The sequence below is a fragment of the Triticum aestivum genome, chromosome 1D (genome assembly GCF_018294505.1).
Source record: "Triticum aestivum cultivar Chinese Spring chromosome 1D, IWGSC CS RefSeq v2.1, whole genome shotgun sequence".
Lineage (NCBI taxonomy): Eukaryota > Viridiplantae > Streptophyta > Magnoliopsida > Poales > Poaceae > Triticum > Triticum aestivum.
This window is the reverse complement of record NC_057796.1, coordinates 62,310,990-62,383,078: the sequence shown is the minus strand read 5'-3', so window position 1 is coordinate 62,383,078 and position 72,089 is coordinate 62,310,990. Positions and strand designations below refer to the sequence as shown.

Here is a 72,089-nt window from a genome sequence, read left to right as displayed (position 1 = left end):
TTCATGCAATATGATAAAAAACCCATCTTGTTATCCTCGATGGCAACAATACAATACGTGCCTTGCTGCCCCTACTATCACTGGGAAAGGACACCGCAAGATTGAACCCAAAGCTAAGCACTTCTCCCATTGCAAGAAAGATCAATCTAGTAGGCCAAACCAAACTGATAATTCGAAGAGACTTGCAAAGATAACCAATCATACATAAAAGAATTCAGAGAAGATTCAAATATTGTTCATAGATAATCTTGATCATAAACCCACAATTCATCGGTCTCAACAAACACATCGCAAAAAGAAGATTACATCGAATAGATCTCCACGAGAGAGGGGGGAACATTGTATTGAGATCCAAAAAGAGAGAAGAAGCCATCTAGCTACTAACTATGGACCCGAAGGTCTGAGGTAAACTACTCACACTTCATCGAAGAGGCGGTGGAATTAGGTTTTTGGCTCCGTATCTGATCGTTTGGGGGTACGTAGGTATATATAGGAGGAAGGAGTACGTCGGTGGAGCAACAGGGGGCCCACGAGGGTGGAGGGCGCGCCCTGGGGGGTGGGCGCACCCCCCTCCCTCGTGGCCTCCTCTTTTGTTTCTTGACGTAGGGTCCAAGTCTCCTAGATCATATTCTTCCTAAAAATCACGTTCCTGAAGGTTTCATTCCGTTTGGACTCCGTTTGATATTCCTTTTCTGCGAAACTCTGAAATAGGCAAAAAAACAGCAATTCTGGGCTGGGCCTCCGGTTAATAGGTTAGTCCCAAAAATAATATAAAAGTGGATAATAAAGCCCAATAATGTCCAAAACGGTAGATAATATGGCATGGAGCAATCAAAAATTATAGATACGTTGGAGACGTTTCAGCTGACTAGGATGGCGGCTGTGGAGGTGGAGGCGGTGCATGGGACGAGTTGGCGCCAGCATCAAGCTTGCCCTTCACTACTGCAGGATGCTGCTAACGCGACACTATGATCAGAGACCCTTTCACGAAACTCTGTGCGATGCATCAATCACAAATGGGGATGTAAAAAAACCGTCAAAAAAGGTGCAAAATGTTTGCAATGGAGGATGCATCAAACACGGTTCAGATTTTAGTTGCGTGTGCGATCCAGGGCATACGGTTCAGTCCAATGAACTGTTTGCGATGAGGAGGAACAAAAGAAACGGGTAGCCTGATGAAGGCGTGTGCGATATAGAGCATACGGTTCACTCGGATGAACTGTTTGTGATTAGGCACCATAAAAGAAACGGGTAGCCAGATGAAGGTGTGTGCGATATACAGCATACGGTTCACTCGGATGAACTGTTTGTGATTAGGCAACACAAAAGAAACGGTCAGCCATATCAAGGTGTGTGTGATTGAGGGCATGCGCTTCAGAAGGATTAACTGTTTGCGATTAGCCAACAGAACACAAACGGGTAAGCCAGATCAAAGTGTGTGCGATTGATGGCATACACTTCACATGGATGAACTGTTTGCGATTAGCCACAACAAACTGAAACAGTTAGATAGATCAACGTGTGTGCGCTAGACGGGCACACCCATTCTAATTAAAAGACGTGTGCTGACATTGCCTATTGCGGTGCACCCTATGGTGCAAACGCCACGTACGCGGCCGAGAAGGCGTACGTGCCCACATTACGCCTTCCAGGAATAGTGCCACAGTTATAACCGTAAGTAAATTTTGAGCATGTGTCCCGTCACATTCCAAATTGCAAACCTCTTCACACCGATCAAAACCTAAACGGTTTCCCACTTAGGAGTGTATTACTACGCAGTTATAAATACTACTACTTCAAGATGACTGCACATTCCTCCTCAACTCCTCATCCACAAAAAGGAAAAAACAAACAAGTCATTCATCATCGTTCTCTTGCGTCCGCCATGGCCAGCGTGAGTTCTGGGTCGAGAGATTGCCACCAGGGAGAGGCGAGCCCGGAAGCGGGAGCACAGAGATGTCCCACCTCGCCGCGATAGCAGCCAACATGTCCCGCCGCATGGCCGTAGCAGCAGAGAGGTCCCGCCGCGCCGCCAAAGCAGCACGGAAGACCCGCCGTGCCGTCGATGCAGCAGACTGGTCCGGTCGCGCCGCGGAAGTAGAAGAGATGTCCCGCCGTGCCGCGAATGCAGCAGAGATGTCCTCCCTTGCCGCGGCGTCCTGGGAAAATACCTCGCAGGCAGGCGAGGACTCTTACAGGCGCATGTGTGCCCTCGTCCTTAGGCAAATGGAGCAGATCTCCAGGTGGGCGAGGTTCCAGGATGACCTGCAAGCCTCGTTTGAACAGTCTACCGACGTCACCCGGCAACTAAATGAGAGCAATGCGAAGCTCCGGGCCGAGCGCGACCTGCTGAGGGCGAAGATCGTCGGAAGTGCGGAGCAGTAGGAGCAGACCACTGCCTTGTTGAAGAGGACCGGCATCATCGTCAGGAAACTTATGGACGAGAATGCCATGCTGCGCAACGAGCACAGAAGGCTGGTGGAGGAATCCGTGGATGCTCTCAACCAGCATCTTGAGGACAAGAAAGAGCTCGTCGCCGCTCGCCGCGGAGACTAGTTCCCACGGCCTGCAGCAACGCATCAAGAAAGTAGAGATCAGCGAGCCAGATCGTTGTCTTCCTTCTTCTTTTGCCCTTGTGTATTTCAGGCGTTGCCGTATGTGGCTTTTTTAAATTATGTTTTTAAATATGTAAGACAATTATTATCCACTGTCATCGTCCTTATATTCATCATGCTTGCTATAAGTCGTAGTCGATGCTATATAGGTCCGTCGGATCTTACATCAAGATCCGTGCAAAACTTTCTTTTTAGATTTTCATTTTTCTCTCTTAAATCTCAGTCCAGTGAGACATATAGTCACGCCGTAGAACAGGTGATCGGGCGCCATTAATGGAGATGTTGGGAGGGAGGTGCGCGGCGGGTAGCGGTCAAAGGGCTCTCCTCTCGATGAGCACGCGCAGGGGTCTGATCGCACGCCTCCCGTACTCAAATAGCTACCCCGCACGACACCTCCTAGCCAATAAAAAAAGGAACGCGTGGCCGCACGTAATTGGTAAGTCGAACGCCCACGGTTTCAATAATACTTGTGTTTCCGATTTGTAACGTGACAGCACTTGTTCCAAAATGACTTTTTGATTGTTAATGTGTGGGACTTCACAAATCGGACAGAAAAATTACTGTAGCATGTTGGTGCCATGTCATGAGATCATGCCAAGTTTCATGATTTTCAGGCGTGTTTTAGAATTATAGGAATTAAAAAACCAAGTTTCTCAATCTTTCTAGCCGAGCCACGACTCTCAGATGTTTGAATTTCACTCCCATCTCTTGCATCGGACCTAGAAATTCACCCAAGGACACACATGTGACTTTTCAAACAACCTTGGTGCACTGGAGCATGTGCTTGTAGTTCAAATTTGAATTATGCACATTAAATGCCTAGAAACTCAATTAATGTATAAAAAGGCGAAACGAGGCCGGAATAATTCCAAAATTTAGCACGGTACTTCTATTTGGTCTAATCTGGCTGTGTAAAAAAATTAAGCCGGGAGAAGGCAGTGTACGTATGTCGTTTCGCACACGGAGGTGACACGTTCCCTCTCGGAACCATGAGCCTTCTTGAGGGAAGCTCCGGTTTGCAAGAAGCCTATACCAAAGCTTGTCCCAATTCGGCCAAAAAAATACCGCAGCATGTTGATGCCATGTCATGAGACCATGCCAAGCTTTATGATTTTCAGGCGTGTTTTGGAATTACAGGAATTAAAAAACCAAGTTTCTCAATCTTTCCGGCTGAGCCACGACGCCCAGATGTTTGATTTTCACTCCCATCTCTTGCATGGGACCTAGAGATTCACCCAAGGACACACATGTGATTTTTCAAACAACTTTGGTGCACTAGAGCATGTGCTTGTAGTTCAAATTTGAATTATGCACATTAAATGCCCAGAAACTCAAATAATGTATAAAAAAGGCGAAACGAGCCCGAAATAATTCCAAAATTTAGCACGGTACTTCTATTTGGTCTAATATGGCTGTGTAAAAAAATTAAGGCGGGAGAAGGCAGTGTACGTATGTCGTTTCGCACACGGAGGTGACACGTTCCCTCTCGGAACCACGAGCCTTCTTGAGGGAAGCTCCGGTTTGCAAGAAGCCTACACCAAAGTTTGTCCCAATTCGGCCAAAAAAATTGCCGCATCATGTTGGTGCCATGTCATGAGACCATGCCAAGTTTCATGATTTTCAAGCGTGTTTTGGAATAACAGGAATTAAAAAACCAAGTTTCTCAATCTTTCCGGCCGAGCCACGACGCTCAGATGTTTGAATTTCACTCTCATCTCTTGCATCGGACATAAAAATTCACCCAAGGACACACATGTGATTTTTCAAACAACTTTGATGCACTGGAGCATGTGCTTGTAGTTCAAATTTGAATTATGCACATTAAATGCCCAGAAACTCAATTAATATAAAAAAGGCAAAACGAGTCCGGAATAATTCCAAAATTTAGCATGGTACTTCTATTTGGTCTAATCTGGCCGTGTAAAAAAATTAAGGCGGGAGAAGGCAGTGTACGTATGTCGTTTCGCACACGGAGGTGACACGCCCCTCTCGGAACCACGAGCTCTCTTGAGGGAAGCTCTGGTTTGCAAGAAGCCTACACTAAAGCTTGTCCCAATTCAGCCAAAAAATTGCCGCAGCATGTTCGTGCCATGTCATGAGACCATGCCAACTTTCATGATTTTCAAACGTGTTTTGGAATTACAGGAATTAAAAAACCAAGTTTGTCAATCTTTCCGGCCGAGCCACAACGCCCAGATGTTTGAATTTCACTCCCATCTCTTGCATGGGACCTAGAAATTCACCCAAGAACACACATGTGAATTTTCAAACTTTGGTGCACTAGAGCACGTGCTTGTAGTTCAAATTTGAATTATGCACACTAAATGCACAGAAACTCAATTAATGTATAAAAAAGGACGAACAAACACGGAATAATTCTAAAATTTAGCGCGATGCTTCTATTTGGTCTAATCTGCCTGTGTAAAAAAAATTAAGGCGGGAGAAGGCAGTGTACGTATGTCGTTTCGCACATGGAGGTGACACGTTCCCTCTCGGAACCAGGGGCCTTCTTGAGGGAAGCTCCGGTTTGCAAGAAGCTTACACCAAAGCTTGTCCCAATTCGGCCAAAAAATTTACTGCAGCATGTTGGTGCCATGTCAAGACACCATGCCAGGTTTCATGATTTTCAGCCGTGTTTTGGATTTACAGGAATTAAAAAACCAAGTTTCTCAATCATTCCGGCCGAGCCACGATACCCAGATGTTTGAATTTTATTCTCATTTCTTGCATGGGACCTATAAATTTATCGAAAGACACACATGTGATTTTTCAGCAAACTTTGGTGCATTGGAGCATGTGCTTGTAGTTCAAATTTGAATTATGCACATTAAATGACCAGAAACTCAATTAATGCATAAAAATGCCAAACGAACCTGGAATAATTCCAAATTTAAACACGACACTCATGTACTAGTTGCATGTTCATTGTACGTAAATGTTCTAGCAATTCAAACACCATCCTTTCCCTCCGTAACACCATTTTATCTTTCAAAACACAATGAAAAAATCAGGTATACCACAAACAGTTTACTAGAAAGAATCGTGTGGAATGCGATATAAAATACCTTGGCGCATCGTCTTTTCTGGCTTACGCGGGAAGCTTCGTCGTCTACAGTCCACCGCCCCCGCTTGAACCACACTTGCGCGCCAGTTTCTCGCGGCACCGAGCGAAACTTTTTGGCCACCGCGGAAATATCTATCTCCCCGCCCCCTCCCTCCTACCAAAAGCCACATTTCCACTGTTCCTCCTTGCTTTCCAAGTTCAAACCTTCACTGCTGCTTACTGGCAGCTCAGCCTCCTCGCCGACGACCCTTCTTCTTGTAGTGTCGCCTCCTCGCCGACTACCCTTCTTCTTGCAGCGCCGCCCCCTCGCTGGCGACCCTTCTTCTTGCAGTGCCGCCTCCTCGTCGGCAACCCTTCTTCTTGCTGCGTGGCCTCCTCGCCGCCGACCCTTCTTCTTGCTGCGCGGCCTCGTCGATATGGTCAGGTAATCCACACCCCACCCACGCCATCCTCCTCCTTTCCTGTCTCACATGCCCCAACTGACGGAGCGACACCTTCCACCGAAATCACTGCCCCCTCCTCCAATTAAGCACCGCCCATAGCCATTTTACACGCAGTATAACGTGGAGCTGAGTAGCATGCGGCCGCACACGCGAACGAGGTCGCTATGGCTGACATGCGTGTCGACCACCAGATCTTGGAGGAGCACCTCGTCTTCGAGGCCACCGTCGACACCGTCGCGCGGCTGTCTACTTTAAAATACAGTTTGTGATGTTTTCTCGAGGCCACTGCCAGTGCCTTCTAGTGATTTGTCCTCTGTAATGTTAGTATGCAATCTGATGTTCAGTTAACAGTTTGGTCCTCTGAAATGTAATGTTCAGTTAACACTTTGGTCCAACAATTGCTACATTTCGTAGTATTGTTCTCAAGCATTATTTGTTTTGTTAACTGTCTTATCTTCTAGCACATGTTTCTATTCTGCAATGTCGTGCTCAGTTAACTATTTTGGTTCATTTGGTCTGCTGTCCATTTAACTGTTTGGTTCAGTTCTGCAATTTGATTTTCATTTGCTGTGGGTACAATTTTGTATTGTTATGCATGTGACACCAGTCAAATTTGGTTGTACTCAATACATATTCTACTGATAGTATGGCAACTCTCAGTTAACCTGATCAAGATCTTCCTTATGTGTGTTGCAGGGAAACAATGGGAGACACTGCGGTTTACCATCGAGGTTTGTTCAAGCAGGGTCCTTTGGCTAATAGCACATTATTGTGCAGTTGCAGGAATCATTTTAATATTTAGGTTTCTTACAATTTGGTCTTGCACATGTAGGTCCTGCCGTCAGAGGCTTAGACCCACTGTTCGACCCATTTTGCATATGGGGAAATGAGATGTCCATGAATATCAGTCAAGTCAAGAAACTCAGAAAGATTGTTAGGATGAAAAAACTTGTGACGAATAACAGCAAGATCTTTGGTTGCATAATGAAGAAGACATCAGTCAACTATAGTATGGTGCCAACTCTTTTACCATTTTTTTGCCCCTTGCGCCATTTCAAAATTTACAACAGCGATTAATGCATAGCTTTGTTTTCAGTACTTTTCAAAGGAGTTCACCGATGATTACCTCTCAAACCACCTGCATGGTCAAGAGGCGAGGAAGGTATTCATTCAACACCCACGGTACAATATTGAAGTCTTGCTGAAGAGGACAAAGGTTGGGTGGGCAATTATCCATAGCCACTGGCCTAAAGTTGCAAGGACATTCAACATCACTGAAGGCTCAATATTTGCCTTCCGCTTCTGCAGTTTCCCAGATGAGATTCATCTGTCTATTTATAGTGTATGATGCTACTTTCCAAAGGTTTTTGATGCTGCATGTGAAACTTGGTGCTGTTGTGTAATGGCGTAACTGAGTGCCGAAGCTATCTGATGTAATTCGATTATGAAATCCTGGTTGCTTTTATACGGATATGAAATATCTGGCATGTTTTATAAGAAATATCAGTTTGATTAGTACATGGATTATCAATAATAGGCTAATTACCCTGCTTATTGGGGTTTTCTATTGCAAACGGTTACTCAGACAGCACCGTGGGCGATGAACTCAAACAACCCGCACGGTTTCTAGAAAGTAGGCGTGTTCGATCAACTAACAATCACACACGGCTTTCGGCAGCGAACTGTTTGCGTTAGGCCACCTTGCACAAACGTTTCCACACAAAGAACTGTGTGGGATGTACATACCTACGGAGATGATTTTCTGGGATTCACCGTGTGGGATGTACATACCTACGGAAATGATTTCTGGGATTCACCGTGTGGGATGTACATACCTATGGAAATGATTGGGTTTCGATGCCTCGCCCCACTACTAGAAACAGGGCATTGGTTCGGCCCTCGTAATACCATTAATCCCAGTTCGCTCACGAACCGGGACCAAAGGAGGCAACTGTCCCGGTTCGTGAACCCAGGGGGCCGGCCGGGCCACTGGTCCCGGTTCGTCTGGACCTTTTGGTCCCGGTTCCACGCACGAACCGGGACCAATGCGCCTCGCCCCTGGCCCATGACCATTAGTACCGGTTTGTGCCACAAACCGGGACTAAAGGGTTGGTCCTCGTTGCGGTCAGAGTTTAGTCCCACCTCGCCAACCGAAGGGCGCTCACACCGGTTTATAAGCCCGTCCCTCTCTGCCTTGTTGAGCTCCTCTCAAAATGAAAATAGATGCCCTTATACAGGGAATTTGACCTAAATTTAGAGTGAATTTCTCTGAAATTCATAGAAATTTATTATGAATTTAGGTTGAATTCTCTCTATAGGCGCATCTATGCTCATTTTTTTATGTTGGGGTTGGCGATCTTTACAGACTTTTTGTGTGTTGAATATGCACCATTCAAAATCAGTCTCTGCTTTGAATGGTTCATTTTGAACACACAAAAAGTCTGGAGTTCAAATAAGTTCAAGAAAATGAAATCCCTTTGTAACAGATGAGTTTCCGTATGAAATCCTGATACTTTGAAAGAGATTGTCCGTTTTGTACACGAAGTGCATCCAGTTTTTGCCGTAACCCTCTCAACTTTCTTGCACATGCTATGTGGATGAAATGATGATACCATGCCAACTTTCAACCTTTTCAGAGTTCATTTGAAATGCTTTTCAATTTTAGGGTCTTATAGCTCAAAATAATTAGTAAATGCATGAAAAATAACAAATGAAGTCAGAAAGGATTGAAAAATGATGATGTGGCTTTGAATGGTGCATTTTGAACACACAAAAAGTGAGGAGTTCAAATAAGTTTTAAAAAATGAAATGCCTTTGTAACAGACGAGTTTCCGTATGAAATCCTGATACTTTGAAAGAGATTGTCCGTTTTGTACATGAAGTGCATCCAGTTTTTGCCGTAACCCTCTCAACTTTCTTGCACATGCTATGTGGATGAAATGATGATACCATGCCAACTTTCAACCTTTACAGAGTTCATTTGAAATGCTTTTCAATTTTAGGGTCTTATAGCTCAAAATAATTAGTAAATGCATGAAAAATAACAAATGAAGTCAGAAAGGATTGAAAAATGATGATGTGGCTTTGAATGGTGCATTTTGAACACACAAAAAGTCAGGAGTTCAAATAAGTTTTAAAGAATGAAATCCCTTTGTAACAGATGAGTCTCCGTATGAAATTCTGATACTTTGAAAGAGATTGTCCGTTTTGTACACGAAGTGCATCCAATTTTTGCCGTAACCCTCTCAACTTTCTTGCACATGCTATGTGGATGAAATGATGATACCATGCCAACTTTCAACCTTTTCAGAGTTCATTTGAAATGCTTTTCAATTTTAGGGTCTTATAGCTCAAAATAATTAGTAAATGCATGAAAAATAACAAATGAAGTCAGAAAGGATTGAAAAATGATGATGTGGCTTTGAATGGTGCATTTTGAACACACAAAAAGTCAGGAGTTCAAATAAGTTATAAAAAATGAAATCCCTTTGTAACAGACGAGTTTCCATATGAAATCCTGATACTTTGAAAGAGATTGTCCGTTTTGTACACGAAGTGCATCCAGTTTTTGCCGTAACCCTCTCAACTTTCTTGCACATGCTATGTGGATGAAATGATGATACCATGCCAACTTTCAACCTTTTCAGAGTTTATTTGAAATGCTTTTCAATTTTAGGGTCTTATAGCTGAAAATAATTAGTAAATGCATGAAAAATGGTGCATGAAAAATAACAAATAAAATAAATAAGTAATTAGAAACAAAATAATATAAACTTTATTAAAATATATAAGTAGAAACAAAATAAAATAAACTTTAATAAAATTTATGAAACTAAAATTAACAAAGTATTTTTTGTTCAAAACATTATAAGAAACCTCTAGTATTATTGAAACTAAAATCATATAAAACTGATGCAACTAAAATTATCGAAGTATTTTCTGTTCAAAATCATTAAAAGCAAAAAGAATTTTCATAAAGAACTTTTTTTGATAGAAACTTTAATAGCAAAAAGAATTATCATAAAGTAAAATAAATAAGTAATTAGAAACAAAATAAAATAAAATAAATAAGTTTTTTGTTGTAAGTAGAAACAAAACAAAATAAATAAAGCAAAAAAGAAAACAAAAAAAGGCAAAAAAAAATATGCCACCTACTGGGCCACCACGTCCTGAATACGACTAGAAACCCATCAATGGGCCAGGATTCAGGCCCGCAGAAGGCCCAGTAAGCCCATCAGGCATAGCAGTGACAATTAGGCCCGTAAGCCTGCAATGGAGAGGAGCTCGAGAGGGGTGCGGCAGTGGGGCTTATAAACCACTGCGCGCCCCTCTCAACTAGCGAGGTGGGACTAAACTTTCGACGCGGGCGCAGCAGCACAAGGCCTTTGGTCCCGGTTGGTGGCACCAATCGAGACTAAAGGTGTGCATTGGTACCGGTTCGTGGCGCCAACCGGTACCAATGCCAACCCTTTAGTCCCGGTTGGTGCCACCAACCGGGACCAAAGGCCGCCGCTTCCCGCCCTTTGGCCTGCTGAAAAGAGGTTGTTGGTCCCGGTTGGTGGCACCAACCGGGACTAAAGGTGGCGTTGGTCCCGGTTGGTGCGACGAACCGGGACCAAAGCCTTTCATATAAGAAACACTTGGCGAAAATTCAGAATTTCATCGCCAGTTGCCCCCGACGACGCCGACCTCCTTGACACCGCAAGGCTGCCCCGCCGCCATCGCCGTCGCCCGTGCCCCCGAGCCCACGCCGAAGCCGTCCGCCGCCCCCGAGCCCACGCCGACGACGTCCGCCACCCACGTCGTCGCCCTCTGCCGCCCCCGAGCACGCCCGGCCGCGCCCCTGCCCCCACCGTCGCCGTCGTCGCCAGCCACGCCCCTGCCCCGGCCCGCGCCCCCACCGTGGCCGTCGCCGATGCCCTCGCCGCCCCCGCCGTCGCCCTAGCCGGCCGCCCCCGATGTGAGCCGCCACCGCCACGGCTCTGTTCAGTGCTTTTTTCATATAATGTGTATTATTTTTTTGTTCATTGCATTTTTTCATATATATATATATATAATGTATATATGTATGGGGTAGCTATATGATGAATGGATGTGGCTATGTATGTATGAATATAATGTTCATAGCATTTTTTTTGTTTATATATGTTTTTTTCATATATGTATTAATTTTTTATTTAGGTTAGTGCATTTTAGGTTAGTGTAGAGGAAAAAGTAAATTAGTAAGTACTACTTGATTTTAGGTTAGCGCTTAGTAGTTGAACTAGTTGATTTAATAAAACTAATTTATTTTACTATATATAGAAGTAGATTATTTTTAGTAAGTACTACTTTATTTTATTTATAGTAAGTGCTTAGTAGTTGAACAAGTTTATTTAATAAAACTACTTTATTTTACTATATGTTGAAGTAGTTTGTTTTTAGTAAGTACTACTTTATTTTATTTATAGTAAGTGCTTAGTAGCTAGTTGAACCAGTTGATTTAATAAAACTACTTTAGTTTACTATATATAGAAGTAGTTTATTTTTAGCAAGAAAATTAATAGAACTAGTTTATTTTTTTAGTTAAAGCAATTATTCCCGCATCGACGTCGACGATGCCAATCCCGCATCCTCGTCGTTGACTCGGCGGAGGAGGCTGGCTTGATCAGAGGGGCCATGTCCGGGACTGGGCTCCGCCTGGCTGGTTTTGGGAGGTGCTACCTTCCGGGGGGCGTAGGTTGGTGAGGAGCCAGCCCGTTGTTGACCTGATCTTTGTTTGGTGGCGGTCGCGTGGGCCAGTGACGGTGCCGAGGCTTCCAGACACCGCGGAGGTGGTACGTCACCGTGTCAGCGAGGAGGACTGGCACGTCTGTCGCTACACTGTTGCGTCGGAGGGCAGGTTCGACAATACCTGGCAGGTTCTTCAGGGATCTCACTGGAGCTATGATCCTGTGATGGTTCCTTCCCTTTGGGTGTCCACCGCCCGCGCCGATACCCGTCGGGCGCTACGGTTCTAGCTGTACTGGCGATATGTATGATAGTATTCGAGGTGTATTAGTGATAATATTCGACGATGTACGGACGCATGGAGATGATGTAGTTTTGCTTATAATTGAATGCATCCTAATTTGAATACTACTTTATTTTGTGATTTGATTTTGCTTATTGAATGCTCAAATTGGAAAACTACTCCTACTTTGAATGCTAAAATTGGAGAGCACTATGCAAGGCGTATGCATATGATTAGTTGATAGCTTATAGGGTTTTTGTTTTCGCAGAAATCTAGGAGCCCCCCTCCATCATCCCCGCAGTCGTCCCCGTCACCGACCCCCTCCGACCTCGAGGTGAGACCAGCCACGAACCGGTTTTAGAAAGATAATTAAACGATATTTCGGGTTGACTTTAAGTCTATTGAGTCTCCACCATATATGAGAGGACGAAGAATCCCGACTGTTGTCGTGGGGGTAGCTTCTCCTTCGTTCCCGTGTGCTAGAAAATTTGGTGTAATGCACTCGGGAACGAAAGGAAGGAGCTACCATCACCGACGGTCGGAAATGTCAGAGAGGAATCAGTGAGGGAGAGTTCCACCATATATATATTAGAGGACGAAGAATCCCGACTGTTGTCGTGGGGGTCGCTTCTCCTTTGTTCCCGTGTGCTAGACATTTTGGTGTAATGCACTCGGGGACAAATGGAGGAGCGACCATCACCAACGGTCGAATGTATACACCACGTGAGCTAAGAGTTTTCAAGAAAAGACTCGACAAACCGATAGTCAACCCGTGATGAATAATAATGATCTAACTTAGGTTTTTTAGTACATATATTTAATTGTAGACGTTTAATATTTGAATTATGAACATAGGAAATGTCGTACTCGGACGACGAAAGTCTCCCGTGGGAGTGCGACTGGTGCCACGACGACCGAGGTCTGTGCAACAGGCCTCACCTGGACGAAGATCGGCGCTTCGGTATTAAGCTGGAGGAGACCTTCGATGTTGAAACGGTACGCAACGACGACAAGTGTTATTTTTTCGTAATTAAGCACGACTTCAACTATTTCAACATGTACTTTTCATCTTTTACAATTCGACTAGCTTATCCCATGCCATGCAAGACGCTACGTCTTGAAGAGGATGGGTTTTGAAGACCATGAAAGTATGGAAACAAAGAAAATTCACCTAAGGACCCATCATGATATAGATTTTGAAGTAAATATGTATAATTCTGAGAGCGTAACCCATTTTGGTTGCAAAAATTGGGAAGCATTTTGCAAGATGTATGGTTTTGATGAGGGTATGCTTGTCACCATGGATCTTGGTGATCCTGACATCGAGCAAGACAATATGGACATTTGGTCCTTGTTGATACGCCTCCAATTCTACCGCTATGTGAGTTTCTCAAACATAGTTATTAGCTAATTTATATTGTTCATTTCAAAATAGTTGACAGCTTATTTTGATTGTTCAGACAATGTGCGGAACATGGTAGACAGAACCTACTACACCTATGGCTCTGAGTTAACTTATAAGGAGAAAACTCATCTGGTCGGATTTTGTACTGATCTTGAAAATTACAATATCTATTGTAAAACTCCTCCACATTATGGTCAATACGTGCCACTAGTGCACGTGTTGAACTACGGTAACTACTATGGAGATACCCTGGTAAGATTTCTTACTATTACGACATCCGTGCATCTTTTGCATACTTCTAAAACTAGTACATCATTGCTAACTATGAAGTTATTACTATGTTTTTCAACAGATAATCCCAGAGGATTGTGTGCCTCATTTGATGTATCAGAATGGTAGCCTTGATGTTTTGAACATACAACCAGGTCATCCTACGAATCTCAACTGTCCATACCGGATTTCTAAAAGAAGTGGAGACATGAAAATCAAAGGATGGAAAAAATGTATGGACAGTCGCAAGGAGGTTCTTGGAAGCAAAAGGAAGCGAAGCGCAAAAATTGGAGACAGGATGATCTCCATTCTCCATAATGGAGAGTCGGGGTCTATATTGCTTTATGCTATTTTACCTTAAAGAGCGTATTTAGGTCCTACCTAATACTGATGATCATGTGCTAAGAACAATTAAGTAGGGTTGGTTCGATGACTATGAGGATGATGATCGTATGACTTGTTATTAATAACGAGTAGAAGTTGTATGATGATGATTAGTAGGACTTGTTATTATGATGATGCATGATGCGGGCATGAAGAGTTATTATATATCAGTGGGTGAAATGAACATGGATTGGAATGAAGTGAAGGCAACAAGCATGTGGTGCATGTCGAAAGTAGTACTAATCCAAACTTGATCAAGTTAGGATTAATATTACTTTCGACATGCACCACATGTTGCCTTCACTTTAATCTAAGCCATGTTTAGGCATAGCAGTAGCGTTGGTAAATCAAGCACGGAAATAAGAGAGGACAGTTCTCTCTGTTAGCTAGCTTACACACCCTAAATTACCCCCTAAACCCTCCCCCTTCCAAAAAAAACAAAAACCCCAGCCACTGAAATGCTGACGCGTGGAGGCCTTTTGGTCCCGGTTGGTGCCACCAACCGGGACCAAAGGCCCTCCTGCGTGGGCTCGCCGCACCGGCCACGTGGAGGCCCATCTGTCCCGGTTCGTGTAAGAACCGGGACTAAAGGCCTAGGGCTTTAGTAACGACCCTTTAGTCCCGGTTCAACAACCGGGACAAATCGGCCTTACGAACCGGGACAGATGACCCTTTTTCTACTAGTGCCCGATCGCACATGACCCCATCCTGGGTCCCAAGAGGGCCTATCCCCGACGATTTCTGGGTCGTGTGGGAAGGACACCCTATCGCACACTCATTTGGCGATGGTTCCAAATGCCGTTGTGGAAAGGGGTTTTAAACCGTTTGTTTAGGACGTCGATGTACCAGTGCTTGCTCTTGCCGAAGATAGCCATGGTAAGCATTTGCGTTGTCGGCGGCGAGAGGGGCGAGCATGTCCAGAAGTGGACGGGGAGAGGAGAAGTGGATGAGCCCCCCCCCCCCCCCACTATTGGGGAACGTTGCATGCAAAACAAAAAATTATACGCACACGCAAGATCTATCCATGGAGATGCATAGCTAGGAGAGGGGAAGAGCATCTTCATACCCTTGAAGATCGCTAAGCAGAAGCGTTTATCAACGCGGTTGATGTAGTCGTACACCTTCACGATCCGTCCCAATCAAGTACCGAACGTACGACACCTCCGCGTTCAGCACACGTTCAGCTGACGTCCTCGCCTTCTTGATCCAGCAAGAGGGGCGAAGTAGTAGATGACTTCCGGCAGCACGGCAGCATAGTGATGGTGGTGGTGAAGAACAATCTCCGCAGGGCTTCGCCAAGCACTACGGGAACTATGACGGAGGATAAACTAGAGGGTCGGGTTGCCAGCACACGACTTGGTGTATCTTGATGTGTTCCGTGTGCTAGCCCTGCCCGTCTATTTATATGTTGAGCCCTGGGGTCGAAACTTGGAGAAAGAGCCTCCTCAAAGTCGGTTTTGACTGCAAGGAAGAGTCCTTCCCGGACTTCCAGGACCAGACGCCATAGTCCTTGGAATCTGGCCCAGACGCCATGGGCCTCGGCGTCTGGCCCAGGGCCAGATGCCAGGGTCTCCGGCGTTTGGTCCCTGACCTCTGCAAAACATCCTTTTGCACCGACCTAAAGCCTCGTGGGCCTGACCCCTTGGCCTAACCATATCATCCTATATATCAATCTTTACCCCCGGACCATTACGGAGCTCCTCGTCATGTCTGTGATCTCATCTGGGACTCCGAACAACATTCAGTCACCAACATACATAACTCATACAATACAATATCGTCAACGAACGTTAAGCGTGCGGACCCTACGGGTTTGAGAATGATGTAGACATGACCGAGACGCTTCTCCGGTCAATAGCCAATAGCGGGACTTTGATGCCCATATTGGTTCCTATATATTCTATGAAGATCTTTATCGGTCGAACCTTTATGACAACATGCGTAGTTTCCTTTCTCTGTCGGTATGTTACTTGCCTGATATTCGATCGTCGGTATCTCCATACCTAGTTCAATCTCGTTACGGCAAGTCTCTTTACTCGTTCCGTAATACATCATCCCGTAACTAACTCCTTAGTCACTTTACTTGCAAGCTTCTTGTGATGTTGTATTACCGAGAGGACCTAGAGATATCTCTCCGTCATACGAAGTGACAAATCCCAGTCTCGATTCATGCCAAATCAATAGACACCTTCGGAGATACCTGTAGATCACCTTTATGATCACCAAGTTACGTTGTGACGTTTGATAGCACACAAGGTATTCCTCCGGTATCCAGGAGTTGCATGATCTCATGGTCGAAGAAACATGTATTTGACATTAAGAAAGCGGTAGCAATAAACTGAACGATCATATGTTATGCTAACGGTTGGGTCTTGTCCATCACATCATTCTCATAATGATGTGATCCCGTTATCAAATGACAACTCATGTCTATGCTTAGAAAACCTTAACCATTTTTTATCAACGAGCTAGTCTAGTAGAGGCTCACTAGGGACACGGTATTTGTTTATGTATTCACACATGTATTTAAGTTTTCAGTCAATACAATTTTAGCATGAATAATAAAACTTTATCATGAATAAGTAATTATAGTAATAACAACTTTATTATTGTCTCTAGGGCATATTTCCATCACCACCCCCCTCCCGCTTGCATAAAAACGGACTAGCACGCCGTATGCTTCCAGATGCTGCCATGCGGGCCCGAGTTAGGTGGACGCGTAGTTGTGCGGCCGACATGCGGGCCTGAGGCGGACACCGAGCGGACGTTTGGTGCATCCGTCTCATGTCAACGTGGACGTAAATCGGGCGAGAATTTGGGCCGCAAATGCGTCTAGATGGACAGTGAGCGGACGGCTTTTGGGTTTGGTTCATCGCGTATGACTCGTGTTTTCATTCATTTGGACGCAAACGGACATGCGCGGACAGTTTGGATCAGCATGTTGTAGTTGCTCTAATCTATGCCAATAGCTGCTTGTTGCAAGGGACTAATTGACATCAGCTGGTCGCTGCTTGCTCATGTGTTGATGTCTACTTCAAATTGATGGTTTGGTTTGTTGGGGAACGTAGTAATTTCAAAAAAATTCCTACGCACACGCAAGATCATGGTGATGCATAGCAACGAGAGGGGAGAGTGTTGTCCACGTACCCTCGTAGACCGACAGCGGAAGCGTTATCACAATGCGGTTGATGTAGTCGTACGTCTTCACGATCCGACCGATCAAGTACCGAACGCACGGCACCTCCGAGTTCTACACACGTTCAGCTCGATGACGTCCCTCGAACTCCGATCCAGCCGAGTGTTGAGGGAGAGTTTCGTCAGCACGACGGCGTGGTGACGATGATGATGTTCTACGGACGCAGGGCTTCGCCTAAGCTCCGCAATGATATTATCAAGGTGTAATTTGGTGGAGGGGGGCACCGCACACGGCTAAAAGATCTCAAGGATCAATTGTTGTGTCTCTGGGGTGCCCCCTGCCCCCGTATATAAAGGAGCAAGGGAGGAGGAGGCCGGCCCTAGGAGGGGGCGCACCAAGTGTGGAGTCCTACTAGGACTCCCTAGTCCTAGTAGGATTCCACCTCCCATATGGAATAGGAAAAGAGGAAGGGAAAAGAGAAGGAAGGAAGGGGGCGCCCCCCTTCCCTAGTCCAATTCGGACCAGACCAAGGGGAGGGGTGCGGCCACCCTTGAGGCCCTTTTTCTTCTTTCCCGTATGGCCCAATAAGGCCCAATACGTATTCCCGTAACTCTCCGGTACTCCGAAAAATACCCGAATCACTCGGAACCTTTCCGAAGTCCGAATATAGTCGTCCAATATATCGATCTTTACGTCTCGACCATTTCGAGACTCCTCGTCATGTCCCCGATCTCATCCGGGACTCCGAACTCCTTCGGTACATCAACATACATAAACTCATAATAAAACTGTCATCGTAACTTTAAGCGTGCGGACCCTACGGGTTCGAGAACTATGTAGACATGACCGAGACACGTCTCCGGTCAATAACCAATAGCGGGACCTGGATGCCCATATTGGCTCCCACATATTCTACGAAGATCTTTATCGGTCAGACCGCATAACAACATACGTTGTTCCCTTTGTCATCAGTATGTTACTTGCCCGAGATTCGATCGTCGGTATCTCGATACCTAGTTCAATCTCGTTACCGGCAAGTCTCTTTACTCGTTCCGTAACACATCATCCCGCAACTAACTTATTAGTCACAATGCTTGCAAGGCTTATAGTGATGTGCATTACCGAGTGGGCCCAGAGATACCTCTCCGACAATCGGAGTGACAAATCCTAATCTCGAAATACGCCAACCCAACAAGTACCTTTGGAGACACCTGTAGAGCACCTTTATAATCACCCATTTACGTTGTGACGTTTGGTAGCACACAAAGTGTTCCTCCGGTAAACGGGAGTTGCATAATCTCATAGTCAGAGGAACATGTATAAGTCATGAAGAAAGCAATAGCAACATACTAAACGATCGGGTGCTAAGCTAACGGAATGGGTCAAGTCAATCACGTCATTCTCCTAATGAGGTGATCTCGTTAATCAAATGACAACTTATGTCTATGGCTAGGAAACATAACCATCTTTGATTAACGAGCTAGTCAAGTAGAGGCATACTAGTGACACTCTGTTTGTCTATGTATTCACACATGTATTATGTTTCCGGTTAATACAATTCTAGCATGAATAATAAACATTTATCATGATATAAGGAAATAAATAATAACTTTATTATTGCCTCTAGGGCATATTTCCTTCAGTCTCCCACTTGCACTAGAGTCAATAATCTAGTTCACATCGCCATGTGATTTAACATGAATAGTTCACATCACCATGTGATTAACACCCATGGTTCACATCGTCATGTGACCATCACCCAAAGGGTTTACTAGAGTCAGTAATCTAGTTCACATCGCTATGTGATTAACACCCAAAGAGTACTAAGGTGTGATCATGTTTTGCTTGTGAGATAATTTTAGTCAACGGGTCTGTCACATTCAGATCCGTAAGTATTTTGCAAATTTCTATGTCTACAATGCTCTGCATGGAGCTACTCTAGCTAATTGCTCCCACTTTCAATATGTATCTAGACCGAGACTTAGAGTCATCTAGATTAGTGTCAAAACTTGCATCGACGTAACCTTTTACGACGAGCCTTTTGTCACTTCCATAATCGAGAAACATATCCTTATTCCAGTAAGGATAATTTTGACCGCTGTCCAGTGATCTACTCCTAGATCACTATTGTACTCCCTTGCCAAAATCAGTGTAGGGTATACAATAGATCTGGTACACAGCATGGCATACTTTATAGAACCTATGGCCAAGGCATAGGGAATGACTTTCATTCTCTTTCTATCTTTTGCCGTGGTCGGGCTTTGAGTCTTTACTCAATTTCACACCTTGTAACACAGGCAAGAACTCTTTCTTTGACTGTTCTATTTTGAACTACTTCAAAATCTTGTTAAGGTATGTACTCATTGAAAAACTTATCAAGCGTCTTCATCTATCTCTATAGATCTTGATGCTCAATATGTAAGCAGCTTCACCGAGGTCTATCTTTGAAAAACTCCTTTCAAACACTCCTTTATGCTTTGCAGAATAATTCTACATTATTTCCGATCAACAATATGTCATTCACATATACTTATCAGAAATGCTGTAGTGCTCCCACTCACTTTCTTGTAAATACAGGCTTCACCGCAAGTCTGTATACAACTATATGCTTTGATCAACTTATCAAAGCGTATATTCCAACTCCGAGATGCTTGCACCAGTCCATAGATGGATCGCTGGAGCTTGCATATTTTGTTAGCACCTTTAGGATTGACAAAACCTTCTGGTTGCATCATATACAACTCTTCTTTAATAAATCCATTAAGGAATGCAGTTTTGTTTATCCCTTTGCCAGATTTCATAAAATGCGGCAATTGCTAACATGATTCGGACAGACTTAAGCATAGATACGAGTGAGAAACTCTCATCGTAGTCAACATCTTGAACTTGTCGAAAACCTTTTTGCGACAATTCTAGCTTTGTAGATAGTGATACTACTATCAGCGTCCGTCTTCCTCTTGAAGATCCATTTATTCTCAATTGCTTGCCGATCATCGGGCAAGTCAACCAAAGTCCACACTTTGTTCTCATACATGGATCTCATCTCAGATTTCATGGCCTCAAGCCATTTTGCGGAATCTGGGCTCACCATCGCTTCTTCATAGTTCGTAGGTTCGTCATGGTCTAGTAACATAACCTCCAGAACAGGATTACCGTACCACTCTGGTGCGGATCTTACTCTGGTTTACCTACGAGGTTTGGTAGTAACTTGATCTGAAGTTACATGATCATCATCATTAACTTCCTCACTAATTGGTGTAGAAGTCACAGGAACAGATTTCTGTGATCCAATAAGGGAGCAGGTACAGTTACCTCATCAAGTTCTACTTTCCTCCCACTCACATCTTTCGAGAGAAACTCCTTCTCTAGAAAGGATCCATACTTAGCAACGAATGTCTTGCCTTCGGATCTGTGATAGAAGGTGTACCCAACTGTCTCCTTTGGGTATCCTATGAAGACACATTTCTCCGATTTGGGTTTGAGCTTATCAGGATGAAATTTTTTCACATAAGCATCGCAACCCCAAAATTTTAAGAAACGACAACTTTGGTTTCTTGCCAAACCACAGTTCATAAGGCGTCGTCTCAACGGATTTTGATGGTGCCCTATTTAACGTGAATGTAGCTGTCTCTAATGCATAACCCAAAACGATAGTGGTAAATTGGTAAGAGACATCATAGATTGCACTATATCCAATAAAGTACGGTTATGACGTTCGGACACACCATTACACTGTGGTGTTCCAGGTGGCGTGAGTAGTGAAACTATTTCACATTGTTTTAACTGAAGGCCAAACTCGTAACTCAAATATTTTACCTCTGCGATCATATCGTAGAAACTTTTATTTTCTTGTTACGATGATTCTCCACTTCACTCTGAAATTCTTTGAACTTTTCAAATGTTTCAGACTTTGTGTTTCATCAAGTAGATATACCCATATCTGCTCAAATCATCTGTGAAGGTCAGAAAATAATGATACCTGCTACGAGCCTCAATATTCATCGGACCACATACATCTGTATGTATGATTTCCAACAAATCTGTTGCTCTCTCCATAGTTCCGGAGAACGGCGTTTTAGTCATCTTGCCCATGAGGCACGGTTCGCAAGCATCAAGTGATTCATAATCAAGTGATTCCAAAATCCCATCAGTATGGAGTTTCTTCATGCGCTTTACACCAATATGACCTAAACGGCAGTACCACAAATAAGTTGCACTATCATTATTAACTTTGCATCTTTTGGCTTCAATATTATGAATATGTGTATCACTACGATCGAGATCCAACAAACCATTTTCGTTGGTGTGTATGACCATAAAGGTTTTATTCATGTAAACAGAACAACAATTGTTCTCTAACTTAAATGAATAACCGTATTGCAATAAACATGATCAGATCATATTCATGCTCAACGCAAACACCAAATAACACTTATTTAGTTTCAACACTAATCCCGAAAGTACAGGGAGTGTGCGATGATGATCATATCAATCTTGGAACTACTTCCAACACACATCGTCACCTCGCCTTTTACTAGTCTCTGTTTATTCTGCAACTCCCGTTTTCGAGTTACTACTCTTTAGCAACTGAACCAGTATCAATTACCGAGGGGTTGCTATAAACACTAGTAAAGTACACATCAATAATCTGTATATCAAATATACCTTTGTTCACTTTTACTAGTCTCTGTTTATTCTGCAACTCCCGTTTCGAGTTACTACTCTTAGCAACTGAACCAGTATCAATTACCGAGGGATTGCTATAAACACTAGTAAAGTACACATCAATAATCTGTATATCAAATATACCTTTGTTCACTTTGCCATCCTTCTTATCCACCAAATAGTTGGGGTAGTTCCGCTTCCAGTGACCAGTCCCTTTGCAGTAGAAGCACTTAGTCTCAGGCTTAGGACCAGACTTAGGCTTCTTCACTTGAGCAGCAACTTGCTTGCCGTTCTTTTTGAAGTTCCCCTTTTTCCCTTTGCCCTTTTCTTGAAACTAGCGGTCTCGTCAACCATCAACACTTGAAGTGGTCTCGTCAACCATCAACACTTGATGTTTTCTTGATTTCTACCTTCGTCGATTTCAGCATCACGAAGAGCTCGGGAATTACTTTCGTCATCCCTTGCATACCATAGTTCATCACGAAGTTCTACTAACTTGGTGATGGTGACTAGAGAATTCTGTCAATCACTATTTTATCTGGAAGATAAACTCCCACTTGATTCAAGCGATTGTAGTACCCAGACAATCTGAGCACATGCTCACTAGTTGAGCGATTCTCCTCCATCTTTTTGCTATAGAACTTGTTGGAGATTTCATATCTCTCAACTCGGGTATTTGCTTGAAATATTAACTTCAACTCCTGGAACATCTCATATGGTCCATGACGTTCAAAACGTCTTTGAAGTCCCGATTCTAAGCCGTTAAGCATGGTGCACTAAACTATCAAGTAGTCATCATATTGAGCTAGCCAAACGTTCATAACGTCTGCATCTGCTCCTGCAATAGGTCTGTCACCTAGCGGTGCATCAAGGACATAATTTTTCTGTGCAGCAATGAGGATAATCCTCAGATCACGGATCCAATCCGCATCTTTGCTACTAACATCTTTCAACATAATTTTTCTCTAGGAACATATCAAAATAAACACAGGGAAGCAACAACGCGAGCTATTGATCTACAACATAATTTGCAAAATACTATCAGGACTAAGTTCATGATAAATTTAAGTTCAATTAATCATATTACTTAAGAACTCCCACTTAGATAGACATCTCTCTAATCATCTAAGTGATTACGTGATCCAAAGCAACTAAACCATGTCCGATTAACACGTGAGATGGAGTAGTTTCAATGGTGAACATCACTATGTTGATCATATCTACTATATGATTCACGCTCGACCTTTCGGTCTCTGTGTTCCGAGGCCATATCTGTATATGCTAGGCTCGTCAAGTTTAACCTGAGTATTCCGCGTGTGCAACTGTTTTGCACCCGTTGTATTTGAACGTAGAGCCTATCACACCCGATTAACACGTGGTGTCTCAGCACGAAGAACTTTTGCAACGGTGCATACTCAGGGAGAACACTTTTATCTTGAAATTTTAGTGAGAGATCATCTTATAATGCTACCGTCAATCAAAGCAAGATAAGATGCATAAAGGATTAACATCACATGCAATCAATATAAGTGATATGATATGGCCATCATCATCTTGTGCTTGTGATCTCCATCTCCGAAGCACCGTGCTTGTGATCTCCATCTCCGAAGCACCGTCATGATCACCATCGTCACCGGCGCGACACCTTGATCTCCATCGTAGCATCGTTGTCGTCTCGCCAACTTATTGCTTTTACGACTATCGCTACCGCTTAGTGATAAAGTAAAACTATTACATGGCGATTGCATCTCATACAATAAAGCGACAACCATATGGCTCCTGCCAGTTGCCGATAACTCGGTTACAAAACATGATCATCTCATACAACACATTATATCACATCATGTCTTGACCATATCACATCACAACATGCCCTGCAAAAACAAGTTAGACGTCCTCTACTTTGTTGTTGCAAGTTTTACGTGGCTGCTACGGGCTTAGCAAGAACCGTTCTTACCTACGCATCAAAACCACAACGATAGTTTGTCAAGTTGGTGCTGTTTTAACCTTCGCAAGGACCGGGCGTAGCCACACTCGGTTCAACTAAAGTGAGAGAGACAGACACCCGCCAGTCACCTTTAAGCAACGAGTGCTCCGAACGGTGAAACCAGTCTCGCGTAAGCGTACGCGTAATGTCGGTCCGGGCCGCTTCATCTCACAATACCGCTGAACCAAAGTATGACATGCTGGTAAGCAGTATGACTTATATCGCCCACAACTCACTTGTGTTCTACTCGTGCATAGCATCAACGCATAAAACCAGGCTCGGATGCCACTGTTGGGGAACGTAGTAATTTCAAAAAATTTCCTACGCACACGCAAGATCATGGTGATGCATAGCAACGAGAGGGGAGAGTGTTGTCCACGTACCCTCGTAGACCGACAGCGGAAGCGTTATCACAACGCGGTTGATGTAGTCGTACGTCTTCACGATCCGACCGATCAAGTACCGAACGCACGGCACCTCCGAGTTCTACACACGTTCAGCTCGATGACGTCCCTCGAACTCCGATCCAGCCGAGTGTTGAGGGAGAGTTTCGTCAGCACGACGGCGTGGTGACGATGATGATGTTCTACCGACGCAGGGCTTCGCCTAAGCTCCGCAATGATATTATCGAGGTGTAATTTGGTGGAGGGGGCACCGCACACGGCTAAAAGATCTCAAGGATCAATTGTTGTGTCTCTGGGGTGCCCCCTGCCCCCGTATATAAAGGAGCAAGGGAGGAGGAGGCCGGCCCTAGGAGGGGGCGCACCAAGTGTGGAGTCCTACTAGGACTCCCTAGTCCTAGTAGGATTCCACCTCCCATATGGAATAGGAAAAGAGGAAGGGAAAAAGAGAAGGAAGGAAGGGGGCGCCCCCCTTCCCTAGTCCAATTCGGACCAGACCAAGGGGAGGGGTGCGGCCACCCTTGAGGCCCTTTTTCTTCTTTCCCGTATGGCCCAATAAGGCCCAATACGTATTCCCGTAACTCTCCGGTACTCCGAAAAATACCCGAATCACTCGGAACCTTTCCGAAGTCCGAATATAGTCGTCCAATATATCGATCTTTACGTCTCGACCATTTCGAGACTCCTCGTCATGTCCCCGATCTCATCCGGGACTCCGAACTCCTTCGGTACATCAACATACATAAACTCATAATAAAACTGTCATCGTAACTTTAAGCGTGCGGACCCTACGGGTTCGAGAACTATGTAGACATGACCGAGACACGTCTCCGGTCAATAACCAATAGCGGGACCTGGATGCCCATATTGGCTCCCACATATTCTACGAAGATCTTTATCGGTCAGACCGCATAACAACATACGTTGTTCCCTTTGTCATCAGTATGTTACTTGCCCGAGATTCGATCGTCGGTATCTCGATACCTAGTTCAATCTCGTTACCGGCAAGTCTCTTTACTCGTTCCGTAACACATCATCCCGCAACTAACTTATTAGTCACAATGCTTGCAAGGCTTATAGTGATGTGCATTACCGAGTGGGCCCAGAGATACCTCTCCGACAATCGGAGTGACAAATCCTAATCTCGAAATACGCCAACCCAACAAGTACCTTTGGAGACACCTGTAGAGCACCTTTATAATCACCCATTTACGTTGTGACGTTTGGTAGCACACAAAGTGTTCCTCCGGTAAACGGGAGTTGCATAATCTCATAGTCAGAGGAACATGTATAAGTCATGAAGAAAGCAATAGCAACATACTAAACGATCGGGTGATAAGCTAACGGAATGGGTCAAGTCAATCACGTCATTCTCCTAATGAGGTGATCTCGTTAATCAAATGACAACTTATGTCTATGGCTAGGAAACATAACCATCTTTGATTAACGAGCTAGTCAAGTAGAGGCATACTAGTGACACTCTGTTTGTCTATGTATTCACACATGTATTATGTTTCCGGTTAATACAATTCTAGCATGAATAATAAACATTTATCATGATATAAGGAAATAAATAATAACTTTATTATTGCCTCTAGGGCATATTTCCTTCATGGTTTAGTTGGAGCTAATGAGTTTAACCCAAAGTTTTAAAATGTTTTTTGCTGATTCCGGCTGGAGTTTGGTTTGTATAAATTTGGATTGTTTTGGTAAGTTCTATTAGTTTGCATGGTCTAGGTCTTAAATCTTTTCCTAGCCGGCTTGCCTGTTCGTTGATCAGCAGTGTTGGTTCAATTTTTTATTTGCTTGGAAGTTTTGCCCAAGAATGGTTGGCCTGAACTTTTTCTTCAAATACTTTTGCTGAAATTTTTGATCTTTATTTCCATTTATCATAACTTTTAAGATTCTAAGCTCTCTAAGAATGTTGGCTTCACACCTATAAAGGAGTGGATCGCTCATGGGCGATTTTCTTAGTTACATTCCCAAGTGAACATGACACTCATATATTGATATTTGTGTTACACACGAGAATATCATAACCATTCATAAAACAATTTAGTTCACCTCGTGGATAGATATTGCCTCTACCAAGCAAGAGCAAAGCCAATAAAAAAAGAAAAAATTATCAATGAAACTAAAAGTCAACTTAACTCATGTGAAACACACAACGAAGCCAACAACCATAATATCATGTTGGACGAAAAGGAAGGCTTAACTCATGTCTGAATGACAGCACGGTAAAGCGTGTGTCACCTTCTAGTTTGGATCATACTCCCTCCATTCTTAAATATTTTTTTTAGAGATTTCAATACAGACTACGTACGGAGCAAAATGAGTGAGTTTACACTCTAAAATACGTGTATATACATCCATATGTGATCCGCCTTGCAATCTTCAGTCTTATCTTTCCTACTCATAAAGGTTGGAGTTGATGATGAGTTCACATGTGAGACTACACAAATAAACAAATGCACTACCCACATGTGAGACTATAAATTAACAAATATTACTTTTACAAGGTGTGAGACTTTTCCTAAATAAACAAATACACTGCTACCCTAATCGTGAGAATAACACTCTTGTAAACACCCAAATTATAAATGCAAGTATGCGACTCCAATTCAAAATCATGGTCTTGGTTTTAGTTTCTTCGCACCAATTCTTTCGGTTCCATGTCATAGCAGAAGATGGCAAACAAACTGCAATTCAACGCGGCCATAGATGTTGTCCTCCTACCTAATCCATGATCTTGTGCATTCAACTTACTCACGTCTATTTTCCTATGTTCCAAATTCAAAATGGTGTCTCGCTAGAAATCTTGCAAAGGACCTACTAAGGCCACTCAAGACTCTTTAGCGATTGCAACATGATCTTTTATTATATCCACACTCTCTTTTTTATCGTGAACCAAGCAACAGTCGCAAGACACCATCATCTTTTGGTGACCTCCTAAGAGCATCTCTAGCAGACCCCTCAAAACGCGCGGACCCGCAAAATTCCGGTGACTATACGGGCTCGGCCCAGGTTTTTGGTCAGAACAGAGCCCGTATACTCGCTCGGCCCGTAAAACATTTTACGGTTGCCCGCAAACCGCCCCCCCCCCCCTCCCGACATGGTATATCTACGAGTTCGCGACGCCGACACCGGTCGAAACCCTATCCCCCCGCCGTCGCGATTCCTCGAGATTCCCCAATCCCCCATTCTATTTCTCGCCACCGATGAGTCCAATCCCTCCGCCGAACGCCACCATGTGGAGCGGAATGTGGAGCTTCGGCCGCAGCTCCGGCGGGAGCAACGACCCCGAGCGCCAGCGGTGTGTCCGAGCGGACGGCACGAGGAAGCGCGCGGCGAAGAGGTACACCAACCGCGGCCTCCAACCGCTGAACTTGCTCCTCCGCCGCGAGACGAAGGAGTACGGCCGCCGGCACGGGCGGATCTTCTCCGGCGTGGGCTCTTCCTCCACGAGCAGCTCCGCCGCCGGGGGGTCGAGTCCTCGCACGCCGCTCCTTACACTGGTGAAACGGGAGCCGGTGGATCTCGCGGTCCTCCGCGTGGTGAAGCAGGAGCTCGAGGTGGAGCCGGTGCTGCAGGGCGGTCGAGTCATCGGGCCGGAGGATCCCCCCCCCCCCCCCCCCGGCCGAGGCGAACATCTTCGAGCGGGCAATCATTGCGCGCAGTGCGCGGGAGGAGGAGGAGGAGCGCCGGCAATCCCTTGCCGGCCTCAACGACGTCCTCCTCGAGCAGGGGCTCGTGAAGGAGAAGGAGTCTGTCGACAACCAGGACGCATGGCGCCGCGAGAAGAAGGCGTAGGATGACATCTACGTCGACCTCGTCTCCGATGACGACGACTGAGGATGTCCACCGCCGCAGCATCGCCACCGCATCCGGATGGCTCCGGTGAGCCAATTTTTGGCTGTAGGGTTACGGTGGCCGCATATCCTCCTAGCTATTTAGTGTAATTTAGTGTATGTATGAATATGGTGATGAAGAACTATGAACTCGTTCTATTTCTTCCAAAGTCATGAATTCAAAATTAAGTGTTTCATTTACAGTTTCTGTTCTTCCGTGGAGGTTTTCGGTCTGTATCCGAGACAACGAGAGTTTACAGGTCCGCGTTTTGAGGGGGCGGCTAGAGATGCTCTAAGTCAGTGGTAATTCCTTTTTCTTTACGGTTTTGTAGCAACGCATGGGTACTGTGCCAGTATTTAGAAATGGAGGGAGTAGATAATTTGCCATTCTTTGTTATCAGTACAGCTACTTCTTGCTTTTTATCTATAATAAAGAAATTCACTCCGGTGCACTGCCTGTGAGCAACTTTTTCTTCATACATCGTCCTGTAAGAATGGTCCTGTAATTTGCTTCTCCTGGCCTCGACGGACATTTAGAGTATGCAGTTCATACGAACAAGTGTAACGCCACTTCTTTTTTCTGCTGAAACTCCACAAAAAAGAAATTGCATCTTAATATTTGTCACATCAAAGCATGTGATTGTTTGAGTATAATAGTAGACCCTGGCTGCTCTTCATCAATCAAATATGAAGACATTCCCAGGAACGAAACGAAGTTACGATGGAGAAATTGTATAGCACAGCTGAATCAGAATGCTCTCTAGAAAAAGAGAATCATAATGAAATAACAACATCACCATCTCGAAAACAAATTGCCATGAGTATAATAAACAACAGCAGGAATGTCTTGTTGCGATGTAAACAAGGGAAATCCTATGGCTACTTGAACTGCAAAGGGGCATCGAAACCCTGACGCCTGCTATTGCCGCAGACAACAGGCTGTGCTCTCCCTGCATACACACACCTAGGTGACCCAAGAGGTAACAAGTACGTACATGATAGGAGACATAAATAAAAAAGCAGACTTGATGTGGTAACATGTTAGTACTTGTCGGTAGCTCCCAGCCCCCGCGATTTCGGTCGTCTCACCGCGGTCAAGGGGTTGACAATGCCCTGGCCATCCTTCCCCAGGCCAGAACCGGGAACAAACCCCATCTTCACCATCATTTTGGATCCAAAACCCTTTGTATGCCTCTCAAAAGTGCCGCAGTCGTACATCTCCGGTGGCCGTGTGTTGCGCCTCGGTTCTGACCTGCTTCTACTCAGTTCTCGCCTTGCATTAGCCGCTGGCTCTGGCCTTGCTTTGGCCGGTGGCTCTGACCTTGCTTTGGCCGCCTCCAATTCGCTGTCAAATTCTACACCTAACCCAAGAGATTTAGGACGCTGAATTGCTTGGACAGGCTGCAGTATGCCTTGGCCATCTTTGCCAAGGCCTGTTCCCTCGATGAATCCCATCTTCGCCATCATCTTGGAACCAAAGCCCTTGGTGTGCGTCTCAAAAGTGCCCAGCTTGGAGTCGCTTCCAACAACCTTCTCACATGACACATCACCAGCAGTTGAGCCAACTGCTACTGCCTCGGTAGCAGTTTCCGCCATCGTGCCAGAAGACACAAAAGATACAGGACGCTCCGCAAATGAGACCTTTTTCGTTGGAACTTTATTCCCACAAGAATCGCTGTGCCTCGCCAATTTCCCTGGAGCTGAAAGGCCCTTCGCTCTTGTTGGACCTTTGGAGCTGTTCCAGTTTACACTATAGTCCTCAGGCTCAGTCCCCAAAAGCTGGAATCAGTGAACAAGCCGTAATTAGCAAAGAGATAGCTGAGAAACAAGAGAAATATCACAGAGTATAGTCCCAGCAATGCAAACATAGAGACTACCTACCTTCTCAAGTCGAACTTGACCATCTGCAGATGGCATGGAAGACTGTCCAGTTAATGTCACCGTAACAAACCTGTAAGGCAGGATTACTTGGTACCGAATAACAATAATATTTTAACAACATTTGACACAAATCCTATATAACTAGCTGTAGTTTCCAGAGCACACAACTAGGCTGTGAGCTGTGGAGGTCAGCTACTGTAGCAGGTCGGTTACTGTATCATTACCCCTACAGCCTATATAAGAAGCAGGCACCCCATATGTAAAATGCAAGCTTGTAGCAATTGAGATATCTAATAAAGCTTCCCACTGATGGTAGCTCATTGTGTGTGTGAAGCACATCTCTTTAAAGAATCCTGGGCAGCAGCTAGAGAGCTAGTGATTCAACAACTATATATTGCAACCAATTCCCACAGCAACACCTGGGTAGGTACATACGATGCATTTTCTATTCAATGATATCGAGGGTAAAATGATGGAGAGGTGGAGTAATGTTTTCTATTTACTTGACTTAACCACTGGGGTAAATATTAAACATAATGCACTACCACATGTAATACTAATTTTACCTGGTCATGGTAGTGACAAAAGGAAGCAGCATTCAATGATCTTAACCATTTAACATAATATTCCACGCTTATCTAATCGCATTTCCGCAATTGATATATAAAACAACAACAAAACCAAGGAAATCAACAAAGTGACTAAACATGAAAAGTGCAGAAAAAAAAGGTGCATTGCAACACATGCTTGTGAATCATGATGCAATATCCTGCAGCAAACTGTCCCATAACCATTACGGTAAGATAACCGTGTTACGGTAGTTGCTATATTCACGGACACATCGCTTACGCATTTGTCTTTTTAGACAGTATTCACACTGAGCACGATCGGCGTGCAGGTCAGTGGCATACGTCTCGTATCAATGCCCATGCAATACAGAACAGTGGTTTGTGAGCCACTAATCCCTTCATCATTGTCCACAATGGGACTTATGGATAATTGCAGGAGAGGTCATGCACCTCTCTACCTCAAGATTATAACATACTGTAATAAATACGTACGAAGCTACACCAGTAATTTCTGTCAAAGTTGTACAGGCATTGGAAAGTAAAAGATAATAAAACAATTGATTCCATGCACACTTGGCGGCATGGTGGCGATGAATGATGCAAAGATCTTTGGCACTCCAACCAGACACGAACACGTTGCAATTTGGTGTTTTTCTTACTGTTCTGCAACAGCATATCCCAAGGATATTTAGCTTACTTAACAATATTCAGCATCCAAGAGATGGGAACATGTGCTATTATGAAAGTATGAGCCAGATGCATCATGATTCAAGATGACATGAAGTGCTATTACTGTGATAATTTACTTGATGGAAAGCATAAAGCTCATATTCCACTTTAGCATTACCTTTTATTGCCTGAACCTTGACACCCACTTTTCAATTGATAAATAGATGCGAGGCGTTGTACCTACAAACATTAAGGAGGAACATAATAAGTACTCCCTCTGTAAACAAATATAAGAGCGTTTAAATCATTAAAGTAGTGATCTAAACGCTCTTATATTTCTTTACGGACGAATAATTCATATGGGCACAAAAGGATGATAAATTGATTAATTTATGTAGCACCAGTGCATTAATGTTTGATTATGTCCTATCCAAATTTCCCTTTAATTGCTTCATAGTGCAAGTAAGTTGATTACAGTCTACCAATCAATGGCATATACAGTTTGTTGTCAATGTGGATTAAAAAATAGCACTTCTACAGAGACCACACACATAAACTGATTATAAATTGATTTGAGATATATTTTAATAATGTCACAATTTTGCTTCAAGAAGCAACCCAGCAACTGAATGGCACCCATACCTGAGAACAGTCCCGAGAGTGCATTGGCTGAAAGCACAACATATCAAGTTGATTGACAACCATCTTCCTCAGTTTCTGCATATTGGAAAGAGAAGTAATCCAGTTTCAGGAAACGAGATAGCTCAAAGTTAATATGGGCAGGTTGAAAACATTAGAAAAGCTACATAATGACATAACAGAAGTGAAACATACAACCTTCATCAGCATCTGCATTACTTTTATCACGTATATTCTAAACAAATGTGACGATGAAATTACACGAATGCACCATTGTACACGAGTGCACTCAAAATGAAAATGATTTGATAGAACCAGTAACTATCACACTCCTTTCCTGCATTTTGCCACAGACGATTTAAGTTTCAACAAGAGCCATTTTTTTCTCCTAATCTGCAACTTGATATAGAGCAGCATTGTCTATTATATTTTACCTCCGTCCCAAATTAGTTGTTGTAAATTTGTCCAGATGCAGATGTGTCTAGACATGCTTTAGTGTTAGATACATCCGTATCTAGACAAATCTAAGACAACTAATTCGGGACGGAGGGAGTATCATATAAATTCATAAAATGCTCATATAACTGATTTTGAACTGGGTGGCAATAGCGAACTATAACACGAATATTCCAGTTATGATGCTTTAGAAACAAGCAAACAGATATATGACTCACAGTATTGATTTGCTCCAAGTCAACTCCTCTACTTAGCATCCGTTGACGGCGTTTCTTTGCAATGTGTTCCTTCTTGTGCTTCTTTTTTTCACCTAAATCACATAAGCCAAATGTTATGACTTTGTAGAAAAAAATCTAAACACATGAGGAGACAGACACACATAAATATAGTAATAAAAAAGATGAATAAACAAGGCTTTTAGTGACCATTGGTTCAAAGCATAGGCGGGTTTTTCAAAACATAACCTGTTTTTTGCAGTTTATATGAGCATACCATCTTTTTACAACTAGGAGCTAGAGGAGCATGTAATACTCAAGTTCAAAAGCTAGCTTCCATACACAAACTAAATATAGATTCAACGTTCGATTCTTCCATACTGAAATATAGTCCTCACATCTTCTATACTGAAATAGATAGCAAAAAACTACAGAATTAACAATAAAATGAGATTCGTAAGGTCAAATTTCCAATTCACTGAGTACTGATTCTCACTTGCAGACAGACTCTAAATGCATGGCATGCAAGAGTTACTTTGTTTTTCCACATTAACTATCAAATTCAACCTAACAATCTTAGGTCACACTACAAAGAAAAATAGCACAAAACATGGAAGACTTTATACCTGGGACCCTCTGATATTTCTTGCTCTTCCTGGCCGCATCGGGCCAGGACCTGGAGAGCTGAGATGACGATGAAGCCTTCGACCCCTTACTTGACCTGTTTGCCATCCTTGCATCCTTTACCATCATCACATCCTCCAGCCCCATAACTTGTATACTAGCCAGGCCCCTGCCACAATCCCTGCCATTAGTGCTCTTTCCCTTCCGCCTTTCAGACGAGCTGGGCATCTTCATCCCATACTGCTCAGATGCACGCATTAGCGCATAACCCTCAAGCTTTTCCTTCCCCTTCTTTAGGAACCCGTCCTCATCATCATCTGTATCCATCTCATCATCATCTGAATCAACCAATTTCATGCCATTCAACCACCTACTGCTCAATAGCTCCTCGCTGCCACCAATCCCCTCCATGTAATCGGCAACAATCTCATCATCAACCGATGAGTCCCCAATGCTGAGACCCTCCTCCGAGTCTGACCCTGAACCGTCCTCATCGGACTCCGGATCCCCCTTATCATCATCACTATCTTCCTCACTGCTATCAACATCGGCGTTGCGATCTCTCACCTCATAATCAGAATCCGATTCCTCATCGGAGTCGCCCATCCCCTCTGATTCCGGTGATGAGGTATCCTCGCTGTAGATCCTGACTCCCCCAATGGAGATAAATCCACCATTCTGCCTCCCTTTGCCTTTAGCCTGCCTCGGCGTCACGAAGGAGACCTCCTCCAATTCCTCAACCTCAGCGTCCATCTCTTCTTCGATGCGATCGTGGAATCCCAATCCGAGATGCGGCACGCTCTCACCGGCCTCCTCCTGGCCCTCCGCCTCCTCGTCGCCGTGGAACCCAAGCCCGATCCCTCCGACCACTTCGTACGAGTACATCGACGCGGAGGCGGCCGGATCGGCGCAGGAGACGGTGTCTATGGCCACCTCCAGCGCCTGCGCCGCCCCGCCGGCGGAGGCGGGGCACGGGCGAAGGGCGGCGGTGTAGCTGAAGGGGACGGCGTTGGCGGGTTCCGCCGCGGCGCCGCGCCGGCCGCCTCGGCCGCGGCCCCGGCCGCCCGAGGAGGAAGGGCCGAACGCGGCGGCGACGGAGGTGGGGGAGACGAAGGAAGGGAGTTCTGGGAGCGAGCGCCGGCGCCCGGCTCCGGCGCTGTGACGGGGCCCGCCGGCGGTGGGGTTGCGCTTGTAGCGGCGCTTGCCGCCGGCCATGTCGGCTAGGGTTACGGGCTGCTTTGGGATTCGTGCGGTGTCCGCGCTCGCCGAGGGAGCCCCTGCGCGTGTGGGGGTCGGTTCGTTTGTGGCCCGAGTTTTGCAGGGACGAAAACTTGGCTGCCGCGTCGGGGTCAGATATGCTTGTGGACTTGTGGTGTAGGTTTCGTAGAGGCCACGGCGGTTCCGACGCCGCGAGGTTGCCCAGGAGCAACTATAGCATATAGCATATGCCCTAAAATATGCCCTAAAAATTCGTACAGTAAAATCGTTTTAAGGTATACTGCAAAATGTTTTGGGTGGGTTTTTACTGTATGATGTGTGCTGCAGCAGAACAGATCCTGTAAAAAAATTACAACGAGGTCCCTGAAGAATAGCATAAAGCACCCTCAAAATAAAAACTGAATTATAATTGAGGTCGACCCTTGGTTCTCCTCGAGTCCGCTCGATGCAGCAAATTGATTCGGCTCGATGCAGCCAGGGGAGAGGAGCTGGTCGATCAAGGCCGCCCCCAGGTTTCACGTCGGCCACGCCCATGCGTTGGTCCTACTCGAAATTTGAGCTTCAAGTGCGGTTGCAGGCTGGTCCCGCTCAAGCTCTGACGCACAACCGCTGCAGGCTGGTCCCCCTCGAGCTTCGAGCTCCGACGCGCGGCCGCCGCGGGCCAGGGAAGAGGACACCGGACTGCTCCCAGTAAGGCAAAGGGGGGCGCGACCTCCAAGCCGCCATCGTGGTGGAGCGCTGGTCGGTGGCGGTGAGGATGGCTGCGAATCACTCGTGGACGGTGGTGGCGGTGGTGAGGATGAGTTTTTATGGTATAGAGGGTGTTGTAAATTTTGCCACCAAACCTTCATATTTAGAGGATGAGTTTTTTTAGGAGGAGCTGTATTCTTTTTAACAGAACGGCTGTTTTATTTTTGTTGTTTTATTTTTTTATATGTTTTCATTTTATTTTTTATAAATATCAACAAATGTTCTTGTTTTTTCCCAGAAATGTTCCTATATTTAAAAAAATGTTCAAAAATTTAAAATTCAAAATATGTTCTTGTTTCTCAATAAATGTCCAAAGATTCAAAATTGTTTGCATCTCCAAAAAAAGTTCAGAAAATTCAAAAAATGCTCACTGTTTTTTCTATTTACTGACTTTTCTGTTATTTGTTTTTATCCTTTTTGAAAAGTCCCCCTTTTTGTAAATGGTTGGATTTTTCAAAAACTATCATAAAATTTAAAAAATGTCTTGGAATGTCAAACACTGTTCGGAATTTCCATAAATATCTTTCTTCTCAAAATTTGTTCACAAAAACTTTCCGCTTTCAAAAGTTTTTCTGGAATTTTTCATGTTTTTCAGATAATGTTCAAACATTTGAGTAAATGCTTAATTAAAAAAATATGTATTTTTTTTTATGTTTTTTCAGAAAACTGTTCGCTATTTTGTGAAAAATGTGTGTGTGTGTGTGCAAAATTTCTTCAAGTTTTTGAAAATGATATATTTTCGAAAATTGGAAAAAATTGTAAAATCCTAATCAAAATTTGAAAAATTGTATTTTAAAAATAAGCTTTTTCCGCAAAAAAAACTTTTTAGAAAGATGGACAAATAACTAAAATTTCTGAACATTTTTTTACAAAAGAATCTTTAGAAATCTGATTTTTTTCGAAAATTTCAATTTATGATTTTTTTACGAAATAAAAAAGGAAAAGAAGAAACCAAAATTAGAAAACAGAAGATACAGGAAATACAGAACACTTAACGCTACAGTGAATCTTTGGTACACTGCTAGCTGATGGGCCGGCTTGAGTTGACTATCTGACGCATTTAGCGTCAGATAGGACCCTCTGTTCGGAGGTGGAATGGAGAAGCTGCCGGAGCCCACACGTGGGCAGAGCGAGATGTCATGGGATGAGCAGGGGCGGCGCGAATCTGCTTTTGGGTGCGGCGGTGTGATGCCAGCGGGAGGGCCGAGTCCCCAGGCTCGAGGCGCGTCCGGAGCTTGGTGCTCCGGCAAGTTCGGCTGGGAACGATGGAGAGTCGAAACTCCGCGGCGAGCTGATGCGGCGTACTTGGAAGCCAGCGTCGGCGGCGCCGGAGGACTAGTCCGTCGACGCGCGCAAGGTACCATCTCCTCGACGGGTGCGCCTAGCCGCATAGATTTTTCTTCTTCTTCAGTTAAGTTAGGTGTTCAATCCTTCTATCGACTCAAATTCAGAGGCACTGTACTTCCCGTATGCATTGGCAACCCCTCCACGCTGAACTGTTGCAGCCTACTCAAATTCGATCTTCGAACCCGCTTAAGACGCCAGAAAAATTAAGCAAGATGTTATTGAGTACAGGGCATGGCCAGTACGAACAACCAGACTACATATTCAATTCAGTCCAATTTCCAATCCTTTTCTGTTATCTTCAGATATAGGCAAAATTAATTCATCAGAGTAAACACAATGATGTACTGACCCAGGATATAGTACTAGGTAATAATTATTCGGTTGGTAGTACTCCCTTCTCGCCGACGGTAAATATTCTTGAATTTAAAAGGACAGCGTAAGAACTCCGGGTCTTTTGTTTTTGACATTTTGCTACTGCATATCATGAGGCCATGCAGTAGCATTACCCATACATATATTCACCTAGAATGAATCAAACTGGTATAAACTCAGTGGGAACCTCCGTGGTGAAAAATTGAACAGGGATGCATCAGCATAGACACCAGGAATGCGGTCCAAATTTAGCGCAACTATTCGGCGTTTACCACTTCGATCTTAGCATTCAGATTTCATTAGATCTTCCTTTTTCTACAATGAAGATTTCATTTGGGTCTGAAGCAAACTGTAATATTTGTTTAAAAGAGCTGACCCGTGAAATAGTTTTTTTCCTACTCAATCGAGGCATCTCATCATATCGAGGCTCTTGATCTCCATTATTGTTCCCATTTTTATTTGTTAGGTCACCTGTCATATGTTTCAAGTTTAGCAATGAACTTGTTTCGAAGTCTAGGATGCATAGGTATTTCATCATATTGGTGCTCAAATCGTGTATAGGAAGGTACAGGCATCCCTCAAATAATGACACACCAAAGTGTCATGGACCATCAATGCGAGCAAGAAGCGGTCAACTGATCGAGTTGACTTTCCTGTTGACTGTCGAGCATAGGCGTCCTCTTCGCTCACTCCAAGTGATTTCTTCTTCCCTGCCGGCCATGGACTCTATTCCAGCTGTTCGACTGGGAACGACGGAGATGCGAAACTCCACGGTGAGCTGATGCGGCGTACTTGGAAGCGAGGACGGCGGCACCGGAGGACTAGCCCGTCGTAGTGCGCAAGGTACCATCTCCTCGACGGCTGCGCCTAGCCGCATAGATTTTTCTTCTTCTTCTTCAGTCAGTAAGTTATAGGTGTTCAATTCAATCGACTCAAATTCAGAGTTACTGACTTACTGTACTTCCCCTATGCATTGGCAACCCCTCCACACTGAACTGTTTCAGCCTACTCAAATCCGATCTTCGAACCGGCTAAAAACGCAATCTCCTTGACCGTTTTGGTATCAAGCTATCTCGTTGAGACTTTGAGCAATCTTGAAACAGCGAAGATGCCTTCCTAGCCTTGTTGTTCTAAAACAAGTGCGAGTCAGACTGACAGGTCCTTTTTAGTTTTGTGATGACAGTACCCAACGGCAGGTACAAGTTCTAGTTGCAGTTGGTTGCAACAATAAAGAGTACAACTTCCGTCCCAAATTACCTGTCTTAGATTTATCTAGATACGGATGTATATCATTCGGTGGAAGCAAGCTGTTATTGAGTACAGGGCAATGAGGGCATGGCCAGTATGACCAACTAGACTATGTATTCAATTCAGTCCCATTTCCATTTTTTTTTGTTATCTTCAGTTATAGGCAAAACTAATTCATCAGAGTAAACACAATAATGTACTGACACAGGATATAGCACTAGGTAATAATTTTTCGGTTGTACTCCCTTCTCGCAGACCGTAAATTTTCTCGAATTCCAAAGGATATCGACAGCCTAAAAACTCCAGGTCTTTCGTTTTTGACCTTTTGCTGCTGCATATCATGAGCCCATGCAGTGCCCACACATATATTCAACCGGAAGGAATCAAACTGGTATAGATTCTATGCAGTTGGAATCTTCGCTACACCTTTTCCATAAGAAAATAGTGGGAACCTCCATGGTGAAAAACTGGACTGGGATGCATCAACATAGACATTTACATGGATAGGGTCCAAATTTACCGTTACTATTCAGAGTTTACCACTTCGATCTTAGCATTCAGATTTCATTTGGTCTTCCTTTTTCTGAACGAAGATGTCATTTGGTCTGAAGAACATTGCACGTAGTACTATTTGTTTAAAAGAGCTGACACTGATATAGTTTTTTTTCCTACTGCACCGAGACATCTCATCATATTGAGGCTTTTGGTCTCCATTATTGCCCCCATTTTTATTTGTTAGGTCACCTGTCATACGTTTCGAGTTAAGTAATGAACTTGTTTCGAAGCCGAGACCTACAAACTCCATTTGTTTATTGGTGCTCAAATCGTGTATAGGAAGGTACAGGCATCCCTCAAATAATGATGCACCAAAGTGTCATGGACCATCAACGCGAGCAAGAAGCTATCAACTAATCGAGTTGACTTTCCTGTCGACTGTCGAGCATAGGCGTCCTCTTCGCTCACTCCAAGTGATTTCTTCTTCCCTGCCAGCCACGGCCTCTGTTCCAGCTGTTCTACCAGTTGGGAGGTCCTCACCACAACTCATATGCAAATGGTATGCAAACTTGTGTAAGATATGCAAAATAGCATCCATCATCACAGGCCTCGCTCCTTACTTCTTCGCTCCTTGCATCTTCAACTCTCTTCATTTGCATTTCTCAGAACTTCTTGCTCGGGATGGTTAAGGGGAGAAGGTCTAAGAGACGGAGGTGCCCGGCGGCTAACCTCACCGATGACCTCATCGTTGAGGTCCTCTCTCGCCTCCCTGCCAGATCGGTCTGCCGCTTCAAGTGCGTGTCCACGACATGGCGGGACCTCATCTCGCACCCCGTGAACCGTATGAAGCTTCCCCAGACCCTGGCTGGCTTCTTCACGAAGCACGATAGTGAAACTGTGCCATGGTCAGTTCCATGTTTCACCAATGTCTCTGGCAGAGGCGTCCAATTAGTCTCCCCTTCTCTTGACTTCCTGCCAGTCCACAAACGCATTTTTCTCTTGGACAGCTGCAATGGCCTTCTTCTCTGCAGGTGTTACGGAACCCAATTCAGTACCAGGGAATGAGATTTGACAGATTACCATCACTTTGTGTGTAATCCCGCCACAAAGGAGTGGGTTGCACTACCGGGCAAATGGCAGTGTTCACGTCTGGGTTTTAATCCAACCATGTCACCCCACTTCTACGTGTTTGAGTTCTTAAGAGACTATGGGCACTTAGCCCCCTTGGTCATTGGTGAGGTGTATTCATCTGAAACAGGAGGATGGGTTCGTAAGGAGAATGAAGTGGACAATGATTTTAGATTTCCCCATAGGTTGCCAGCTGTCTTTTTCAACGGTTGTATGCATTATCTCACCAACAAGGCTTCTATAGCCGTGGTGGACACCGGGGGGAAAGCTTGCCAATACATACCTGTCCCTGTCCCTGGTGAGCAGGAGTTCGGTTTCATTCAGCTGTCCCAAGGACGTTTGCATTATGCCAATTTTGAGGCAGACCATGAAGACGAGGTGGTTCGACTAGTGGTTTATGTTCTTGAGGACTACGACAGGCAACGATGGACATTGAAGCATACCGCTGAAGCTCCATATATACTTGGATGGCCAAGTGGTTTATATGAACCTGGATGGAATAATTCTATTAATCTTGCAGAGGAGTTTGAGTGGGTTGCAGTTCATCCAGACTGTAACATGATCTTCTACACTCTCGAGTCGGATAAAATATTGATGTCCTACGATATGGATCGTCGGCAAGTCCAAGAGATATTCACTCTTGGAGCCGACACTCGGGAGACATATCTTCCGTATGTGCCATTGTTCTCGGAGTTACAAGCTTTGCACATATGACACCAATATGTGATTGGTTCCATTATAACAAGTGGATCCTAAATAGGAGTCATTGTTCTTGCCATGTAGCAGTGGGCTTGGCAGGCCTGCCTACTTTTGTTTGGAGCAATGTTTGGTTCATTCTAGAGCTAACTTGGTTATTGCTCCTAGGTTGCTATTCGAAATTGGAATGAACTACAGTAATGATCCTTGTCTCTTCACAGAAATGGTTCTTCACAGTAGATCCACATGTTGGGTTTCCATAGTATTTAAGCCAACATTCTAGGATGATCATTGGAAAAATGCATGTCTCCTATGGTTATCATTGTAACTTAAATTTGGATTTTCTATTTGCAGCTGTGGAATGTGTAAGCTTCTTGTTTACAGACCTAGTAAATTATCACCTATCTGCTGTTCATATGATGTGAACTTGATTTTCTTTGCCTCTCGATACACTTTGGATAAAGACAAGTTCATGTCTTCCTTAGGTAGCAAGCACAAGCTCAGTTTGCCACCATTGTTTGGAACCTTCTCGAGGTAACTTTTGTTTCGTCAGCCCTCTGTTTCTTTGTATTACTTGTGTTCAAGATGAAATTTTTGGACACCCTGGAGCGTAAAGAAAAAAAGATGTGTTATAAATGAGCTTTAATTTTTATGAATTGGTAAATAACCTCCTATCTAAAATAGTAGATGAAAACATTACGATCAATTAACCTTAGCTGAACATACTGCAGTGCCGAGTGAAAACTGTTAGAGAGTGAGCAACTAATCTTTACTGAGGGCTAAAGGCCATTACATATACATGTGTGGTAAAGTGCAGGAAGCCCCTTATACAATGGGGATATACCGAAAAGAGACTATACACATCTAACACCCCCCCTCAAACTCATGGTGGATCAACAACACTGAGTTTGGAGAGGAAAAAGGTATGTTGCGCTCGAGTCTGTGCCTTCGTGAAGAAGTCAGCCAACTGTAACTCAGAGGGCACATAGTGAAGAGCGAGAGTCTGATCCTACACAGCAGCACGCACAAAGCGGGCATCCACACCGATGTGCTTGGTGAGCTCATGCTTCACCGGGTCACGCGCAATACTGATAGCACCAGTACTGTCTGACAGTAAGGGAGTCGAGGTAGTAGCAGACACACCAAAATCCTCAAGTAACCACCGTAACCAGTGTTAGAGTTATGATATAAGTCATGTACCCCTTTGTATTTATCCCGTTGTATAAGGGGTTTCCTGCACACCTGTACATGTATATATATCGGCCTATGGCCTCATGGGAATACAAGTTGCTTATTCCTAACATGGTATTAGAGCTAGGTCAATTTTTTGCACGCTGCAACTCGTGCTATTGATCCGTCTCTCCTTCCTGCTCGAAAGCCCCGATCTCCCGATCAGGATCGAAGCGATCTCCTGGAGTCTCCCGATCGATTCGATCGAGTCCGGCTTGTCTTGCTCCAGCTCGAAGCTGCTCCCGCTCGAAGCCCCGATCTCCCGATCGGATCGAAGCTGCTCCCGATCGAAGCTGCTCCCGCTCGAAGCCCCAACCGGCCTCGCTCCCTGGCCCGATCGTCCTAGTCCCGCTCGCAGTTGCCGTCTCGATCCCAGCCGATCGCTTGCCTGCCGCTCCCGGATCCTGTCCCGATTGGAAGCTCTCTCGTCAGATTCTGTTGAAAAAAAATGTCTGCTGCATCGGGCTATGTTGCTGTCCCTCGCTGTCCGGTGATCTTTGATGGTACTAATTACACCGAGTTCACTGGCTTTATGCGCATTCACATGCGTGGCATCTGTCTCTGGGGTGTTCTTTCTGGCGAGGTCTGCTGTCCGTCACGTCCGGTTCCTCCGGTTGCCCCTACTCCGCTGACTCCACTGGTTCTTCCTACGGATGCTAATCAGGCCGCCAAGGATGCGGCTAAACTTGCTGATGAGGCTACTGATCGTGCTTATGATGAGAGGGTTTTGGCTTATGAGGAGGCTCTTCAGACGTATCATGGTGCTCTGTCTGTTTACACCCAGTGGCTTGATGATGATGCTCGTGCTGCAGCTGTTCTCACTGCTAGTGTTCTGCCTCAGTTTGCTTCTGAGTTTCTGGGTCTTCCTATTGTCTTTCAGATGTGGACCTGTCTTCGTCAGCGCTATGAGCCCTCTGGTGATGCCTTATACCTTTCTGTGGTTCGTCAGGAGCATGCTCTTCAGCAGGGTGACTCTACTGTTGATGACTTCTATGCACAGAGTTCTGCTATCTGGCGCCAGCTTGATTCTCTCCGCAGTGCTGGTTGTCGTACTTGCCCCTGTTGCCAGGCTGTCCAGGCCAATTTGGAGTTTCATCGCGTCTACGAGTTCCTGTCTCGGCTCCGTAAGGAGTTTGAGCCCCGGCGTGCTCAGTTGTTTGCTCGTGGCCGTATTTCTCTCATGGAGGCGCTTTCAGAGATTCGTGCTGAGGAGACTCGCTTACGTGGTGCTGGTTTGCTGGAGGTTCCCTCTGTGCTCGCTACTCGGGCTTCTTCCACTCCACCTGTTGCACCGACCCCTTCTCGCTCGAGTGCTCCGCCGCTCTTGCCCACTCCTTCTGGAGGCTCAGGTCGCCCCCGTCCACATTGTGACTACTGCAACAATGATGGTCATATTGAGTCCCAGTGCTACACAAAGCGGAAACACCTGCGCAAGGCGCGATCATCATCCTCAGGGACTTCATCATCTTCCTCGACAGCTTCAGCCATTGCTTTGACTGAGCAGGATATTCTGAGACTTAAGCGTCTGCTCGCGGCTTCAGGTTCTTCCTCGACGGGTACTGCTGGTTCTGTGACTGATGCTTCCCGCACTGAGCAACCGCCCTCTACACAGTTAGGTACATCCCCATGGGTTCTGGACTCTGGAGCTTCTTTTCATATGTCTTCTCATTCTTCCACTTTGTCCTCTCTTCGATCGTTGGATTCTCCTGTTCATGTCTTCACTGCTGATGGTACTCCACTTTCTGTTGCTAGTAGAGGCAATCTTTCCACTCCTTATTCTGTTCCTGATGTTGCTCATGTTCCTCGACTTACCATGAATCTGTTTTCTGCTGGTCAACTTACTGATTCTGGTTGTCGTGTCATCCTTGACGTTGACTCTTGTTCTGTCCAGGACCGTCGCACGCACACTCTGGTTGGGGCTGGCCCTCGCCGCCGTGATTCTCAGGGTCTTTGGGAGTTGGACTGGCTTCATGTTCCTTCCGCTGCCACCACCATCGCCAGTTCCTCCGCTTCTGTTGCCTCCGTTACTGGTTCCTTCAAGCAGTGGCATCATCGACTTGGTCATCTGTGTGGTTCTCGGTTGTCGTCTTTAGTTCATCGAGGCCGGGGTCTGTCTCAAGAGATGTCTCTTTAGAGTGTCAGGGTTGTCGTCTTGGCAAGCAGATTCAGTTACCATATTCACATAGTGAGTCAGTGTCTAAGCGTCCTTTCGATTTAGTCCATTCTGATGTATGGGGTCCGGCTCCTTTCACTTCGAAAGGTGGTCATAAATACTATATTATTTTCATAGATGATTTCTCTCGTTACACATAGCTTTATTTCATGACTTCTCGTAGTGAGGTGTTGTCTATTTATAAGCGTTTTGCTGCCATGGTTCATACTCAGTTCTCTTCACCCATTCGTGTTTTTCGTGCTGACTCTGCTGGCGAGTATATCTCTAAGATGTTGCGTGGTGTTCTTGCTGAGCAAGGAACTCTCTCTCAATTCTATTGTCCTGGTGCTCATGCTCAGAATGGTGTGGCTGAGCGAAAGCATCGACATCTTCTTGAGACGGCTCGTGCATTGATGATTGCTGCCTCTCTCCCGCCTCATTTTTGGGCTGAGGCCGTCTCCACCTCCACCTATCTTATCAATATACAGCCTTTCGCTGCTCTACAGGGTGGTGTTCCTTTCGAGCGTCTTTTTGATCGTTCTCCTGATTATTCGACGCTTCGCTTGTTTGGTTGTGTTTGCTATGTTCTTCTTGCCCCTCGCGAACGCACAAAATTGACCGCTCAGTCTGTTGAGTGTGTCTTCTTAGGCTACAGTGATGAGCATAAGGGCTATCGTTGTTGGGATCCTATCGGTCGTCGGATGCGTATCTCTCGAGACGTGACTTTTGATGAGTCTCGTCCCTTCTACCCACGCCCATCTTCCTCGATTTTTTCAGTGGAGGATATCTCTTTCCTCACTTTTCCTGACTCACCTATCACCCCCGTCGCGCCTGTGCCTATTCGTTCCACTCCCTCTGCTTCTCCACCTCTAGTCGATTTGCAGCCACCATCTTCTCCGGTCTCCTCGCCTAGCATGTCACCGAATTCTACACCTTCATCTCCGGTGACTTCTTCGTCGCCACCCCTCGATTCTACCTTGGCGATTCCTCCTTCTATTATTCCATCTTTTCCTCAGCATTACACTCGTCGTTCACGACCTGTGGATGCCTCATTGGATGAGTCGTCCTCTTCCTCTCAGCCTACTTATGGCTTGCATTCTCGTCCTCGTCCACCTGTTGATCGCTTTGGATTTCCCACCGCTGGTGCTGCTGTTCTTGAGCCGACTTCTTATCGTCAGGCTGTTGTTCATCTTGAATGGCAGTTTGCGATGGCAGAGGAGATTGCTGCTCTTGAACGCACTGGTACCTGGGATCTTGTTTCTCTTCCTCCCGAAGTCCGTCCCATCACTTGTAAGTGGGTCTACAAGGTTAAGACTTGCTCCGATGGTTCTCTTGAGCGTCACAAAGCTCGTCATGTGGCTCGTGGTTTTCAGCAGGAGCATGGTCGTGATTATGACGATATTTTTGCTCCTGTGGCCCATATGACCACTGTTCGTACACTTCTTGCCGTTGCCTCTGCACGCCACTGGTCTATATCTCAGCTTGATGTTAAGAATGCCTTTCTTAATGGTGAGCTGCGTGAGGAGGTGTACATGCAGCCACCACCTGGGTATTCTGTTCCTGATGGCATGGTATGTCGTCTTCGTCACTCTCTCTATGGCCTTAAGCAAGCCCCTCGCGCCTGGTTTGAGCGTTTCGCCTCTGTGGTCACTACTGCTGGTTTTTCAGCAAGTGCTCATGATCCAGCATTGTTTATTCACCTTTCTCCTCGTGGTCGGACTCTTCTTCTTCTCTATGTTGATGACATGATCATCACTGGGGATGACCCCGAGTATATTGCCTTTGTAAAGGCCCGTCTTAGTGAGCAGTTTCTTATGTCTGATCTTGGACCTCTTCGCTACTTTCTTGGGATTGAAGTCTCTTCTACCTCTGATGGCTTTTTTATATCCCAGGAAAAGTACATCCAGGATCTTCTTGCTCGTGCTACTCTTACTGACGAGCGCATTGTTGATACTCCTATGGAGCTCAATGTTCACCTCCGTGCTACTGATGGTGATCCTCTCCCTGACCCGACACGTTATCGTCATCTCGTTGGCAGTCTTGTCTATCTAGCTGTCACTCGTCCGGACATCTCTTATCCGGTTCATATTCTGAGTCAGTTTGTCTCTGCTCCCACATCGGTTCACTATAGTCATCTCCTTCGTGTTCTCCGATATCTTCGGGGCACGATCTCTCACCGTCTATTCTTCCTAGCTCCAGTTCTTTACAGCTTCAGGCCTATTCGGATGCTACGTGGGATCATGATCACTGGGCAAGAAACCAGCGGCAGTCACCACAGAGGCGAAGCGCTCAAACCAGGCGCGAGGGGCCTGTTTAAGACCGTAGAGGGAGCGGCGAAGTCTACAGACCATACCGTCAGGAGCATAGTACCCCGGTGGTGGCTGCATATAAACCTCCTCACGCAACTCGCCATTGAGAAAGGCGTTCTGGACATCAAGTTGAGAGATAGACCACTGACGAACAGAAGCCACAGCAAGGAGAGTGCGGACAGTGGTCATGTGGGCCACAGGAGCAAATGTCTCATCATAATCGCATCCCTGCTCCTGCTGGAAACCACGGGCCACAAGACGAGCTTTGTAGCGCTCAAGGGAACCATCGGAGCGAGTCTTAATCTTGTGGACCCACTTGCAGGTGATGGGACGAACACCGGAAGGGAGGGAAACCAGATCCCATGTGCCAGAGCGCTCAAGAGCAGCAAGCTCTTTGGCCATCGCAAGCTGCCATTCAGGTTGAGTCATTGCCGTCCGATAGGAAGTGGGCTCAGCAATAACAGAGAGACCGTACCGATCAGGGCAGTAGCGATCAGGCGGGGGGCGAGGCCGAGCCCGGAGGTTGTGAACCGGGGGAGGCGTGAGGAGAGGTGCACCAGAGGTGGAAGGCGCGTCAGGGGAGACATCCTCAGGACGAGGGCGACGAGTATAGTGGAGAGGGAACGGTGAGAGAGGACGACGGACTGGAGATGATGGTGGAGAGGTGGAGGAGGAGGATGGAGAAGATGGGGTCGGTGGTGAATGAGAAGGAATGAGAGGTGCCGGAGGAAGAGGTGACACATGAAGCACATAGCAGGGTGTATCGGGAAGGAGAAGGAAGGAAAGATCGTTCGCAGAGAAACTCGAGGAAGAAGAACGTGGGTAGTAAGAGCGAGACTCGTCAAAAGTCACATCACGCGAGATGCGCAAGCGACGACCCACAAGATCCCAACATCGATAGCCCTTGTGCTCATCACTGTAGCCAAGGAAAACACACTCAACTGATTGAGCAGTCAGTTTGGTGCGTTCTCGCGGGGCAAGAAGGACATAGCACACACATCCAAACATACGAAGAGCTGAGTAGTCAGGAGAACGACCAGTGAGACACTCCATAGGAATACCACCCTGCAGAGCAGTCGATGGCTGAATGTTGATGAGATAGGTGGATGTAGAAACAGCCTCAGCCCAAAAGTGGGGTGGAAGGGAAGCGGCAATCATCAGGGCACGAGCAGTCTCAAGCAGATGATGATGCTTTCGTTCAACAGCTCCATTCTGAGCATGAGCACCAGGACAAGAGAACTAGGCAAGAGTACCCTGTTCCGCGAGGAAACCACACAACGGCTGGGAGATATACTCTCCAGCGGAGTCAGCACGAAAGGTACGAATGGGCGTGGAAAACTGGGTGTGAATCATAGCAGCAAATCGTTTGTATATAGAGAGAACCTCGCTACGAGATTTCATGAAGTAGAGCCAAGTGTAGCGAGAGAAATCATCAATAAACAAAACATAGTAGCGATGACCACCTTTTGAATCAAAGGGAGCAGGACCCCGGACATCAGAATGAACTAAGTCAAAAGGACGCTGAGAGACCGACTCACTGGTAGGATAAGTTAACTGGGTCTGTTTGCCAAGTCTACAACCATTACAATGTAAGGAAACATCTCCAGATACAGACCCTAAGAGGCCCTGACGCACTAAAGGTGACAAGCGAGAGCCGCAGATGTGACAAAGGCGATGATGCCACTGCTGGAAAGACGCAGACGAAGAGGCAGCAAGAGCATGAGAGCTGGCAGAAGTAGTGGCAGCGGAAGGAACACAAAGCCAGTCAACCTCCCAAAGGCCCTCTGACTCACGGGGCCGGGGGCCAGCACCAACCAAAGCCTTGGTGCGACGATCCTAAATGGAGCAAGAGTCGGTATCAAGAATGACACGACAACCAGAATCAGTAAGTTGGGCAGCGGAAAACAGATTCATGGTAAGACGAGGAACATGAGAAACACTAGGAACAGAAAAGGATGGAGTGGAAAGAAGACCACGACTAGCAACAGTAAGAGATGTGCCATCGGCAGTAAGAACATTAATAGGAGAATCAAGAGGGCGAAGAGAGGACAACACTGAGGAATCAGAAGACATATGAAAGGAAGCTCCAGAGTCCAGAACCCACGAGGATGTACCTAACGGTGTAGATGTCGGCGGTGATGAAGTGGAGACAGCAGTCACAGCAGCAACAGAGCCCGTCGAGGAAGAACCGGAGGAAGCCAGAAGGCGCTTGAGGCGCACAATGTCCTGGTCAGTGAGTGACAGAGTCGATGACGACACAGGAGTCCCACTGGAAGAGGAGCGCCTCTGGTTTCGCTGCTTCTGACGACAATCAGACTCTGGGTGACCTGGCCTGGAGCAGTAGTCACAGAAGGTGTCACGGCGCGACCGGCCCTTCTCAACATAAGGAGGGCGACCCACCCCCTGGAGGCGTGGGCAGGAGCGGTGGAGCAGGGGGATGAGCTGACGACACAGGAGCTCGGGCTGCCAACACAGAAGGAACCGCAAGCAAACCAGCAGAACGAAGGCGGGTCTCCTCAGCACGAAGCTCAGTAAGTACCTCCGAGATAGGAACACGACCACGAGCAAGCAAGTGAGCACGTCGAGGCTCAAACTCGGAGCGGAGGCGAGATAAGAACTTATGGACACGCTGAAACTCCAAGTCGGACCGCATAGTCTGACAGCAGCGGCAAGATCCACAAACAACTGTCCGAAGAGAGTCAAGCTGGCGCCAGATGGCAGAACTCTGTGAGTAGAACTCGTCAACAGAAGAGTCACCCTGCTGAAGAGCATGCTGCTGACGCGCCACTGAGTGTAAGCAGACAGATCATCGCGATAGACAGAAAGAGCATCTGAATAAGCTGATACCTGCTGATCATAAGCATCAACCGCAGCATCATCAAGCGCCTTGGCTGCATCTCAATCAGAAGCAAGAACTGGCGGTACTGGCGGGGTAGGTGCAACAGGAGCAACAGGACATGGCGGACAAGGGACCTCGCCAGATAGAACACCCCAGAGCAGAAGACCGCGCATATGGATACGCATGAAACCGGCGAACTCAGCATAGTTGGTGCCATCGAAGATCACCGAGGAACAACGACATAGCCTGAGGAAGACATGAGCAGCTTTTTTTGCAGTCAACAGATCCGGAAACTGGATCGGGATCGGGCAGGAGACCCACGCGCTCGAAGCAGAGGCCAAACTGGATCGGGATCGGGCACCACTCGCTCAAAGCAGAGGGCCCCGACTCTAGATCGGGCAGAGGGAGCAGCCAGGTGGAAGCAGAGCTCCCGAGCGAGGGATGGACCTGGGGCGGCGGCCGATCGAGAGCGGGGAACCGGATCGGGAGGCCAAACCGGATCGGGAGCGAGGCAGAGGCCAAACCGGATCGGGAGCGAGGCGGCCCGCTGAAGCCTTCGCGAGTCCGGACGGGAGCGGCGCGGGCTTCGCGAGCCTTCGCGAGCGGCGCGGCCAGACAGGAGCGGCGCGGGCTTCACGAGCCTTCGCGAGCGGCGCGGCCAGACAGGAGCGGCGCAGCCTTCGCGAGCGGCGCGGCCGGACGGGAGCGGCACGGCCTTCGCGCTGACAGAGGAGGCCAATAGGGGTAGGTACGGCCGCGGCGGCCTGAATCGCAGCAGGCGGTGGCGGATTTGTGCAGCAGCAGGCGAGAGCAGCCGGAAAAATTGGCCGGAAGTGGCCGGAGACGAGGTGGGCTAGGAAGGAGGAGCACGGAGTTGCATCGTGCGGGAGAGCGAGGCTAACCTAGCATCTGATACCATGTTAGAGAGTGAGCAACTAATCTTTATTGAGGGTCAAAGGCCATTACATATGCATGTGTGGTAAAGTGCAGGAAGCCCCTTGGGGATATACCGAAAAGAGACTATACACATCTAACAAAAACTACATCCCTTTGTCAGTGATCATCGATCAAACCTTGCCGTGGAGAAAAATCTAATCAAACAACCAATTTTACTGAATCTTTGGTGACTATCATTTGAAGAAATTGCCGTGAAATCACGGCGTCATTATTCAAATTCAATTTGCTAAAAACGCCAGAAAAATTAAGCTACATATGTTTGACAGTCTCCTTATACATTCGTTTTGGTTCCAAGCTTGTATCTTGTTGGTCGAGTCCACCAATGCAGCAAGATTAAAATAGTGAAGATGCCTTTGCCTAGCCATGTTGCTCTAAGACAAGTGTGAGTCGGGCTGTCAGGTCCTTTTATTTTTGTGATGGTGCCCAACTCCTAACAGCAGCTAGAAGTTGCAGTTGGTTGCAAGAATAAAGCGCTATGCATCATTTGGTGCAAGCAAGTCGTATTCGATTCAGTCTTATTTCAAGAAAGAAAATAAATTACTCTTAAGTTGTGAAGAAAAAGAATAATTCAACATAGTCAACAGAATGATGTACTGACCCAGGACACTGCCAGGTAAGAATTCTTTGGTCGGTCCCTTCTCGCGGACCGTGAATTCTTTCGAATTCAAAACGACATTGACAGCCTAAGGACTCCAGGTTTTCTGTTTTAGGCCTTTTGCTACCGAGCAGCTATTCCATAAGAAAACAGTGCGAATCTCCATGGTGAAAAAGGGAACAGGTATGCATCAACATATGCATTCAGAGTTTTCCACTCCAATCTTAGCATTCAGGTTTTGTTAGATCTTCCTTTTTCTAAAAAGAAGATTTATTTGACTTGAAGCAAAAATGTACCACCTCTGTTCTTAAATGTACGACGGCGCACTATTTATTTAAAAGAGTTGACCCTCAAAATAGTTTATTTCCTACTCCACCAAGGCATCTCATCATATTGATGCTCTTGTTCATCTCCATTATTGCCCCCAGTTTTATTTGTTAGGTCACCTGTCATACGTTTCAGTTAAGTAATGAACTTCTTTCGAAGCCTAGACCTACAAACTCCATTTGCTTTTCCAGCATAGCGTGCATATGCATGCCATCATATTGGTGCTCAAATCGTGCATAGGAAGGCACAGGTATCCCTCAAATAGTGATGCACGGAAGTGCCATGGGCCATCAATGCGAGCAAGAGGCATTCAACTGATCGAGTTGACCTTCTTGTCGAGCATAGGCGTCTTCTTTGCTCGCTCCAAGTGATTTCTTCTTCCCTGCTGGTCGTGCCTCTGTTCCAGTTGCTCTACCATCCAGTTGGGAGGTCCTTGCCACCACTCTTCTGCAAATGGTATGCAAACTTGTCACGATAAGCAAAATAGCAGCCATCATCGCAGACCTAGCTGTCAGTTAACAGCTGCTGGAGAAGTTTCAGTTTCGTCAGTCTTAGGTGTTCGTTTTTCTTTTCGTCAGTTTCGACAGTAGTTTGATTTCTTCAGAGATAAGCCGAGCTGCGTCTCGGTCGTAGTTTGTTAGATTCTTCCGCGGCTCTGACCCGATCGTGGGATGGCACGAAGTAAACGGTCATGGCCGCAGTGCGAGCAATGCGCGGGGAGCGCTGGGATGGCGGTGCTCACGACCCGGGCATGGCTTGTTTTTCGGTTTTCAGTTAGCGTTGTAATCTCTGAATAAAAGAACAGAAAAGCTGCAAAGTTCAGTGCGGCACAAAAACATCACCGTCTTCCTCTCTCTCGTGTGAGCTCTCTCGTTAGGTCTGACAAGTGGCATCAGAGCCGCGTTGCTGGGTCCTGTGATGGCAGGTGATGATGGCAAGAAGAAGGCGGGGGACGTCGACGACGACGGCAGCAAAGGCTCGCCAAAATCCGCAGTCGGCCAAGGGCGCGAGCTGGCGGTGGCGAGGCAGTTCGCTCCGGTCGTGTCGGGTCACGCCAACGTGCCACCATTGACCCGCACGAACTACGCCGAGTGGAGTCTCCTCATGGAGGTCGGGATGCAGGCGAGAGGGATGTGGCGCGCGATCCTGGGCGCGGAGGATCTCGACGACGAGTACGGGTACCGCAACGACAAGGGCGCGATGGAGTTCATCCTCCGATCGGTGCCTCCTGAGATGCTGCCCATGCTGCGCAAGCACCAGACCTCCCAGGACCTGTGGGAGGCGATCCGCGCCATGCGCGCGGGCTCCGCGCGCGTCCGAGACGCAAAGGCCCAAACCCTGCGGGGGGAGTTCGACCAGCTGCGCCACAAACCCGGTGAGTCCATTGATGATCTGGCCATGCGTCTCACAGGGCTATGTGCGCGCCTCGGCGAACTCGGAGACGCGATCAGCGACAAGCGCGTGATCCAGAAGTGGCTGCGAATTGTCCCCAAGAGGTACTCGCAGCTCGCGGTCTCCATCGACAACTTGGTCGACTTGGACACGACGTCGATCGAGGAAATCATCGGTCGCTTCAAGGCGGCCGAGGAGCGGTACGAGCTGGACGCCGAGGAGGACGGCGGCAGCAAGCTCCTGCTCACTCTGGAGGAGTGGAACGCGTGGATGGGGCGCGGTGATCAAGGCGGGTCCTCCAGCGGGGGGGCCAACGGCAACAAGAAGGGGCGTGGAAAGGGCCACGGCGACCGCGGAAAGGGCGTCACCCGTCCCGGCGGCGGAAAAACTGGGCCCAAGCGCTCAGGCAACTGCCGCTACTGCGGTATTAGCGGCCACTGGGCTCGCGAGTGCCGCAAGAAGATGAAGGACGAGGGCGGCGGCGAGGCGCACCTTGTGGCGGCTGAGGACGAGGATCCTGCGCTTCTCATGGCGCAGGTGACGCCGTTGCCTGACAAGCCCGAACTGGACGCGAGCGGCGATCAGCTCGTACACCTCCACGAGGAGGGCGCAGAGGTCAGCCTCGGGGCCGCCGGCGACGCCAAGGAACCACTCTGGCATCTGGACACCGGCGCATCAAACCACATGACGGGCAACTCCACCGTCTTTTCGGAGCTGGATCGCCACGTCGCCGGGACGGTGCGTTTCGGTGACGGGTCGGTGGTCAAGATCGAGGGGCGCGGGACGGTGGTCTTCGTCGCTCACGGAGGGCGTCACCGCGTGCTCTCTAAGGTATACTACATACCCCGCCTGCGTACCTCAATCATCTCCGTCGGGCAGTTGGACGAGGCGGGCTGCACCGCTCTGGTGCGGAGCGGCATGATGGTGGTGCGCGATCGCCAGGAGAACGTCATCGCCAAGGTGTACAGATCGAGGAACACCGTCGAGCTGGAGATCACGCGGCCGGTGAGGATGCGTGGCGCTGGCACGCCCGCTACGGCCACCTCAACTTCGACGCACTCCGGAAGCTGGCCCAGGACGGCATGGTGCGCGGCATGCCATTGGTCGAGCACGCCGATCAGGTGTGCGATAGCTGCCTTGTGGGCAAGCAGCGCCGCGCCCCGTTCCCTACGGAGGCGAACTACCGGGCGGGCGATCGCCTGGATTTGGTGCACGGTGATCTGTGCGGCCCGATCACGCCGCCAACACACGGAGGAAAGAGGTACTTCCTGTTGCTCGTGGACGACAAGTCACGCTACATGTGGATCGTGCTCCTGAGCAGGAAAGATGAGGCACCAGCGGCGATCAAGCGCTGGCAGGCAGGGGTGGAGGTGGAGACCTCCGTCAAGCTGCGCGCGCTCCGAACCGACAGGGGTGGCGAGTTCACCTCAACGGAGTTCGGGGAGTACTGCGCTGACCGAGGCGTACGCCGGCAGCTCACTGCCCCGTACTCGCCGCAGCAAAACGGCGTCGTAGAGCGCCGGAACCAGACCGTCGTCGGGACGGCACGGTGTCTCCTGAAGGCAAAGGGAGTGCCGAACGAGTTCTGGGGGGAGGCGGTGACCACCGCTGTCCACCTGCTCAACTGCGCGCCCACGAAGGCAGTGCGCGGCATGACGCCGTATGAAGCCTGGCACGGCGACAAGCCGGCGGTGAGCTACTTCCGCACGTTCGGCTGCGTCGCACACGCCAAGGTGACACGACCAGGCCTCAAGAAGCTGGAAGACCGCAGCCTGCGCACTGTCTTCATCGGGTACGAGCACGGACAGTCCAAGGCGTGGCGCGTCTACGACCCCGTGGGTAAGCGAGTGCACGTTACTCGCGACGCCGTCTTCGACGAGTCGGCATGCTGGGACTGGCAGACAGCGACTCCGGGGGAGGGCACTTTCGTCATCGAATTCGCGCCCACAGTGGCCCTGACGCAGCAGCTGGAGCAGGCAAGAACAACACCTGCGAGCGTGGCGAGTCCAGACACGCCGGTGCGCGCCCACACTCCATCTGGGGGTGCATCGCCCGCGCCCGCGGTGCGCGGAGACACGCCAGTACACACTCCCAACCCCGAGCCTGTGGTGTACAAGGGGAAGGGCGTGAGGGACGGGTACGTCTCACCCCCTCCTGGAGCCACGCCGGACACTGCATTGGGCACCCACGAGGCGCCACGGCGCTACCGCTCGGTCGACACCGTCCTCGAAGAAGCTGAGCCGGCGACCCTGGATCCAGCCGAGCTACTCCTTGTGGCTGGAGAGGAGCCAAACACATTCGAGGAGGCGGAACCGCACGCAGCCTGGCAGGCGGCGATGCTGGACGAGCTCCAGTCCATTGATGAGAACAAGACGTGGACGCTCGCCACGCTCCCCGCCGGCAAACAGGCCATCGGGCTGAAGTGGGTTTTCAAGCTGAAGAAGAACTCTGCCGGAGAGGTCATCAAGCACAAAGCAAGGTTAGTCGCGAAGGGATACGCGCAGCGGCCGGGCGTGGACTACGACGAAGTGTTCGCTCCGGTCGCGCGGCTCGAGTCCGTGCACTTACTGCTTGCAATCGCTGCATAGGCAGGCTGGGAGGTGCATCATCTGGACGTCAAGTCCGCTTTCCTCAACGGAGAGCTGCAGGAGGAGGTATACGTTGTGCAGCCGCCTGGTTTTGAGTGCCCTGGCAAGGAAGATAAGGTGCTCCGTCTGTCCAAAGCACTGTATGGGCTCTGTCAAGCGCCGCGCGCTTGGAACATCAAGCTGGACGACACTCTGGTGTCGCTCGGTTTTCAAAGGAGCCCATCGGAGCACGCCGTGTACATGAAGTGCAATGGGGACGAGCGGGTGCTGCTAGGGGTCTACGTCGACGACCTCGTCGTCACTGGCTCGAGCTTGGAGGCCATCGTGCAGTTCAAGCTTCAGATGCAGTCCGTCTTCTCCATGAGCGACCTCGGGCTGCTGAGCTACTACCTCGGGATCGAGGTACACCAAGGGGACGACGCGATCACCCTCAAGCAGGCAAGCTACGCGGCCAAGATCGTGGACAAGGCCGGACTTACAGGCTGCAATCCAGTACACGTCCCGATGGAGCCACGCCTGAAGTTGAGCAAAGAAAGCACGAGCCCACCAGTGGACAGAAAGCTCTACCGCAGCATCGTCGGCAGCCTCCGCTACCTGGTGCACTCGCGACCGGACATCTCATTTGCGGTGGGCTTTGTCAGCAAGTTCATGGAGGCGCCCACAACGGAGCACTGGGCGGCGGTGAAGCAGCTACTAAGGTATGTTGCAGGCACCCTGAACTATGGGTGCAGGTACAAGAAAGGTGAGCCGAAGCCGCAGTTGGTTGGTTACAGTGATGCGGACTTCGCCGGCGATGTTGATGACAGGAAGAGCACCTCAGGGACGGTGTTTGTGTTCGGCAAGAGTACGATCAGCTGGCAATCCCAGAAGCAGAAAGTGATCGCCCTCTCGTCGTGCGAAGCCGAGTACATGGCGGCAACCACAGCCGCGTGCACAGGCGTCTGGCTCCGGCGAATGCTCATTGATCTATTGGGAGATCCGGGGAGTGCAACACCACTGCTCATCGACAACAAGTCAGCAATCCAACTTTGCAAGAATCCTGTCTTCCATGACAGAACCAAGCACATCGAGACGCGGTTTCACTTCATTCGTGAGTGTGTGCAAGATGGGAGGATCGCCGTCGACTACATCCACACCGGCGAGCAATTTGCTGACATCATGACCAAGGCGCTGCCACGGGTGAAGTTCCAGGAGCTGCGAGAGAAGTTGGGCATGGTCGACATCAGCAGCTGATTAAGGGGGAGATTGTCAGTTAACAGCTGCTGGAGAAGTTTCAGTTTCGTCAGTCTTAGGTGTTCGTTTTTCTTTTCGTCAGTTTCGACAGTAGTTTGATTTCTTCAGAGATAAGCCGAGCTGCGTCTCGGTCGTAGTTTGTTAGATTCTTCCACGGCTCTGACCCGATCGTGGGATGGCACGAAGCAAACGGTCATGGCCGCAGTGCGAGCAATGCGCGGGGAGCGCTGGGATGGCGGTGCTCACGACCCGGGCATGGCTTGTTTTTCGGTTTTCAGTTAGCGTTGTAATCTCTGAATAAAAGAACAGAAAAGCTGCAAAGTTCAGTGCGGCACAAAAACATCACCGTCTTCCTCTCTCTCGTGTGAGCTCTCTCGTTAGGTCTGACACTAGCTCCTTTCTTCTTGTTCACTCATATAGTATACTCTTCTCCATTTGCATTTCTCAGAACTTCTTGCTCGGGGTGGTTAAGGGGAGAAGGTCCAGGAGACGGAGGTGCCCGGCAGCCAACCTCACCGATGACCTCGTTGTTGAGATCCTCTCTGGCCTCCCTGCCAGATCGGTCTGCCGCTTCAAGTGCGTGTCCACGACATGGCGGGACCTCATCTCGCACCCTGTTCACCGTATGAAGCTTTCCCAGACCCTGGCCGGCTTCTTCACAAAGCACGATAGTGAAACTGTATTGTGGTCAGTCCCCCCTTTCACTAATGTCTCTGGCACAAGCCTCCCATTGGTCTCCCCTTCGCTTGACTTCCTGTCAGTCTACAAACGCATTTTTCTCTTGGACAGCTGCAACGGCCTTCTCCTCTGCAGCTGTTGTGCTACCGGGAAACTGGATATGATAGATTACCATCAGTTTGTGTGTAATCCTACCACAAAGGAGTGGGTTGCACTACCGGACCACAACCAGGCTGAAAAATGGCGGTGTTCACGTCTGGGTTTTAATCCAACCGTGGCACCCCACTTCTACGTGTTTGAGTTCTTCAAAGACTTTGGGCCCCTAGCCCCCTCGGTCGTTGGCGTAGAAGTATATTCATCTGAAACAGGAGAACGGGTTCGTGAAGAGCATGAACTGGATAATGATTTTAGCCTTCCCGATAGGTTGCCAAGTGTGTTTTCTAATGGCTGTCTGCATTATCTCACAAACAAGGCTTTTGTAGCCGTGGTGGACACCGAGGGGAAAGCTTGCCGAAACATACCGTCCCTGTCCCTGGTGAGCAGGAGTTTGGTTTCATTCAGTTGTCCCAAGGACGTTTGCATTATGCCAATTTTGAGGTAGACCATGAAGATGAGGTGGTTCGACTAGTGGTTTACGTTCTCGAGGACTATGATAGGCAACAATGGACATTGAAGCATACCGCTGAAGCCTCATATGTTGTTGGATCACGTGGTTTATATGAACCTGGATGGGTAAGTTATATTAATCTTGGAGAAAAGTTTGAGTGGGTTGCAATTCATCCAGACTGTAACATGATCTTTTACACTGTTGAGTGGGATAAAACATTGATGTCCTACGATATGGATCGTCGGCAAGTCCAAGAGATCTGCACTCTTGGAGAGGACACTCGTGAGACGTATCTTCCGTATGTGCCATTGTTCTCAGAATCGCAAGCTTTGCACACATGACACCAATACTTGATTGGTGCCTTTATAACAAATGGATCCTCGATAGGAGTCAATTCTTCTTTCCATGTAGCAGCGGGCTTGGCAAGTCTGCCTTCTTTTGTTTTTTTAGCAAAGTTGGTTCATTGTAGAGCTAGCTTGGTTATTGCTCCAAGGTTGTTATTCAAAATTTGAACGAACTACCTGCTTTATGTACTTGCCTATTCACAGCAATGGTTCTCGACAACATGCACATGTAGGATTTCCATAGTATTTAAGCAAAGATTCTAGGATCACCATCATGATTGGAAAAAGGCATGTCTCCTATGCATATCATTGTAACTTAAATTTGGATCTTCTATTTGCAGTTGTGGGGTGTGTAAGCACCTTGTTGACAGGCCTAGTAAAGTTATTACTTATTTGCTATTTATATGATGTGAGATTGATTTTGTTCACTTTTTCATACCCTTTGGATGAAGATAAGTTCATGTCTCCCTGAGGTTAACAAGCACGAGCTCCCACGCCATTCTTTAGAACCTTCCCGTGGTACCTTCTCTTCCGTCAACCCTCTGTTCAAGATGAAATTTCTTGGACACCTCAGAGTGCAAAGGAAAAAAAAGGTTGCAAACGAGCTTTAATTTCTAATGAATTGATAAATAACTTCCTGTCCAAAAATAGTAGATGAACATCATGATGAATTAACCTTGGCGGAAGATAGTGCAGTGCTGAGTAAACACTGCATACCTTTGTTAGTGATCCATCAAACCTTGTGTTGGAGAACAATCTGACCAAACAAGCAATTTTACTGAATCTTTGGAAACTGTTATTTAAAGAACCCTTATCAAGGAACGCTCTGTAGACTATTTCATTTCATTACCATTTAAAGAAAGAAACATCGGGCAGGAGGGAAAGTTAATGTGTGTGAAGAAATCGTTTTGTTAGACCGTATCGTTTGATCGTCAGTGGGAAGTATATATTCAATTGAAGCACCACATGATATACACTCAGAAAAGTGTGAATGATGTCAGAAAGAAAGTTGGCATGTTGCTTATAGAGTCAACTAACTTGGATATTGGACATGAGTAATTGAAGGCTGCTTGCCTGTCCTTTCGCCAAAAAAAAAAGAAGAAGGCTGCTTGCCTGTCAATCTGAATTTGGTTCCCAGTGTCGCTATGAAGTGCCTCTTTAGCAAAGTGTACTGCTTTTGTTACAAGGTTTTCAAATTCCACACCAAAAGGTTGGGCAGAACTAAGTAATTATCCGGGTGAAGAATTTTGGAGTGAAGAACATGGCGGATTGGGAAGAATCCAGAAACAAATGTACGTACAAGTGCTACCTTCTTATCTAATGGTAACACAAAATTTTCAAGTAGCAACCAGTTCAACGGGGTATTTGTTTTGCAGAACAAAATGAAGTCCCCATTGTTCAAACATAGGAAAGGAGTTTAGGCCAACTCCACCGCACGACCCATACTGTCCGCGCGCGTCCGTTTGGGGTAAAACGGACAAACCAGACGGCCCAGCGCGCGGGCGCAAACGGACTTTTGTCCGTTTTCTACCCATCCCTGGCCCAAGTTTGCACCGCTTTTGGGGTGAAACGGACAGCACGCGGATGCGCGGGCCGTCTGCGCGTGTCCTCCCTGGCCCGCCCGTCGGTGGCACAGGGGCGTCTTTTTATCTGTCCCCCTCCCTCCCTCCGGCGGCACGCCCTTCAGTCTTCTCCACTCTTCTCCACTCTTCCTCACTCTTCCCTTGCCGTCGCCGCCGCTGCCATTGTGCAGCTCGGACGCGCGCTCGCCCAACCCCTTCCCCTCGGCGCCCCCGAGCTATCCAACCACGGCCACCTGATTTGCACACCCGCTGGCCGGATTTGGGGCGGATCCGGTAGGTCTTGAGCTCGCCCGGCTGTGGGAGGCCGCGCCGCGCCATGGACTGGCCGGGTGCCGGGCCGGAAGGCCGTGGCAGGGCCGCAAGGCCACATGCAGGCAGTGGCTCCTCCTCTAGCCGCTCGGATCTACACCGTCGGTGATCCGCCGACAGATACACGAATGGCGGTCGGTTGGGCTCGGTGCTAGCCCAAAAGCTCGTCGGCGCACCGTTGCCACTCATCAAGTGCGACCACTGCCCAAAGAAGGTCGTGCGCCGCGTGTCTACAATGCCGGAACATCCCGGATGGGTGTTCATCAAGTGCTTAAACGATGGGGTATGTGCTCTTTTTAGCTTCGGTTTGTGCTCTAGATTTGACTAGTTGTACTAACTTTAAATTTTGTTATGTAGAATGGATGCAAGTTTTGGTATTGGAAAGAAGAGTACATCGATATATTGATAGAGCGCAATTTAGTAGATGTTCGTGCACTTTTAGCTAGCATAGAGGCTGTAGATGAGACAAGTTCACTTGTTGTTAGATTAGAGGCTAGACATGAGACTAGATGCGAGGAAGCAACCTCTACTTCTTTAGACTCGAAGAAGAAAGAACACGCAAGATGGAGGCGGCTCCTCCGCAGATCAACAATGAATGCATCGAGAAGACACTAATCCAACTTACAGGAGCAGTTATGGAAGTTGGATATCTTCTAAAATGTATTCTTGTGGTTCTTGTTTTCTTTGGCCTTACTTTTCTAGTCAAAATTTGGTGATGTATTCCCATGTACCAAAAATGAATGATGAAAAAAAGTTTAAGGGCTTGCAAAGAAAAAAATACGTGGACAGGATGTGGCCGGGATGCGTCCGCGATTGGGCGCACGGACACCGCATCCCAGGACAGGCCCGGACACGGCCCCATTGCCCTACCCAAACGGACAGACAAAACGGACGTCCGTTTAGGGTCGCATGGTGGAGTTGACCTTATGTGGAATTACATTGTTTGATTACTATCATTGTGCAGTTCACTTGATTGATAAATAAATTGTACCGTCAGTTTTAAAATCTATGCTATGTGCAAGATATTTATTTTGCTTTTGAAACAGAAAATATTTTGAGCTTTCGAGTCAACAAGGGCCTCTTGTTGCTACCTTGTCCCAGGGCTCCGTATATGTGTGAGCTGGCCCTGGTAGTCTGTAGTAAAATCTTTAGAAAGACTTATATTTATGAATAGAGGGAGTATTTAGAAACGGAGAGAGTAGTATAGTATCAAAGCATGCACTCACAGTTAAATAGAGGTCAATGCATGTGAGAAATTAATTACTCTTTCTGATCCAAATTAATTGATCCCTCCTCTAGTACAATCGGAAGGAGTAGTAACTTACAAAGTAGAGGTATTGGTTCATTGCGTCCTGCATGTCACCGGTCGGCACAGCTGAAGGAGATGGTTTCGGCGTCTTCTGTCTGCCTGAGCTGGTCGTTGCATTGCTCAAGGTGCTGCTCCACCTTGGGCCACCTGGGGTCATCCGCCGAGATAGCTCTCATGACATTACCCCCCCTCATGCTGAGCTCGCACGTTGGCGACCCAACCATTCCAGTAAAATATGCTAAAACCTTGGTCAAAATCACTACTCCAAGTATGCAGTGTTAGAGTTATATTGACGATAGTCTTTAGCCTTTTGTATTCTTGCTTTTTGACATCCTCATGTACATCATATATATGGTGCCCTTGGCCTCCTAGTAATACATGTTGCATATTCATAACATGCACAAACATAGTTAAGAAACACATGCACCTTTCCTCGGTGCTTGGTGCTCGCCCGCTTGGAGGTGGTGGTTGTCGCTCTACTCTGACACCTTTTGCGGCTTCCACCGATGCTGCTGGTAGCTCTACATTGACTCCTTCGACAGCTGCAGCGCCTCTTCTACCCGCTTCTTTGCATGGTGTTGGTCGTTCTTCGGCGACTCTACCCATGATTTCCGCACTTGGTGATTGTCGCCCTACGTCGACTCCCCCCCACGGCTTCTTCGCGGGGTGGTGACCGCTCTATGTCGACTCCTCTCGCGGCTTCTCCGCGCGACGGTGCCCGCTCTACGTCGACTCCTCCAATGGCTTCCACATGCAGCTTTACGTCGACGTTCTACTCTCGGCCGACTCTACATGTGGCTTCCACGGGTGGTGGTGATTGCTGATCACCTACATGTGTTTCTACCTCAACCTCTTCTGCCGTGTCCATGTCTGCGTGTGAGATTGCGCAACTGCGATGCCTGCTTGATGCTTGGGATTCTTCACCGATAGGTTCTGCAGGTTTCGTGGATGACTCTTCTGGCACTGAGAAACCACCATCTACTCATTCAGGTACATCCCCATGGATTCTTGATACTGGAGCATCTTTTCATATGACCTATGATTCTTCCACTTTGACCTTCGTTCGACCTGTCGAGTCTCCTGTTCGTGTTCTTACGGCTGATGGCACTCCCCTCCCTGTAGCTAGTCAAGGCACTCTTAGCACTTCTTCGTTTCATGTTCCCTTTGTCGCTCATGTTCCTCGACTTACTATGCAACTCATATCTGGTGGTCAGATTGTTGACTGTAGTTGAAGGGTCATTCTCGACTTTGATTCGTGTCCTGTTCAGGATCGTCACACAGGCGCTCTGCCTGGTGCTGGCCCTCGATGCTCTGATGGTCTCTGGGAGCTTGATTGGCTTCGTCTTCCCTCTGCTGCCACCGCCGGCAGTCTCGCAGCCCCTGTTGCTGCATCTACTAGCTCTTTTCAGTAGTGGCATCATCGTCTTGTCCATTTATGTGGTTCTCGGCTCTCATCTTTGATTCATCGTGGTGTTCTGGGGTCTGTCTTCGGTAACGTTGTGTTGGATTGTCTCGGTTGTAGGCTTGGTAAGCACATTCAACTACCCTACCCTCACAGTGAGTCGGTGTCCGAGCGTCCTTTTGATCTCGTTCACTCTGATGTCTGGGGTCAGCTACCTTCGCTTCGAAAGGGGGTCATCGCTACTATATCATCTTTATAGATGATTTTTATCGGTACACTTGGATCTATTTCATGTCTTCTCGTAGTGAGGTCTTATCTATATACAAAAAATTTGCTGCCATGGTTCATACACAGTTTTCCACACCTATTCGTGTGTTCCGTGCAGATTCAACTAGTGAGTATATCTCCCATGCGATGTGAGGATTTCTTACTGAGTAGGGTACTCTTACTCAGTTCTCTTGCCCTGGTGCACATGCTTGGGATGGTGTAGCTAAGCGCAAGCATTGTCATCTTCTTCAGACGGCGCGTGCGATGATGATCGCCGCCTCTCTTCCGCCTCACTTCTGGGCTGAGGCTGTTACCACTTCCAGCTATCTCATCAACATTCAGCCATCTGCTGCTCTACAGGGTGGTATTCCTCTTGAGCGTCTTTCTGGTCTTTCTCCTGATTATTCGGCGCTCCGTTTGTTTGGTTGTGTTTGCTATGTCTTGCTTGCCCCTCGTGAACGCACCAAACTAACCATTCAGTTTGTTGAGTGTGTCTTTCTCGGATACAATGATGAGCATAAGGGCTATCGGTGTTGGGATCCTGTCGGTCGTCGGATGCGTATTTCCCGGGATGCGACCTTTGATGAATCTTGTCCCTTCTGCCCGCGACCATCATTCTCGGCTTTTTCCATGGATGACATCTCTTTTATTATGTTTTCGGATACACCCCCCTCTGTGCCCAGTATTCCTACTCCTCGTCCCACTGTTGCAGATCTGATGTCGTCCTCTCCTACGGTTTCTTCACCTCCCTCATCGCATGACTCTCCACCTTCATCACCGATACATTCCCCACCCCCTTCTCCATCTCCGTCTCCACCTCCAGTGATTCCACCTCTTCCGTCCTTTCCTTTCCATTATACTCGTCGTTCATGTACTGTGGATGAGTCTACTGATGTGCCCTCTACTTCTGGTGTGTCGTCTTCCTCCTCTCACCCGACTTATGGTCTTTGTTCTCGGCCTTGTCCTCGCCCTGACCGGTATTCTCCTTCTCGCTATGGTCTTTCGACCGTTATTGAGCCGACTTCTTATCAAGATGCTATTGTTCATCATGAATGGTAGTTTGCGATGGTAGAGGAGATTGCTGCCCTTGAGCGCACCGACACGTGGGATATTGTTTCTCTTCCTCCCCGTGTTCGCCCCATCACTTGTAAGTGGGTCTATAAGATTAAGACTCGCTCTGATGGTTCTCTTGAGCGTTATAAAGCTCGTCTTATGGCTCGTGGCTTTCAGCAGGAGCATGGTCATGATTACGATGAGACTTTTATTCATGTGGCCCATATGACCACTGTCCGCACACCTCTCGCCGTGGCCTCCGTTCGCCACTGGTCCGTGTCTCAGCTTGATGTTAAGAATGCCTTTCATAATGGTGAGTTGCGTGAGGAAGTTTATATGCAGCCACCACCTGGGTATTCAATTCTTGATGGCATGGTTTGTCGTCTTCGTCGCTCTCTATATGGACTTAAGCAAGCCCCACGCGCTTGGTTTGAGCGTTTCCTCGGTGGTTACTACAGCTAGTTTTTCACCTAGTGTTCATGATCCAGTGCTATTTGTCCATCTTTCTGCACATGGTCGCACTCTTCTTCTTCTATATGTTGATGACATGATCATCACTAGCAACGATTCTGAGTACATTGCCTTTGTCAAGGCCCGTCTTAGTGAGCAATTTCTTATGTCTGATCTTGGTCCTCTTCGTTACTTTCTTGGGATTGAGGTTTCCTCCACCTTTGATGGCTTTTCTATTTCCCAAGAAAAGTATATCCAGGATCTTCTTGCTCATGCGACTCTTAGTGATGAGCGCATTGCTGAGACTCCTATGGAGCTCAATGTTAACCTTCGTGCTTCTGATGGTGAGCTCTTGTCTGATCCGACGTGTTATCGTCATCTAGTTGGGAGTCTTGTCTATCTTGCTGTCACTCGTTCGGATATCTCCTATCCTGTCCATTTTCCGAGTCAGTTTGTTTCCAATCCCACTTCAGTTCACTATAGGCACCTTCTTCGTGTTCTACGATATCTTCGTGGCACGATCTCTCATCGTCTCTTTTTGCTTACTGTGTTCTTGATGGTTCTCTCATTGCCTGGAAGATGAAGAAACATACTGCAGTTGCCCGTTCGAGTGCAGAGGCCGAGTTGATAGCTATGGCTTTTCTGACGGCAGAGGTGACTTGGTTACGATGGCTACTGGAGGATTTTGGTGTTTCAGTTATTACATCTACCACCCTCTTATCTGACAGTACATGTGCTATCAGTATTGCGCGGGACCCTGTGAAGCATGAGCTTACCAAGCATATTGATGTTGATGCTTCTTATGTGCGTGCTGTTGTGTAGGATCATGTTATTGCTCTTCACTATGTGCCTTCCGAGTTACAGCTAGCGCAACATATATTTCACCTCTCCAAACTCAGTGTTCTGGATCCACCATGAGTTTGAGGAGGGTGTTAGAGTTATATTGATGATGACCTTTGGCCTTTTGTATTCTTGCCTTTTGGCATCCTCATGTACATCATATATATGGTGGCCTTGGCCTCCTAGTAATACATGTTGCATACTCATAACATGCAGTACATGATGGTCTTTGGCAGATGAACCCGAGATCATTTGTGTTTCTTGACTCTAGTCCAGATAGAAATGTTGAACTCTTCAATGCCAAGAGACATGTCCGTCGTCTGAGTGGTGTTCTGGACGTTCACCGCCGTCTTGCCTTCCTAAGCATTGACATAAACCCAAACAAAAATCAAAGGAACGACTAAGAACGAAGCCCTCCTGTCGGCCCTTGCCAGGATCCACCGCTCCCCCATGGCCCTAGGGTCATCGGAGACGAGGCGGACCTGCGGCGACGCTGACGAGAGGCACAAACCCTAACTTTTTTTGGAGGAGAGCAGAGAGCTAGCTGTTTGACGTTTGACTGTTGTCTTTCATAAAATAAAACTACAAAAGTTCACGAAAATGAAAAAAAAAGAGAATTTAAAGGAAAAAATAGTGAAAATAAAAAGAGTTCACAAGTTTTTTAAAAAGTTGGCAAACCAAAAAAAGTTCATAAACTTGAAAAAAGTTCATAAATTTAGAAAAGGTTCACGAATTGTCGTTGACCATTGACTGTTAACTTATCACTGATTTTTCAGAAAAAGTTCATGAGTTTGAAAAGGTCCACAATTCGTGAAAAAAGTTCATAAATTTATAAAAATAATGTCATGAATTTGAAAATTAGTTCACGTGTTTCATGATTTTGAGGAAAAAAGTTCACAAATTTGAAAACAATAATGTTCACATATTTGAAGGAAACAGTTTCACTAATTTAAGGAAAAATGTTTAGAATTTTTTTTTTACTAATATAAAATAAGTTCACAAACAAATGTCCACCAATTTGAAGTAATTTTTCTAATTTGAAATTTTTTACGCATTTAAAAATATAAATATAATATATAAAAGTAATAAAAACTGCCCAATGAAAATAAAAAAAACTAGTAAAAAAACCATAGGAAGCTTCCAGAAGCTTTCCAACACCCGTCCAGAACGATTCTCAAAACCGGGAGCTTCCAGCTTGTGCTTTAGATGGTGGGTTGGCCCATTCAAAACGTCTGAAGGGACCGGAGTCTGCACCTTTTACCGATTACACACGATAGCCAAGGAGTTGGGCGTCTCCCCATGTTCGTGAACGGGGCACCCCTATGTCTCGCTTATGCCGAGATATAGGTATGCCTCACGTCAAGCCGAGCACTAGATGGGCCGGCTGAATCTCGCTGGAGGCCACAACCTCATTTTTTACGTTATTTTTTCCCTTTTCCATTTTTTATGCTTCCAATATTATAAATAAATATATTACGATTTTTTATACATAAACACTTGTTAAAAATATTAACCAAGCATTTGAAAAATGCCAAATGTGTGAAGAAATTTGAACATGTTTTAAATAATTTTAATACAAGCATTTCAAAAAAAATGCTAAACAAGTATTTCAAAAATGTGAATCAAGCATGTGTATAGAAAAAAAATGTTGACTATGTACTAAAAAAATGCTGAACTTGTCTTAGGAAATGCAATCCAAGCACTTGAAAAAATATCAAACAAGTAATTCAAAAAATTTAATCAAGCATTTGAAACTTATTAAATGTTTGTGCAAAACATGTTGACCATGTATTAAAAAATGTTAAAATTGTATTTGAAAGATATTAATTAAGAATTTGGAATATGTTAAATGTGTAGAAAGATGGTTGGCCATGTATTAAAAAAATTAATCTTCTATTTGAAAAAAATGTTAAATGTGTATAGAAAAATGTTCACCATGTATTTTTTTCATATTGTATTTGAAAAATGTTAAACATGTATTAAACTTATACCAAAAATATGTATAAAAAGGTGAAGACCGAGAGAAAAAAAAAGCAATGAAAAATGAGAAAGAAAGAAATAAAACCGAGGAACAAAAAAAAGCCTATGAAAATCGAGAAAGAAATAAAGGAAATCGAAGAAAAACAAAGTAAAAAGAGAAAACTCCAATGAAAACAGAGAAAGAAACGAAGAAAGGCGATGAAAAGAAAAAAAACGAAAAACCAGGGGAATTTACCTTAAGTTGGTCGCGCCCTACTATTTTACCCCTAAGCCGACAATGACATAGAGGCTTGCAGTGCGCATCCGGGAGACCTGGGTTCGATTCGTGGCTTCTCCCTTCTTCTTCCCCATTTCTTTTATTCTCTATTTCTTTGAAATGTGAACTAATGGGCCGGCTCGTTACTTTTGATGCTTCAGGCGAGTGCTCCTTCCAGCTCGCTCTAAGCCAGATATAGCTCTTGCGTCGTGCTCATGTATATTTTTTTAAGAAACCATGCTTATGCATGTAGAAATAGGGAGCAACTAATTAAGGAGCGCTCGTTCGGGAGCCTCCTCAAGGGTCACTTGAGGTGGGCTGTGAGCGCACCACTTGGTGCGCTCTTAGCCGCGGCCACGTGTTGCGCTCTGGGAGCTCTCTCCGGTTTTTTTTAATTTTTTCGCACATTTTTGGCTTTTTAGATGGGTTTTTTGGCTTTTCAGTTTTCCACCGACCTTTCTTAGCTTTCAACAAAAAAATCCGTAAAAACGTGTTTTTTTCCTTCCGCGAGAGGCGCGGCCATGGCTCTTGTAAATCAAAAAAATGTGTTTTCTCTTTTTTTGCTTCCGCAAGAGGCACGGCCGTGCCTATCGAAAACGAAATAAAAAACATATTTTTTTTTTTGCTTTCGGGGAAGGCACGAATTTCCTTCTGTGAGAGGCACGGCTGTGCCTCTCGGAAACGGCATTCGAAAAGGTAAAAAAACATGCTCCCGGTGGTTTTTTCATGAAAAAAAAGTTCGCCAAAACCTATCAACATGGAATCTAGTTTTGAAGATATCGGCGCGAGTAAAAATCCAACGATAAAAAGGGTTCAAGATTTGAATGCAATGTTTAAGAGATAAAACGTTTTGAATAAACAGATCTACGAAAAAAGGGAAAGCTCTCAGGTTGCGACAAATGACGCACATACAGCGCACCACTTGTCGCATCCTGGGAAGGTGAAAGTGATTTTTCGAAGGAGTACTTCTCAATTAGTGATTTTGATAGAGATACATTGCGGCTTCGCTTCTCAATTGACTAGCCCATTGGGCATGGCCCAATTTAACACCGGGCGTACCTTGCTCCATGTAGCCCAATTCTTGCCTCGCAAAAAAATGTAGCCCAATTCTAGCAATGCAAGACATTGTTCTCATAGAAAAAACTCAAAAGGAATCCATATCCCCTCACGTTAGGGTTTCCCACTCCTCTCGGGCGGCGAAGGCGATCGTCACAACCGTAGAGATCTTTCTTGATACGTCTCCAACGTATCTATAATTTTTTATTATTCCATGCTATTATATTATCCATCTTGAATGTTTTATATGCATTTATATATTGTTTTATATTATTTTTGGGACTAACCTATTAACCTAGAGTCCAATGTCAGTTTATGTTTTTTCCTTGTTTTTGAGTTTTACAAAAAAGAATACCAAACGGAGTCCAATTGACGTGCCAATTTTTGATGATTTTTTAGGACCAAAAGAAGCCCCCGGAGTAAAAGAGTTGGGCCAGAAGAATCCCGAGCCATCCACGAGGGGTGGAGGGTGCGCCCTACCCCCCTGGGCGCGCCCCCCGATCTCGTGGATGACACGGAGATCCCCCTGACGTGAGACCCACGCCAAAAATTCATAGAAATACAGAAACCCCCAGAAAGAAACCTAGATCGGGAGTTCCGCCACCGCAAGCCTCTATAGCCACCAAAAACCAATCGGGACCCTATTTCGGCACCCTGTCGGAGGGGGGATCCTTCACTGGTAGCCATCTTCATCATCCCGGCGCTCTCCATGATAGAGTTGGGCCAGCGTAGCGTGGTGGGCCGATGGGCTGGATTTGGGTTGTAAACGAGCCATGCGCCTTTATAAGCAACTGTCATCTCTTGTAATGGCTATCGAAGAAATGGAAAAGCTGTGAACCCCTCATTTTGTTCTTATCCTCTCTGTTGCTTCTCCTACCTTCCGACCTCACCTCAGATCTCGCCTCCCCTTCCTTCTCCGAGCTGCTCTGGTCGCCGGTGAAATCCCGTCGCGCCTAGGACGTGACAATCTGGTATCAGAGCCACCGTTTCCGCTCGCACCGCCAATTTTTTTCCCAATTCATACCCGGCAAATCCGACGCGACGGTAGTGGATCACCTTAGGGTTTGATCTGCGTAATTCCTGACCTGAGGTGGGTTGATTTGGGGGAATTCGTCATCACGGCGGCGTTCAAGCCCAATCCGCAGATGCACTACCTCGCGGACGAGATGGAGGCGTTCCAGGCGCGGATGCTGTAGGAGTTGGCTGAGATCCGAGCGGCCCAGGCCAAGTTCACAGCGGTCGGCGGCATCTGCGAGAAGCTGGAAGCCATGGACGCCAAGCTGTCGGAGCAGGTGACCCGGCTGGATCAGGTATAAATGAAGGTCAATTTGTCCTGTGACACTCTGGGGAAGGTGCGGCAGGAACAGGCGCACGCGGCGCAGATGGGCAAGCATAATTGTTTGCAAGGGGGCGGAAGTTCGTCGCCGACTGCATCCGAGGTTTCTGACGGCATACCGGGTGCTAATCCGCCAGGTCAGTCCCGTGCACAGCCGCGTTTTCCTCCAGTTCACATTTAGATACCGCCTGCGGGCCAAGGAGTTTCTGGGGGAGGAGAGGAGCCTACAGGGAAACGTGCTTGGATGCCTAAGATGGATTTCCCACGCTTTGAGGACACGTATGTGAGGATTTGGTTGGACAAGTGTGAAGCATTTTTTCAGCTGTATCATATCCCTGACAACTTCAAAGTTACTTCTGCTTCTCTGTATCTGTCAGACAACGCAGCTCACTGGTATCAGGCATTCAAACAACACAGCGCGTTTCATACTTGGGAACAGTTCCGTGCTGCTGTTTTGCAGGAGTTTGATGTGAACATACACCGAGAGCGACTGAAATCGTTGATGATGCTCAAACAGCAAGGGATAGTGGAGGAATACAAGGTGCAATTCCAGCAGCTAGTGTACAACATCAGATTGTATGAGCCATCCATAAGTGACACGTTTCTGGTAACCCGATTTGTCATGGGCTTGAAAGAGGAATTGAGAAGTGTAGTGGAACTCCAGCTCCCTGTCAATGTGCAGACAACAACCATGTATGCTACAATATAGGAAGGGCTCTTAAATCAGCAAAAGTCCTTTAAGTATAGTTTTCAGAAGAACACTGTTACTAGAAACGACAGCAAACACAATTTTGCTCCTGGTGAACTATGGAAGGCCAAACAGCTCAAAGAGTACAGGCGTGCTAATGGCTTGTGTTATAGTTGTGGAGAGAAATACGTCCCTGGTCACGTAAGTAACAAAACACTTGCGCCTGCAACTCAATTAAAAGCAGTAGAGATGGTAGATCCTCATGAGATCATTTCTGATGCAGTGTTGGATACTCTCATGGACGACCATCAACCTGAATGTGCTCACATTTCAGTTACAGCCCTATCTGGTGCAGCTCATCCTAAGACAATACAACTCAGAGCTCTTGTTGGTAATCAAGTGGTACTAATCCTGATCGACTCGGGAAGCACCCACACCTTTGTAGATAAAGCACTGTTGAGCAGGGTACCAGTTGCTGCAGAAAAATTAGCAACTCCTCTGCCTGTGAAAGTAGCAAATGGAGACAAAGTGGACTGTACAGAGTTTGTGTCCAACCTGAACTGGTGGATCCAGGGTCATAATTTCTCAACCTCCATGCATGTACTCGAGTTGGGAGGATATGACATTATCCTGGGTATGGACTGGCTTGAACAATGGGGTGTCATGCAGTGCCACTGGGCAGAAAAATTGATCAAGTTTGATTATCAAGGAAAAGAAATCAAGTTTCAGGGAGTGTTACCTGTTAAACAAGATCATATTCAGGAGGTTTCTATGGAACAACTGAGGAAGTGGGACAAGGGAAATGATATCTGGGCAACTGCAGTTCTGCATCACATTTGTGTTGCTCCAGTAACTGAAGTGCCAGAGGAAGTGCAACAATTGTTACAAGCCAACAAAGCTGCATTTGTGGACCCAAAAACCCCGCCTCCCCACAGGGAGTTTGACCATGAGATACACTCGTTACCTGATGCAGTGCCTGTAAATTGCACACCCTATAGGTATTCTCCTTTGCAGAAAGATGAAACAGAGAAACAAGTCTCAGAAATGTTGCAGTCTGGTCTGATCACACCTAGCTTGAGTCCTTTTGCTTCACCTGTACTGTTGGTCAAGAAAAAAGATGGTACCGGGAGGTTTTGTGTGGATTATAGAAAACTCAACTCCCTCACTATTAAAAGCAAGTTTCCAATGCCAGTGATTGATGAATTATTGGATGAATTAGGAGGTGCTAAGTGGTTCTCCAAGTTGGATCTCAGATCAGGCTACCACCTAATAAGGATGGCAGAAGCAGATGAGTTTAAAACAACATTCAAAACTCATAATGGATAATACCAGTTTAAGGTGATGCCCTTTGGATTGTTTACTGCTCCAGCTACTTTCCAATGTTTCATGAATTTCATTTTCAAAGGTTCAAACAGAAATTTTGCGCTCATATTCATGGATGATATACTGGTATTTAGTGGGACTTTGGAAGAACACTTGCAACATTTGCAAGAAGTATTTGATATATGATACGTCCATTTTGCATCATGCTTTTATATCGATATTTATTGCATTATGGGCTATTATTACATATTATGTCACAATACTTATGCCTACTCTCTCTTATTTTACAAGGTTTACATGAAGAGGGAGAATGCCGACAGCTGGAATTCTGGGCTAGAAAAGGAGCAAATATTAGAGACCTATTCTGCACAACTCCAAAAGTCCTGAAACTTCACGGAAGTCATTTTTGGAATTAATAAAAAAATACTGAGCGGAGAAAGTACCAGAGGGGGCCCACACCCTGGCCACG

The 72,089-nt window shown here is 46.6% G+C and overlaps 1 protein-coding gene across 1 annotated transcript; it reads right to left on the bottom strand.

The window, feature by feature from the left end:
• Positions 1 to 28,961: 28,961 nt before the first annotated feature.
• Positions 28,962 to 34,600, bottom strand: LOC123180308 (uncharacterized). The gene is made up of 6 exons (XM_044592328.1): positions 33,266 to 34,600; positions 32,643 to 32,734; positions 31,972 to 32,046; positions 31,508 to 31,569; positions 30,092 to 30,161; positions 28,962 to 29,989 (listed from the first exon to the last, which is right to left on the bottom strand). The coding sequence occupies exons 1-6, from the start codon at positions 34,476 to 34,478 to the stop codon at positions 29,252 to 29,254; spliced, it is 2,250 nt and encodes a 749-aa protein (XP_044448263.1). The 5' UTR covers positions 34,479 to 34,600; the 3' UTR covers positions 28,962 to 29,251.
• Between the last annotated feature and the right edge of the window lie 37,489 nt (positions 34,601 to 72,089).

What these genes read in the sequence shown, in the direction of transcription:
- LOC123180308 (XM_044592328.1), bottom strand. Translation starts at nt 34,478, where the DNA reads ATGGCCGGCGGCAAGCGCCGCTACAAGCGCAACCCCACCGCCGGCGGG. An exon ending in CAAGGTTCAGGCAATAAAAG is followed by an intron (nt 30,162 to 31,507) that starts GTAATGCTAAAG and finishes CCTGCCTTACAG; the next exon opens with GTTTGTTACGGTGACATTAA. An exon ending in GTCAAGTTCGACTTGAGAAG is followed by an intron (nt 29,990 to 30,091) that starts GTAGGTAGTCTC and finishes CACTGATTCCAG; the next exon opens with CTTTTGGGGACTGAGCCTGA.